Source organism: Phaseolus vulgaris, chromosome 3 (assembly GCF_051622355.1).
Source record: "Phaseolus vulgaris cultivar YP4 chromosome 3, ASM5162235v1, whole genome shotgun sequence".
Taxonomy (NCBI): Eukaryota; Viridiplantae; Streptophyta; class Magnoliopsida; order Fabales; family Fabaceae; genus Phaseolus; species Phaseolus vulgaris.
The window spans coordinates 7081263-7140429 of NC_143500.1; the positions used below are offsets into that span (position 1 = coordinate 7081263).

The following is a 59167-nucleotide window of genomic DNA, read 5'->3' on the forward strand; positions in this document are numbered from 1 at the left end:
TAATCGGTAGTTAAAACCTTTTAGTTAATTAGATACCAATTTAAAAACTATTTAATAAATATAAACTAATTTAGAAACCAAAAATTATTTTAGTTTCTAATTTAGTCACTATAATAATTTTTTCTAAAATTAGTTTTTACTCAATAATTTTTAACTTAATCTTCTAAATTATTATACAACTAAATTTAAATAATACAATAGAAACTAAAACATATGATAAAAAAAAGACATAATCACTACTAATGTTTTTTTAGAATATTTTGTTTTGTAATATTTGTCAATCTTTTGGCAGATATAAAAAACCCACTACAAATGTCATTTCACAACTATCAAATAGGTGAGTATCTTATACTTCAGACGCAAATTGTTAAGTGTTTTTTTAGGAAGTGCAGGTATTTTTGTTAAAACATGAGAAACAAATATTATTGGTTAAAAATTGCCAAAAACATTTTAAATTTGCAAAACTTAACATTTATGGGCGTTTAGAAAGAATCAGAAATTACATTCCCTATATTTACATTTGTAGCAGTTGTATACCACAAAAAAGTGATGCATTGTAGCAGTGAATTACCTTTCTCAAAAGTAAAATAATGCAAAAATAATTCCTACCACTAAGCAATTGAAGCTTAGCAAACGTTAAAGAATGGGTTATCCTTTAATAGTTAATTAAACTTGGTTTCAGATCAGAGCATAACAATTCTTTTTCTACAATTTCAAAAGGATTTGCTAATGAATATAGCCACTAATTAAGCAATTTATTATTGGCTTACCAAATCTAAAACAAGAAACCATAAAGTTAGAGTAATTGTTTGTTAATGCAAACCTAAAACTAGAAACAAGTTATTGAGGCTCTTTCTTATAGTGTTTGGTTCCACTAATAATAATTACTTTTACCTCTCAACATTACAACAAATGTCTGAACAATTATTGGATTACACTACAAGAAAATCATTGAATAGAAACCAAATTTTAGATATCACAAATAATTAATCACTATATTGAGTAAATTAGATATTATTTTAAAAATTAAACAAATATTGGTATCTAAAGTAGTTTTAATTATTAATAAAATTTATAAATTGGTTTCTAATTAGCTACCAAGGTTTTAACTACCACAAATCTAAAGAATTTGATTTTTAAAACCTTTGTACCTAATTAAATATCAATATAGAAATTATTTATTGATAATAGAAAGTACCCTAGATACCAATAATATTTTTAATTTTCACATCTAATTTAGTCAATATAGTGACTTAATATTTTGTATTTTTAAAATTAATTTCTATTTAATAATTTTCTTTTAATAAAAAATAATAATTAATCATCCAAAATGAAGAAATTACCCTTAATATGCCTTAAATGGTGGAAGATGTTTCTGCCATACATATTGTTCAATGCTTCTGAAAAAAATATTATAGAATAGTAGTTTCCATATAATGACAAAAAAAATATAATTAACCCCATAATTGTCAATTGTGTGGAGTGAATCCGTCCTATCAAAATTATGAGAAAAAAGTAAAGTACATTGAGATTAACTATGAATGTATCTTGATTGTGTTGGAATTTACAGTGGAAGAAAATCAGAAAAAATATATCAAACATTGTTCAAAAACGGTTGAGCTAATGAGTTTTTCTCCAATGTGATGATGATATTAGGGAATAAGCTAATGTTTTTTTGCTCTAACTTGATGATATTAAACTATGAGCTAGTGAGTTTTTGCTTCGACATAATGATATTCTTTTTCTCTAAATCCTATACCATTTTTATTATGTGGGGCTTTAGTGCTTCCTAAGAGGATATTTAGAGATTTCTGACATAACTCTGATTGTGAGATTATCTTTCCTAAAGTAGAGTTTTATTTTTCTAGATCATTTTTATTTATTTTTAATTTTTGTTTTCCTAATTTTTCTTTTATTAACAAGAGTTGCTTTTGCATTTCTTCTAGCTTAGCATTTTTATCTTTTAGAGCTTGACTTAATTTTTTTATTTTCTTCTTCTATTTTATTATTAGTCTTAGAGACTTCTAGATTTTTATTGGTTAAACTATCTAGTTTATACTGGTTTACCCATAACTTGAGCTACATCTAGTCCTCTTAAGAAACCAACTTAAGAGTCTTTATTAACATAAGTATTCTACATCTCTTTAGGTACACAAGTATTCTCCACCTCTCCATTTAGTAAGTATTAAACACCTCTCATGGAAGCAAGTCTTAATCTCCCTCTGAGACTAAGATCTCTCACCAAGTGAGAAAAATAATCTTGAAAAAAAAAAAACAGTGAAAACTCACAAGGTAAACTTCACACAATGAAAGATTTACAATATAAGGCTCACTCCCCAAACTAAGAGTGTTATAAATAGCATATGTGAAATATTCTCTCAGAACACTAATACAATGAAGGCTAAATCATTTGTAATGATCTGTATATCCTTGTATGCTTCGTTGTTGTGTTGTTCATCTTCAAGATCTTTATATAGTCTTTAGATGTTGGATATGGAAATCCTTGATAATGATTAATTCTTTTGCGTCTTACACATTGAATGTGATTTGATTTGTTTCTCTTCTTGTTCATTTGTGAACGTTGATCCATCAATGAAGTGACCTAAGGGTATCCTTTAATTTCATGCATTGTTCATCATATTCTTGTCATCAGACGCTAAATATGGCAATATCTGCTTTGATTATATTCTTCTTGTCTTTGAGCATTTGAAATAATTTGAATTGTATCTTTTTTATCTTCTTATGTGAATGTTAACCCTTTGAAACTCGTGACTTGAATCTTCAATCATATCTTTGCCACAGATGTTTTCACGGTAATTACCTTGGAAGCTGAGTATGAAAATATTTGCTTTGTTTGTCGTGTCACATGTTTTCTCAATTTCTTTCTCTTTTGGGAAAGTTGATCTAATTTATCTGACGTTCCTTGAATCTCGCTCTCCAAAGTGTAAATTTTGCTCTTCACTTGGTCACGTACTCATTTTTCACACATCTTCTTAAATCAACTCTTTCTCGAATGTTGTACTAACTCTTTAACATATTAGACACTGAAAAAAGGAAGGTTATGGCTTGCGTCTTTAATGCTCGTTCTCACATGTTCTCTTTTATGATTTCTTTCTCTTGTTATGTGCAACAACTTAAATGTTTTTAACTGTATTTACGAATCTTGCTTTGTAATAACTTTGTTGTATCCATTTGACGCTTGAAAAGGAAATTTGTTCTCGTTTTCCTCTGCGTCTTAATTGTTCATAAAGTAACATTAGGAAAAAAATATTTATTGTCAGTGATTTAATATTTTCAATATCTCAGAGCAAATATATCACTGAATAACAATTTCTTAATATCTTGAAATATCAGATGAATTATCAATACATTTCATTCTTATATATTAATTTAAAACACATAATCAATATATTCAAGTTAATAATCCATATTAAATCTCTTTCATTATCAGTCATAATTTCTCATGAATATATTCCACAAAACCTTTTCAAACACATATTTAAATCTCAAGTAAGTATAGTTGTGTTCTTACAAAATATCTTTCATATAGATATATCAATTGAGCTCATAATGTTTTCAATATATTGGAAAACATAGTCACAAGATATATTTGTTGAAACTTGTTTGAAAATATTATAAGATTTTAATTAAACACTGCGTTTTGATAAATATGATTTGTATAACTCAACATAATCAAAACACATTTAGAACACTTGAATAACACATGTAAAATTGAAAAGATTAAGTATGAAAACTTCTTTGTCAGTTGTTCGTTCAACACATGATCTTCGTCTACTACGTTCATTCGATCATCGTCTGGTATGTGTAAGAGTCATACTTTCTTGCATGCAGCATAGCACATTTTAACAACACCGTCTTATGTATTTGCCTTTTGAGTACTTTGTGTTTAGACTTCATCTAACATGTGATTTATATATCATGTTGCGTCTAAGATATTCTTAAGGTTTTATTAGGTTTTTGTTATCATCAAAACATATATGAAAGTTTTTCCGGAAGGATTCGTCTTAGACTGAATCATCTCAATACACAAACTGTGTTCTTACAAAGATTTAAGGCACACAGAAATTTCAGCAATGGTAGTGTCATCTTCGAAGCATGCCTTTTATATAGGCTTATAACAAGTAGTTGTTGCATTCCCTTATCTAGTCGTTGAGTAGCTTTGAACTCTCTTGATTTTCTTCTTCTTCTACTACCATCTGATGAGCTATTATAAATGCCATGACATGCAACATTAGTTTTTATTCTCTTCTTCACACAATCTCTCTAATAGTTGGCAAAACTTATCTTTCTCATTAACAAAACCTTTTACTCTAAACAATATTAAAAGTGCATATTATTCAAAAAAAATAATTGACCCAAATTAAAAAATTAAAAAGTGCTTGCAAACCAATTTAAGTAAAAAATGCTTTCATTGACAGTTGAACTCAAGACCTCCCACTTACTAAACGGGTGCTCTAACCAACTGAGCTATGAAAGCTTTTATCTTTTAATATTTTAGTAAATGTACCGAACATTCATTTAAAGTAACTCTGAGAAAATACGAAATAAATAAAAAATATATAAAAGTAAAAGAAACAATGTAATCACATTTTTTTATTTGATCACAAATACCAATTTTCTAAAATCACGGAAGAAATAAATAAGATAACCAAAATCATGAATAAGAAATTAAAGGAGAAACAAAATTTCAATTTAGCTAAATATGTATAAATAAAAGTCAATGCAGCCAGAACCAACCATAAAATAAGATAAAGGAAATTTAATCTGTAAAATAAAATGAAGAGATATTTTTAATTAGCGATCCAAATCAATTAAAAGTTGATAATTAATAAGGTTTAATCTATAAATTTCTTTTACCAATTTCAAATTGAGAGTGGCAAGATACCCACAAAATAGTCCATTTTGAAAAAAAAATTGTAAACCTTTCTTAATATATTTTATTTATATTGAAAAAATTGCATAAATGTTTCAATTTCAATTTAAACAGGGGTTGGATGCATACTCCATAATAAACCCTAAAAAAAATAAAAATAAATTGAGAATGTAAAAATATTACAAATATTTGTTCGCATGGACGTCGGCCGACATGCCGGGATGAGCCCGGATGTCATCACCCATTGATTGTCAATATTCAAGGAAGCCCGCCCGATCTCTCAAAAGAAGAGGGACTTGAGCGACGAAAAACGACTCGTGGCGAAGGAGGAGGCCGACAAGCTCCTGTCGACCGGGTTCATAAGGGAGGCCTGATACACGACATGGCTGGCCAACGTCGTCATGGTCACCAAACCAAACGGTAATTGGAGGATGTGCGTCGACTATAGAAACATCAACAGTGCATGTCCGAAGGACACTTACCCCCTCCCGAACATTGACCGACTGGTGGATGGGGCGGCCGACCACAAAATTATGAGCTTCCTGGACGCTTACTCTGGTTATAACCAGATAAGCATGCACCCGAGGGACAAGGAGAAAACGACCTTCATGACGGCCGACGCCAACTACTATTACGAGGTCATGTCGTTCAGCGTCAAGAACGTAGGGGTGACCTACCAGCGCCTCATGGACAAAATCTTCAAAGGCCTAATCGTCGGGCGGTAGAAGTGTACGTGGACAACATAGTCGTGAAGTCCGACTCATTCGATCAACATCTGAAGGACTTGGACGAGGTCTTCAAGGCCTTAAGGGGAGTCAACATGAAGCTCAACCCCGAAAAATGTACCTTCGGGGTTGAAGGAGGAAAGTTCCTAGGCTTCATGCTCACCCACCGGGGATAGAGGCCAACCCCGACAAGTGTTAGGCCATACTCAACATGAGAAGTCCGAACAGTGTGAAGGAGGTGCAACAGCTCCTAGGGCGGCTGACCGCCCTCTCTCGGTTCGTCCCCCGCCTGGCCGAGAGGATGAGGTCGATGGTCCAGCTGCTCCGAAAAGGCAAAAAAATCGCTTGGGACGACCAATGCGAGGAAATCTTCAAACAATTCAACGAGTTCCTCACATCCTCGACCGTCATCTAAAAGCCGAGACCCGACCACCCGATCCTTGTATATCTGGCAGTCTCGGAGGAAGCAGTCAGCGCTACCCTGGTACAAGAGACCGAGGGCGAAGAGCGACCGGTGTACTTCGCCAGTCGAACCCTCCACTCGGCCGAGACCAGGTACTAGATGATAGAGAAGGTGGCCCTCGCTCTAGTCCTCACTGCAAGACGGATGCGCCCCTACTTCCAAAATCACTCCATAATTGTAAGAACCGACTACCCTATTTTTAAAATTTTGTCTAAGCCGGACCTTGCAGGGAGGATGATAGGATAGTCAGTCGAACTCTCTGAGTTCGACATACGCTACGAATCGAGGGGCGCCATCAAGTCTCAATGTCTGGCCGACTTCTCGGCCGAACTGACACCACTACCCACCCGATGTGGACGGCTTCTCAAATAAAACAGTCTGTGGAACGGGAGTCGTCCTGGAGGGGCCAGGCGACCTCTTCCTGGAACAAGCCCTCCAATTCGGATTGGACGACCAACAACCAGGCCGAGTACGAGGCCTTGCTCGCTGGGCTAAACCTAACCTACGACATGGGAGCACGCGAAGTCACATGCAAAAGCGACTCCCAAGTGATGGTCGGCCAAGTCAATGGAGAGTTCGAAGTTAAAGAGCCTATGCTGCAGCGATACTACCACGCAACCAAAAACAACATCGCCCGCTTCAGCAAAGCACCCTTGGAACACATACCAAGGGAGGACAACAAAAGGGCCGACATCCTGTCCAAGCTTTCGGTCACCAAGAAGAAGAGCCACCAGAGGTCAGTCATACAAATATGGCTGAGACACCCAAGTGTGACTGAGGCCGAGGTCGAGTGTCTGGCTATAGAAGAGGTCGAGGCTGAGGCCGACAACTGGATGACACCCGTCATTCCGTACCTAACGGCCGGCACGTGCAAGGCCGACCAAGAAAAGGCAATGAAGCAACAATGCGCCCGGTACACCATGATCAACGAAGATTTGTACCAGAGAGGTTACTTGACCCCCCTGCTAAAATGCATCACCAACAAACGGGCCGAGTACATTATGGCCGAGATCCATGAGGGGATCTGCAGAAATCACGCCGGGGGCGAGGACGATGGCCGCCAAGGTCTTAAGGGCCGGTTACTACTGGCAGACCATACAGGGCGACTGTGCCGAATACGTGAAGAAATGCGCCAAGTGCCAAGAGTTCAACCCCCTCCACCGCATCAGGCCGGAAGAGCTGCACAACATCATCTCTCCATGGTCGTTCTCCATTTGGGGGATGGACATCATCGGCCCCTTCTCCCCAGGGAAAGGGCAGACTAAGTTCCTCCTGGTGGGAGTTGACTACTTCACCAAGTGGATTGAGGTCGAACCCCTTGTCTCCATCTCGGCAAAAAACATGCAAAACTTCGTATGGAAGAGCATTGTCTGTCGATTCGGCGTCCCGCACAGACAACGGCCGACAGTTCATTGACCGAGGCCTACAGTCCTTCTACGACGACCTGGGCATCAAGTCCATCACGACCTCGGTAGAACACCTTCAAACCAATGGACAGGCCGAGGCCGCCAACAAGGTCATACTTAACGAGCTGAAAAAGTGGTTAGGCAAGGCAAAAGGCCGATGGATCGAGGAACTGATCGAGGTACTCTGGGCGTACAGGTGTACCCCCTAGACTACCACACAGGAGACACCCTACAACCTGACATACGGGACCGAGACCATGATCCCGGTGGAGGTGGTCGAACCCACCATACGACGACAGATGTTCGACCTCAACCTAAACGGGGAGAGCCTAGCGGTCAACCTCGACTTGGTAAGTGAGTTTCGTGACCAAAGCAGAATGCAGGAGGCCACCTGCAAAATCCGGGCGTCCAGACGGTACAACACAAGGGTCCGGCCGAGGAGTTTCCAGAAGGGCGACCTTGTCTGGAGAATGCGCAGCGATGCGAGAAAGAATGAATGGAAATTTTCGTCGAACTGGGAGGGGCCTTTCCGAGTCCGAGAAGTCGCACAAGGGGGAGCTTACCATTTAGAATGACTTTCAGGCAAAATTGTACCGAGGACGTGGAATGCCACGCACCTCAAGTTCTATTACAGCTAAAGTCAATAAAATTACGCACTTTTTCCTCACCCAACCAGGGAGGTTTTAACGAGGCGTTCTCACCAAAGTGTTGGCACTATTCTTCTGCAACTTCTCGGCTCGGCATACCCTGCCGAGACTGACCACCCAGACTTGCTCGATTAACATCACAAGTACCGGCCGACCGCCACCCACAATTGCTCGATTACCAAAGCAAGTAATGGCCGACCGCCAACCACACTTGCTCGAGTAACATCGCAAGTAATGGTCGGCCGCCACCCACACTTGCTCGATTAACATCGCAAGTACCGGCCGACCGCCACCCACACTTGCTCAATTACCATCGCAAGTAATTGCCGACCACCAATCACACTTGATCGATTACCATCGCAAGTAATAGTCAACCGCCAACCATTAATGAAAACCGACCGCCATCACACTTGCTCGATTACCATCGCAAGTATTGGCCGACCACACTTGCTCGATTAACATCGCAAGTATTGGCCGACCGCCAACCAAACTTGCTCGATTACCATCGCAAGTATTGGCCGACCGCCAATCACACTTGCTCGATTAACATCGCAAATAATGGTCGATCGCCCAGTCTTATTCAACTAAGAATCACAATTAAATGGCCGACCGATCATTTCTTACTTGCTCGATTTAACAATCGCAATTCATGACCGAACGCCCAAATTATACTTGCTTGATTTAACAATCGCAATTCATGGCCGAACACCCAAATTATACTTGCTTGATTTAACAATCGCAATTTATGGCCAAACGCTCAAATTATACTTGCTCGATTTAACAATCGCAATTAAATGGCCGAACGCTCAGGTATACTCATTAACATCACAGTCAATGTGGCCGACCGCCTGATTCAACTAAGAATCACAATTAAATGGCCGACCGATCATTTCTTACTTGCTCGATTTACCAATCGCAATTCATGGCCGAACGCCCAAATCATACTTGCTCGATTTACATTGCAATTAAATGGCCGAACGCCCAGGTATACTCATTAACATCACAGTCAATGTGGCCGACCGCCTGATTCAATTAAAGACCGACTCGTTAAACTTGTAATTTTTTATGCAAAACAAAGTCATTATGAAAAAAGGAGTAAGGCGATATATTAAAATGCGGAAAGGGGTGATACATCAAAAAGCAAAATAAGGAGACCACACCCCCGCCTCGGAGGAAATCAAAAGCAAGAAAGGGCCACAACCCAGCCAAGGGCGAACCTCTACGCACTCACCCTCCTCGGCCTCAGCCTCCCTACCCTGAGCCTCGGCCTCCCCCATCTCGGTCCCGGTCGGCTCAGTTTCTTGTGCAATCAAAGTAGCCACCTTAGAGCTCAGAATCAACCGACTCCGGTAAACCTCGTAGTCGAGGTTGAAATCACCGGTGGCCGGCGGCCCGCCATAAAGCACGTGGGCCTGACGCACGGCGCAATAGAAACATTTCTTCAACAGCTCCTCCGATTCCTCGAAGTTCTGATCAAGCTCTGCCTCAACGTCGTCCTTCGCAGCCTAAAGGGCGGCCAACTCCTCGACCGAGGATGAAAGTTTCTTCTTTCCCTCCTCAACCAAGTTCTTAACCATGGCATTCTCGGCTGCCACCCTCAGCATCTTTGCCTTCTCCGTCGCCAAGAGCCACTTCGCCTCAGCAGCCTCTCTCTGGGCGATCTCCCTCTCGACCCCCTCTCGAGCAATCTGGGCCGAGAGCTCGTTGTTGGCAGCCAACGACTGCTTCAGATTTGTGGAAGCCTCGGCCAGTTGATGCTCCAACAAAGACACGTCCTCGGCGCGACGGTCTTGGCCTTGGATGCTGTGCTCCACGAGGACGATTGAGCGACATACGAGCTCCAGGCCGCTCCTCAGTAGGTCCGTAGGGGAGACGCCTCGGATCGACTCCCGAATCTCCTCCGAGAGTGCCACGCGAACTCTTCCCATAAACTGCAGGCCACCCCTAAGAGGTTGAGAGCCGACACCCGGCCATCGGCCTCGGCATGCCCAGACACGCTCTCCACATGCCGAGGAGAGGTCTCAGCCGCCACCACTTCTCGGCGAGGGGGAGGGGTCGGTAGAGATCCGAGGGAGTGGGTGGTGGCTGCAATATTCCCACCATCCCTCAGACTCTTCTTGAACTTTTGAGATGGGTCGACCACGCTCTTCCTTTGAACCTCTTATAAGAGGCGGCAAAGGAGTCAAACAGCATGGTCCCTGTCCGACCGACCAGCGAGTGCCAAGAAGCCTTTTTAGCGGGATGGGAGGTGTAATAATATAAAAAGGAGGAGGGGGTAGGATGAAGGCGCATTACGTCACACAACAGGCGAAAGGCCTGAAGGGACGCCCAGGTGTTTGGATGAACCTGGGTGGAAGCCACGTTGAGCACCTGAAGAACGTCCATTGTAAACTCGTCGAAGGATAGAGATACGTGAAGATTCGAGAAAAAGCATATATACATATAAAAAAAGGGGGGACCGGCATCCGGTCACCCCATACACACTCTCTCGGCCGACCCGCAGGGCACAATGCTGAAGTAATGAGAATGCCCGCCCGGCTTTAACACCGAATGCTTGAGCAAAAACTCGATCACAACATCCTCGGTGTCATAGCTGGACGACATCTCAACTACCCTAGAGTCTACCCAGCCAAGATCCTCAAGAGGGACGACCATCGGAGGATAACCCTACCGATCCGCAAGAGGGGCAACCAGTAGAGGGGAGTCCGACCGATCCACGGCGATGGTCGGATCAACCCCCCTCACGACCTCTACCTGGGTGGAACCTCGGCCACCCCGACCGACAAAGAGTCGGCGGTAGAAGAAGAAGAAAGAGAAGAAGTGGACGAAGAAGAAGAAGAGGAAGAATGTCCGACGGGTGAAATGGGACGACCAGGAGGAGAAAGAGGGCGACCGGGAGGTGAAGAGGTACAACCGGACAAAGAAGATGTAAGCCGAGACCGGCTCGACATAACTAACCTTTTTTAGGATGGACGAGAGGCCACTCGGCTATCAGAGCAATGGGCGAAGGATCGCTCGGCTATCAGAACAAACTCACAAACACAAATGCAAGGTCTCGACACTGTAGTAGACCCCTATTTATAGGACTCATGGGCCTCGGAATTCAAAACGATGAACAAATCTCAACCATTAGATCTCTTAGATCTAACGGTCCACGAGCTTTCCCGCCCGAAAAAACCCTTCATCAATGCACATCACGTCACGCCACCTGAGGTCATGTCACGCCACCTAGTCACGTCGAACCTCGAGAAACGAAACAGCCGCACGACCAAGGGAGACCGATCGACACCATCATTAAAAACTCATCGGGCACACCTAACCTATCTGCCCTCGAGCCTGGGGGGCAAGTGTATCGGTATGGGCGAGGCCGACCCCTGGTCTCCCTGCCCGAGACCCACCTGGCTGCCCGAGACCTGACCAAGACCAAAGGAAAACTGGCCGAGACTTGATAGACTTGGCCAAACGACGAGGCCAACGGTCTACATGGCCGGGACCCTAGAAGACTTGGGCGAAACGACCGAGACCATGGAGATCTGGCCGATGGCCGGCTCATACCAGGAAAACTTGGCCGAACGACCGACCCCTATTACCGTTAACACTCAAACCGAGATCAGTAAAGCTAATCCATCATTAAGAATTAGGTGATACAACCCTAAGCGGTATCCACCTTGATAGACGGGCCCAACAAGGTAGGCCCATTAGAATAATATCAATAGCATGCATCCCAAGGAGTAAGGTATGTCATTTATTACTGTTCACCTACCTGAGAGTTGACCACCCGCCTTACTGACTTGAGCATCGGAGTGCCTTCGCAGGTACCCCCACCATCCGATGTCCACCGAGACCGAGTGCCGAAGAAGAAGGAGGAGGACGAGAAGAATCCCAGCTCATCACCTACTCACCTGCCCGACCGAAGGAAGAAGAAGAAGACTTCAATAGTTCTTTAGGTCCCATCTAGCAGGAACAGTTATCATCAAAACATATATTAATTTTTTTCTGAAGGATTCGTCTTGGACTGAATTGTCTCAATACACAAACTGTGTTCTTATAAAACTTTAAAGGCACAAAGAAATTTCAGCAAAATTTTAGCACTCGCAAATTATGGTTCTTTTGTGTAGTGTTCATGCCTTTATATAGGCTTAAAACAAGTAGTCGTTGCATTCCCTTATCTATTCGTTGAGTAGCTTTGAACTCTCTTGATTTTCTTCTTCTTCTACTATCTTTTGATGAGCTTTTATGTTGAGAAGCTTTAGATTCCATGACATGCAACATTAGTTTTTATTCTCTTCTTCACACAATTTATCCAATAGTTGCCAAAACTTATCTTTCTCAATAACAAAACCTTTTACTCTAAACAATGATTAAAAGTGCATATTGTTCAAAACAAATAATTGACCCAAATTAAAAAATTGAAAAGAGTTCTTGCAAACAAATCTAAGTAAAAAAGTAATTATAATGATGCTTTCATTGAGAGTTGAACTCAAGACCTCCCGCTTACTAAACGGGTGCTCTAACCAACTGAGCTATGAAAGCTTTTATCTTTTAATATTTTAGTAAATCTACTAAAACATTCATTTAAAGTAACACTGAAAAAATACTGAATAAATTAAAAATATATAAAACTATAAAAAACAATGTAATCACATTTTATTATTTGATCACAAATACCAATTTTCTAAAATCATGGAAGAAAATAAGATAACCAAAATCATGAATAAGAAATTAAAGGAGAAACAAAATTTCAATTTAGCTAATTATGTATAAATAAAAGTCAATGCAGCCAGAACTAACCATAAAATAAGATACAGGAAATTTAATCTGTAAAATAAAATGAAGAGATCTTTTAAATTAGCGATCCAAATCAATTAAAAATTGATAATTAATAAGGTTTAACCTATAAATTTCTTTTATCAATTTTGAATTGAGAGTGGCAAGAAACCCACAAAATAGTCCATTTTGAAAAAAAAAATTAAACCTTTCTAAATATATTTTATTTACATTGAAAAAATTGCATAAATGTTTCAATTTTAATTTAAACATGGGTTGGATTCATACTCCATAATAAACCCTTGAAAACAATAAATAAATTGAGAACGTAAAAATATTATAAAGTAGACTTCAAGCCTAATTTAATCACATAAAATCAATGAGGTTTGCACCTATTTATATACAATGAAATGCTCTAATATATAGTCGATGTGAGATTTCCAACACACCCCTCACGCCGAGAGTAACAACTCGTGCATGAGATAACATATTATGGGTGATCTGATAACGGCCCGATAGCAGATGACCTGATAAGCCCAATAAATATTCGCTAGTATAGGCTCTAAATAACTCTGATATCATTTTACGAAGTAGACTTTAAACCTAATTCAATTACATAATAAAACTGAAAACTGAAAGAGGATTTCCACCTATTTTGTCTGACAAACTCTATTAACAGAACAATTTCTGCAGGGTGATGCTAATCGCTAATGAAAAATATTTTACCCACTATAGAAAAAAAGCCCATAAATACAATATTTTCCTTTTGTTGTGCACTGACGTGATAAATTAGCTTCTCTTAACGCACTTTTGCACTGATTACAGCTTCTATATTGAGCATTAAACCACCCACCCTTTCCTTAAGATACAAGCATGTCATGTTGTTCCTCAAACGCAGCAAAATCTCCTTCTTTTGACAAAGTTTCTTCCTTAAAATCATGTAACGTAAAATGGCACACCAACCATTTGGTTCCATGTTGTACCTTCATTTCACTAAAATTGATCCATGTGAAACTTCATCTGAAAAAAAGTGGTTCAAGTCGGTTTTGAAAAAGAAAAAAGAAAAACTTCAAAGTCAATAAAATCATTTGGTTTGATCTAGTTTACTTTTGTCAAGGTTTTACCTAAACCAAGAACAAATAATGAACAAATAAAAGAAATTTGGTGGCAGAAAAAAAAAAACTTAATGCAACCTAATACTCAAGTTTGGCAACTTGTTGGAAAAAGTTTGTTTCATGTTATGAAATTTTGATATTTTAAAACTTGATTTGATGACACTCCATCAAAAGCTCGAAACATGGATGCAAAAATCATGTCAATGTAATATTTTAAAATAATATAGTATTTTTAATTATTAATTACAACTCAATAGAAACTTTAATCAATCAAATTTAACAAAGATGAATTATTAATTACAACTCAATAGAAACTTTGCACCAATATTGTAAAAACATCTTCAATAGTAGTTTCTTGTTGATTTCCTTAATTTAGCAAAAAAAAAAAACAAAATTTTGAGAAAATCTATTATTAGAAAACTTATGGGATACACTCATTTCTTTAATTTAAAAAAAATGAAGTTTGTTTTAACCTAAAAAAATTGTATAGGATAGAGTTCTTTTATAAATAAAAACACAAATTTCAAGTAAAACTAATCAAAGTCTAATTGAAATTTATTTGAAACATAACTAAATAAAAATTAAAAAAATATAAGTCTTTTAATATTTTTAGAAATTATTTTCCTATTAGAGTAAAATTGAATATATGTTTCTTAATAATAATATATTTAAGAAACTTGATTTAAGAAACATTAAAAAAATAATTAAATAACAACTAATTTTAAAAATAAAAAATAATCAAATATTATATTGATTAAGTTAGATATTATTTTATAAATTAAAAGATTATTGGTATCTAAAATATTTTTAATTATTAATAAAAATTTATAAAGTAGTTTTTACATTGATATATAACCTTAATTATCAAATATTTGTATATAATCTTATATTTTATAAAATAGTATTAATTAATTATTTTTTATTTTAAAATTTTTATTTTTTAGTAAGTTCTTTATTAAATTCATTAATAAAAATTTTAATAATATCATATATTTTCCTTCATAAAAAGTTTGGTATATGGGGTCCGTGTATTGTAGGGTGAAATGAACACAGATTGGAATGAATGTGGGGTTGGCAGCCCTATAAAGTATACATAAACATGCACAGTGGAAAAATAATAAGGTCAACGAGTTGGGTCTACATAAATTACTTTAAATACAAATCTGAATATTTAAAACAAATAAATATTGATTTTTCTAGGAAGGAGATTTAACAACAATAAATCTAAGTCAAATTTATATATAAAAAATTAGCATAACTTTCACTAAAAATTTGAACACAATAAATTTATAGTTTTATTTTTTATTTATATAGCGTTGAACTTTCTCAACGTTAATGTTAATTAAAGTAAGACTTAACTCTTCTTAACTATTAATTGATTCAGTTAAAATTTTGAAAATAAAAATTTTCCTATAGGACACAAGGTGGTGACGTTGAGTAGAAAAAGCAAAATGGTTTGAAAAAAGGCAAAGATGAGCATTATTGGTTCCATGAAAAGAGGTATTTGTTTGCACTCGTCAAGTGATACATCACCAACCTCACATGACTTGTTAGCATTACGTTAATCTAGCCAACACTTTCGGAAATGGAACCCTCAATTTTAATTTTTAAGAAATTTGTACCGATCGATATCGGAAAAGTCAATTCACTTAATTTTGTGATCCGGTCGCATTAATATATATTAAAGACGTTTAGTAAATGATAGTAATAACAATTATGAAAACTTTCTACGAATCATGATCATGTCACATCGAATCTAGGTGACATCTCCGAAAAATCAGCTAACTCTGATGAAAATATTGATTTATTAAAGATATTATCCAAAGATACCTATATACCAATATACCTCCCCCTATAAATTAGGGATCATGCTAGAAACCGGTTAACAGTTATATTTAATAGATTCGGTCCATCACAACAAAGGTTTGTGACTAAACACTATAAACTCTTAACATAGAGTACATTCGATCATTGGACTACCTTTTTCAGGTCAATCTCGACCGAACATCAATAATTAAAAAAGAAGACTTGGAGTGAGAAACGAGAAGAAAACCGACATATCAGTTCTAAATACTGGCTCCATTTTGTCCATACGAATATTTTTGTTAATTTTATCAACTGATTAATTTTTGTTCTTTCATTTACTATTATTTTGTTGGAACTTGACCCACCCATGCCAATCTTCACACATGTCTGTGCCTAATATAAACCAGCCATTAGGCAATTCTGCAATAAGCATTTAGCTGTTTTGACTATTCCAAAACCATGTTATTCTAATAGAATGCAAAGTTTGCGAAAAAAAATACAATAGAGAGAAAAAACTTGCTTGTGACAAGAGTTGCAAGAGTCTCACAAATTGCATTAAGCTTTCTTCTCGCATGATGTGATCAATGGGGTCAAACTTCATCATTGTAATTGGGTCAATGAGACTCATACTTCCTAAATGAGATGGACATGGTCTACATTCAATATGGATAATTTTAAAAGAATGTTAAATTATTTATGACAAAATATATTATTTAAGAAATTTTAAAAAGTTAGAATTATAAAATTTTAAGAGAAAAATAGATTAAATTTATATTTCTTTTCATCATACTCTATTCCCCAATCCAATTTTGTTGATGATATCCTCAACTTGACTAAGACTGATACAAAGGTTAGTTTGACTGCAGTTTAAGTATCATAATCTTAACATTATTTTTGACAAATATCGATGAATGTTTCTTTACGAATAAAGTCTAATTGTGTGTTTTTTTTTATTGTATCATCAAATTTCTTTTATTTTTAATGTTAGGTTAGAATTATTTTTTATCCATAGAGATTTTGTTCTTCGATATTAATAGTATTGTTTGACTAATGACAAATACATTTATTTTCAATTTAAGTCAAATAGAATTATATTCAATCAATATCAATTAAAGTTATTTTTTGACAAGTCAAGGTTATTTATCCATTAATATTAGTTAAACAAATTTGATCTACTTTTAGTTGAGGTCAACTATGTTTTTTTTAATTGATATTAATAAGTTTTTTATTTATTTATAGTGTTATAATTATTCTGATTAGACCCTTGTTATTTCTCATTCAATATAAGGATAAATCTTTAGAAATTTTAATTTAAAAAAAAATATAGTTTTACTAACAAATCAACTGAAGCACACACAATAATTCCATAAGCCTTAGATCTCTTAAGATTCAAACAACTGTGATGTCATAATGGAATATTCTTATTTTTACTCATATTTGATAACATATTATACATGTAATATCTAATTAACATATAAACATATATTACTTTCTCATATTGTATCTCAAAATATATCCATTTTCTTAGGAATTTTAATATATACACAAAAGTTTAAAAAACAAAACATCAAAAATAAAATATTCATCCTCTAGTTGTTCACTGATGAGCTCTATTACCTGCAACCTCATCTGCTTTCGTGTAAATTAACACAATCATCACATATTAAAGAAAATAAACACAAAACAAAGCACATGGTAAGTTAGCTATTTTTAAAACTTCAAATATAAAACTTTAAATATCAACATAAACCATCAATATTCACATATTTTTACAATTTCATCCAGTGTCTATCACGTTCATCATCCACATTACTCCTGTTAGATTTCTATTGATTCACATACTCAAACACTTGACTCTACTTCCTAAAGACTTGAATATTGAAATTAGCATCCAAGAGACCTGCAATGTCATACTACTCACTAAATCCACACAGTCATACGCATAATCTCCCACCAACTGAATAACTTCATCTATATGATTCCATTAGACCAATAGAGTCTAATTGTCTCATTCACAGGACACTCACAACTCAATACACCATAATAACAATTTCAACACAATATTTCCTTTCCTAAAAATACTATGTCTTTGATCGAAAGTTCACCTCATTAGATACATCATTTAATATCAAAAAACCAATTCTCATCAAACATCACATTTTAAGTAATTCAACAACTATTCAAATACAATTCAACTCATTTATATTCCCATTCAAACACTTTAAATTCTCAATCACAAACACTTTCAATAACTTATTCACCTTAACATCAATATATAATATTCAAAATCAACAATTTCAGTCAATATTTTACTTTACTCTTAAAAGAGACAATCCTGCAAGCAAAAGTTGGAGCTGGTCACCCCCACGTCCAAAAAAATCTAACTATATTACTAGGATCCTGAGGTAACAGAGATTAACCCTAAAGCTAAAAGAGTCATATGCAAAGCATAGACAGAGACAAACCAATCAAGTTCAAAATTTGATTCAAAGAAAAAAACAAAAATGAACTTACTATATCAGAGATCTGATCGGACAGTTTTGTAGTCTTCGTCGTTGTGAGGAGTCTATTGGCGGACTTCAATCATCAAATTGATGAGCGGGGAGGTCAGAATCTTAGAGAGAAGGGAAAAGAAAGGAAAAAATGAAACTTCTAAAGAGATGATGGTTCTTTTAAATGAAACCTGAATAACTGAATTTTCTATTTATATGCTCTTTTCATTTAATATTCCGGTGTCATTTAAAATATATCACTTATACTCTAAAGGTTATTTTCTAGATCCTTAAATAGTTGATGTATTATTAGAGTTCTAGATGTTCGGGGATATTTTTAGTTCTTCTTCCACTTAGAATTGTTATTGTTTAGGAAGTAAGTAACTATTGAATGAAAAGTGAACTTGTTTAGAAATTGCCTTCTAATTCTTCAAAGTCACTTAAAAAATAGAAATTTTTTTATAATAGGTTCTCCGGTAAACCTTCCTTGAAAGTGGATACCTCTCAAGTTTATCTAAGTACCCTACACACATGCATTTGCTTATGTACCAAGGACAATCACAACAACAAATCTCTACATAGATAACAAATTAATCTAATTTATATAAATCAAATGTTGTAAAATAATTTTAATCAAGTCAAGCAAACTTAGTTAATTATTTTAAGAGAAAAAATAATTAATTTATTATAATAAATGTATCAGAATTATTGTAATTAACTATATGTATTACAACTTATCATAACAAATTATAAAATATTAATCTTTTAATGCGTTATTATAAATAATTAAATTTAAATTTAAATAAACCAAACAATCAATAAAATCAGCAAATTAATTTTCACAAATACGTTGAAATTGAAGTTATTAAATCATATGATTAATTTATATTACCTATTTAAATTTTGTATAAATCTAAAGACTTAAACTTAATTTTCATATATATATATGTATTATTATACGGTAAAGTTAATGTAAAGCTATAGGATGTCTCATACTTTTAGTATACGCTCCCATGAAGTTACCAAAAAAGTTATTCTAATAATAAATCGTTAATATATTATATTGTTTTTTATTGATATAAAGTTTTTTGTATAAATATAAAGTGCTTATTAAGGTCCTACCCAACAACTCATTGTATAAGAAATTTGATCCTTGAGTACACTTTTCTTAAGTATGAATCTTATTATCGAGTAACTATCATTTCTTACACGAACAACTACCTACCTTATTAGGTTTTTTTAAAACACATTATAGTTGGAACATGAGAGATCTTGCACGAACACAAAGTGTCTTCAATAGCAATCAAGGTGTGTGACTATAAGATGTATTATATATAATTAATATACTTTATGCTAAATTATTTTCTACGCTTTCTATAGAAAAATAATTACCTAATAAAGCCTTTATAATATGATTTAGTAAGAGTACAAAAGAAGAAAAGGCGATTCAATAAACTATTTCCATGAATAAGTTGTTGGAGACAATCCTTACTTCAAAATAAAATATGCCTAAGTATTATTTTTCTTCTTCTTAATTTTTCAATTGATTCAATTTAAATATCATTAATAGTTTTCTTAAAACTATTATCTCACCTTTATTTTTATTGCTAATAGTGTATCAAATGAGAATTTTTTTAAATATCCATCAACAAATATTTATAAAGAATAATTATATTATATAAATATCACATTATACATATGTCTCTATCTCAATGTCACCATTGATCATATGGCACATGCATATCAACTCATCAATTTCATATAAATATTACCATATATTAATCATCAACACCATCTTATCATCAAGATCATCTAGTATGTATCATTTGACTAAGGTCATTTAAACTTTCATACCAATGTTTGAGTAATGCTACTTTATTATATAACCTAACAAGTTTAAGATTACTATTTTCGCCACTTCATCACACTTGAGTGACCACATTTTATTTAAGCAATAACACGTAACAACATGGTCTCATAACTTGCAAAATCTCATGTACCATTGCTACTTATCAATGCACGATTGACTTTTTCGTCATTTAAGTGTTATTTTTTTCAAATAAGAGATAATTGTTTAGACCTCTCTTGCTCAAATCTCAAACTTGAGTTATATACTTTGTGACTTGAGTTTCTATGATAACACTTGTGTTACATTGAATGATGCATGCAATGATGATTTACTAGTTAAATGTTGTTTGAGTCGTAGTTTAATGTTTGAGCTATATAATCTCTAAAAACATATTTCACAATACATACATATAACATAAAATACCACTATTATAAAACACCCGATTCTTCTTACAATCATCTCCCTAATAACCCACAATTCTCACATTACTAAGACATCAACATCTCCACTTGTTCATATTACTAAGACATTCCTATTCTTCAGTCGATTGAAACATGTCGAATATAAACTTTCCTAAACTCAAAAAAAAAAAAAAAAACCCTAACATGTTTTAACGAAAAATGTTGTTTTAATTGTTATTTTAATTTTGGTAACGCTTAAAAGAACCGTAACATGCGCGATAAAATTTGTATTTTTCACTAGTTTTAATAACATAATTATGAAATTTATTTTTTATGATAAAAATATAACTATGAATTGATTAAAATAAAATAAAAATAAGATACGTAGTATAAAAATAAGCTATGTAGTATAAAAATAACTTACATCATTTTAAACTTTGAAAACAATAAATAAACTGAAGTAAAAAATATTTCCAACATCTAACAGTTAAGAAAATCCTCATGTGTTTTTAGTTGATAAACTTCAGGCTCAAAATTTAACAGTTTAAAAAAAATTAAAAAATATTTCTCAACAAAAAAGCTAAAGCCTAAAAAATTGATTTTGTTTTTTACAATTTTAGTCTCTAATTTTTAATCATCCGTAATCATGTTTTTTAATGTGGATTTAAGCAATTTTGATTCTTAATTTTTAATCATTCATAATTTTATTCAATTTTCAGTTTAATTATATCTAACTTTTCATTATATTATACATTATAAAAAAATTTTGAGATATTAGTGGAGTAGGAGTTGTATAAACTTGTTATAAATGTAACTTTATAACGATTTATATATTTTTTACAAACTGAAAATTAAACAAAGTTTTGGGTAATTAAAAACTGACAAATTAAAATTGCGTAGAAGATCATGAACGAAAAATTATAAGGAGAAAATTATTTTTTTTTGTAAATACAGACAATAAATTACAATTAAGTTAAAACTAAATTAAAACATGCAGTTGTTTTTAAACTTTGGAATAACACTTTTAGTTTTTGTAATATATGTTTAATTTTGTCTTCTCAATAATCTTCTTATTTAGATTAGTCTCTCAATTTTTATTTTTGCTTTTTAGGAATTTTTTTATTTTTGTTGCACACTACAGATTTTTTTCCTTCCTAAATAAAAAAATTTTGTATCTAGAAATATAAGCAAACCCCTTTTGAAGTATATTGACCCAATTTTCTCTTAGATTGACCCTAATTATCTACAACTACAATTACTAAAAAAATTTATCTTACATAAAGAACATTTATATATAAGTTAAATAAATTATTTAACACTATTTTACTTAATATACTTATAAATAGAACACCATAACTAAACAACATAGAATTTTTTTTTCTTTTGACTCCTGATCTTCAATTTAATCTAAGAACGATTGCTTGTACATGATTTTGCATCTGCCATTTTTGTTGTGTTGAAATATCTTCCACGGTACTCAATTTCTCTGTCCATGTGACATACTACTTTTCTGAAATTCAAAGCTTCCTCAAAATTCGAGAAACGGAAACAAATAAAAAATTTAAACTGAAGCATTACGTTTTAAATAGTAGTTTTATATATTATTTTATTTTTCCTAAGAAATACATTTTAAACATAATTTTATATTATGAAATGTTTTTTTGTCAATGAGATAACACATCACACACAACCTTGTAACATATATATTAATACGGATATTGATACGATACAGACACGGAGATAGGAGATACGTATAATCTCTAAAATGTAAGATACGAGAGACAAATCTTTATATTATATAATTATGAATTATATAAATTGACAATAAAGATTTATGTGCACAAGTATGTTTTAGATTATTTTTTAGAACAAAAAAATGTTTTTTTATGACTAGTTCAAAATGATTTGTTTTTTATTTTTATAATTATAATAAAAATTTATACAATAAATTTGAATTTTTAGAAAATTAATGTACTTTTCATTTTTAAAGTTGTATTAAAACAGTACTAGAATTGTCAGAAATCCAACAAATACTTTTTGAATTTGACATTTCACGGATACGTATTCTATAAGTGTCATACAAGTGTCGGTGTCCGAGTATCTGACACCGACACGCCATTTAAAAGGAGTGTCGGAGCTTCATAGGTGATTTGATAATGAATCAGTTCAATAAAATATAATAAGTTATTAAAAATTATGATATGATCTTAAAAAAATGAATTTTAAGTTTAATTTAATTTTATAGTATCAACTTATAGTTAAAATTTACATCCAACAATTATATATGAAATATTTTTATATTGTGAGATTTTTTAATATTTTTTCTTAAATTTAAGAATTAAGAAATTTTCACTCCTTGTCAAGAAAAGGTTTAGAGATACATGTATAATATAAACCATGAAAATTGTCATTAAATATGTGATATGAAATTGCGAACGGTGGCAAATAAACATGAATAAATTGATTGCATTAATTTTATAGTAAATAAAATATTAATTTATAAATTATTTAAAATAATTTTTAATTTGATTATTATAACAATTAATTATATTTTTTTCTATAAAATTAGTTTATAATTAATGATTTTGTAGTGTTAAGTTTTAAATTAAAACTTCACATTTACTTTTTTTCATCGTTTATTTAAAGATAACTTTATAGAAATATTACAGTTACTTATAAATGTTTTATATATAGAGAAAGACTATGTGGTAAAAGAAACTATATTAAGTGGGTCCATCTTTTTGTTTTTTCTTGAAAGTGTTTTATATTTGATAAAGAACACACACTCGTATATTTCTTTTCGAAAAAATTATCAAAAAAGTGTGTAAAGTGTATTGAAAATACTTTAAATTGGATATTTTCAAAACTATTATTATTTTTAAAGTAACATAGTTATTGTCTTAAGAAATTTTAAGATGATTTTCAATATAAAGGGTTTTTCCTAAAATAGAAGAGTCTGATAAAAGCTGTGCTATTGTTTTTGCTTAAAAATTAAAAAATATTAAATACTTCTATTACTTAGATAAGTGAAAATGTTTTGTTGTATTAAATTCAACTTCACTCTCCCAAAGAAAATAAAAAATAAAAATTCTACTTCAACGTCAATATAAGAATTTTTTATTTTTTTATTTATCCAATTAAAAAAAAAGACATTTGAATTAAAAGACAATTAAGAGATAGGATTATTACTTTTTAATAAGAAAAAAATAAGAAATAATGGAAGATGACTTCAATCTAACTCCATATAGTTATTATTCGTAAAATTTATGTAATTAGAACCCAAATTTTATGTTCGTCATTTATTGCAAACTATAAGAGAATGTTTATTAAATACTATATATTCCACCACATGCAAATAATCAATTAAGTAAATTTGTCAATAGTGTCAAAATCCAAGATCAATAACAGAGAATTGTTTGCATGATTGCACAAGTATTTTAAAATTTTAAAAAGTTACAAATAAAATAAATTATTAAAGAGATTAATAGATATTTCAATTATTAGTTATAAATAAATCCGTATTAAAGAGATAAATAGATTAACTTGAGAAAATTATGAAAATGTTTGTTTAAATTAAAACACATTATATCTATTGATATGCTATGTCAAAATTTAGATTAGTTAAACACTAAAAATCTTATAAAGTCAATCTAGTTAAGAAAGAAAAACGAGTTTTACATTATACAAAACTTAGATTGAGTTAAGATAAAATTAATTTGATTTGAATAATAAAAACTTAAAAAAAAAAGAAAAAAGAAACGCAAATTGTGTAGAAAGCAGTTTCAATTTTTTTCTTGTTCAAAAGTAAAATTTGTAACCGACTTGTATATATAATTCTTCACAGAAACTTATGCAATGAACTAAATTGTATTGTTTGGTTTTTTCTACTCTTCACAACTCCAATTAATTAATGTTGCTACTTGTATGAAATTAAATAATTAAATGTCCTTTATACACATGAAAATTTAAATGCAATCAACTTTATTATATAGTAAATTTACAAATGTTGATTTATATTTATTAAGATATATTATAATAAATACTATAAATATTCTTATTTATAATTTTTTTCTATAATTCTTCTATTTATTTAAGAGAACGAGACACCAAAATCGGATTCAATTCCTCATATAACACTATTTACACTTTATTTCCGCATCTAACACTTTTTATTTTATTTTCCTATTTAACACCTTTTTGTTTTTATTTCCATATCTAACACCATTTCAAAAGTAAAATAATATAAAATTAATGTAAATGTATACTTAATGCATAAAAATGAGTAGGCACTTTAATATTATCTGTGTGTTCACTACTAATACTAATTGACTTTGATTTTTTTATAATTATATCATATACTTTTTACTTAAAATTAACATGATTACATCATTAATAATAATAAAAATAAATATTAATTTATGTTTATAGATTCAACTTTTATGTTGTTGTGGGGTTTAATTTTTTATTTAAAAAAAACTAAACATTTTTAATTTATTAATCTTTTATTTTTATTTTATAAAAACTCATTTCTTTATTCATTAATAACTATTTTAAATATTAAAAATATTTATTTTTTTAATGCATTCAAATTTTTTTTTTTTTTACTTTTGAGATGGTACAAGAGAAATAAAAATAAAAAGATGCTAAATATAAATAGGAAAGTAAAAACAAAAAAGTACTAGAAAAATAAAAGTGTAAATATTGCTATATTATGAATTGAGTCACAAAATCATTCAAAATTTAAAATTTGAAAATGAATCATCTATTTCCATTCAAAATCGTCCCTTCAGATATACCAAATGTTTTAGAAAAAAAAAATAAAAAATGACAACAAGCTTGTAATACCAAAATAAAATTAAATATTGATATAAGGATAAAATAGAAATAAGAATGAAAAATTTCGTTTATATAAAAATATATAATATAATGTTTATTAGTTTTATTTTTTATTTTTACAAAGTTAAAAAAAATTAGTTGGAGTTTGTTAGATAGGAACAGTAGAGAATATCCGATTAATTAATATGTAATGGATAAACAGTTAAAGAAGAATTTGCGGAATTAAATAAAAAATGAAATAATTAGCGGGTAAGAAGAGAAGACGCAGAAAAGGAGTGAAAAGCGAAAACGTGTGAGGCACATTGTAATGCATTTGTCACGGAAAAAACTATGGTCTACGGAACGGGACGGGTTAGATCTTGATCTTTCACTGCCACTGTCTCTCTCTCTCTCTCTTCGTTTCTCTGTATAAATTCTCACACCTCTTCATTCCTCTCATTCCCTCCCTCTCTCCCTCTTAATTCTTCTTACTCTCTCACTTCAGATCTCTCTTTCATTCATCATTCAAGGTAAATTCCACCCATCCAAGCAAATGCATCTCTTTTCGTCTTTCCTTTCTTCCATTATTTCCCTTTTGATCTCTTTCCTTTTCTTGGCTGCAAGTAACTTTTTTTTTCCTACCCATTTTCTGTTTCTTTGCTTTCTTTCGATTTCGACTTCTGGGTGTTATTGTTTCGGCCCCAATTGCCACCTTTTTTTTTATGTGGGATTCTTTTTTTTTTTTTTAATTTTGGGTCGGTTGGATGATCACTGGATCTGTCGGTTTGGCTTGTTCCGTATGAATAGTGTTGTTAGATCTGGTGTCTGAATTTTTATCATGTGGGGATTTGGATTCCACATTTGTCTCTTCTTTAGTATATTTTGGTGATGTGTGTGTCTGCATGTGTTTATTAGCTGAACATTTCAATCATATATGTTTAACATTTTGAATTTTCGTATCTAATGTTGTTTCTCTCTCTGGATCTGTTTGTATTTCTGTGTTTGATCTGCATGGGAAGTGTGGATCTTGTTCTTCCTGTGGTTATAGTCGGGATTGCGTAGCATTCTCTTGGAAATGATGTTGGTGGACGAGTTTTGTTGTATCTATGGTCTTTTCAATTGTATGCTGCTTTGGATCTTGATATGTTTGGGAGTGAGTTTGGAATTTGCATTGTTTATGCGTTATTTTGAGTTTGGATCATTGTGTGTGTTTTGTGGCGCAGGCTGCTAGACAAGAATAAAAAATGGTGAAAATTTGCTGCATTGGAGCTGGTTATGTCGGTGGGCCAACCATGGCCGTGATTGCCCTGAAGTGTCCTGAGGTTGAGGTGGTGGTGGTGGATATTGCCGCTCCACGAATCAATGCGTGGAACAGCGACCATCTTCCCATATATGAGCCTGGGCTTGATGATGTGGTGAAGCAGTGCAGGGGGAAGAACCTCTTCTTCAGCACTGATGTGGAGAAGCATGTTGCTGAGGCTGACATTGTCTTTGTTTCGGTGAACACGCCGACAAAAACTCAGGGGCTTGGAGCTGGCAAGGCAGCTGATCTCACATATTGGGAGAGTGCTGCTAGGATGATTGCTGATGTTTCGAAAACAGACAAGATTGTGGTCGAAAAATCAACTGTGCCTGTGAAAACGGCTGAGGCAATTGAGAGGATTTTGACTCACAACAGGAAAGGCATCAATTTCACAATTCTGTCAAACCCTGAGTTTCTTGCTGAGGGCACAGCGATTGCAGACTTGTTTAAGCCGGATCGAGTCCTTATTGGAGGCAGGGAAACCCCAGAAGGTCAAAAGGCTATTCATGCTCTGAGAGATGTATATGCACATTGGGTTCCTCTTGATAGAATCCTTTGCACCAATTTGTGGTCTGCTGAACTCTCAAAGCTTGCAGCCAATGCTTTTCTGGCCCAGAGGATCTCCTCTGTGAATGCCATGTCAGCACTTTGTGAGGCAACTGGTGCTGATGTCTCACAGGTGTCTCACTCAATTGGCACAGACTCAAGAATTGGACCAAAGTTCTTGAATGCCAGTGTTGGTTTTGGTGGATCATGCTTTCAGAAGGACATATTGAACTTGGTGTATATCTGCGAGTGCAATGGCCTCCCTGAGGTGGCTAACTACTGGAAACAGGTCATTAAGGTGAACGACTACCAGAAAAACCGGTTTGTGAACCGTGTGGTTTCTTCCATGTTCAACACAGTTTCAGGTAAGAAAATTGCTGTTCTGGGATTTGCTTTCAAGAAGGACACTGGTGACACTAGGGAGACCCCAGCCATTGATGTGTGCAAGGGCCTCTTGGGAGACAAGGCCAAATTGAGCATATATGATCCTCAGGTTTCTGAGGACCAAATCATGAGGGATTTGGCCATGAAAAAGTTTGATTGGGACCACCCTGCCCATCTTCAACCACTTAGCCCCACTTCCAACAAGCAAGTATCTGTGGTTTGGGATGCCTATGAGGCAATCAAGGATGCACATGGTATCTGCATCATGACCGAGTGGGATGAGTTCAAGAACCTTGATTACCAAAAGGTTCATGACAGCATGCAGAAGCCTGCATTCGTTTTTGATGGCCGCAATGTTGTTGATGTCAACAAGCTGAGGGAAATTGGTTTCATTGTTTACTCCATTGGCAAACCTCTAGATTCATGGCTCAAGGACATGCCTGCAGTGGCTTAAAGGAAAAAAGCAGAGTTTGGAGCTACCTTTTTGGGAAGAATGTGTTGGTCTTTCAGAGTGATTGCCCTATCCTCCTGATATGCTATCATCTTGCAGTTCATATAGTTTAGATTTCTGTTACTGTTATTTCTTTCATGTTACTTTTATTTGATCAGGTTTTACCCCAAAGTTAGAGAGCTTAATTGCCTGAGTATCATGGTCTTTAGCTCTTTAAAAGTCCTTATTTTGGTGACCTGGTTTATCGTAATAAACAAGTACTGAGGAATTCTTATACAACGGATATCATTGGTTTCATTAATGTTCTTTTGTTACTTTCTATGAGCTTTAAGAAATCATTATAAAATTCCACTTTGAAATGAAAAATGTCTTTTGTTGTTGGCAGCAACACACAGGTGAATCTCTATAAAGTATAAGTTAAATTATATTATTAGTTATTAACATAGCACGTGTTGCATGTGGACTTCATAAATTTGTCCTGAGATGATTGAGGAATGTTGAGATTTCTAATGTACTGTACCCTCTTTTTTCACACCCACGAAATTCCATACAAAATCTTCTGATAGTTTTAATTTTTTATTACACACCATAATAGTTAAAAAATATCCCAGTAAAGTGACGAGATTTTGTCTTTTTCTTTTTTCTAGAGGATACTTCCGTCATTTCCATAGTCCTTTTCTGGTTGGTTTGGGGAATGAAAAAGTTAAAGAGTGTGAAAGAGGGGAAGGATGAAGATTTGAAAAGAAAGTTCACTATTTTTGAATTAGGGTATGAGTGAATGTGTGAAATCTTTTTTATTGAAATGATATTATATTATTATATTATTATATTTTAAATTATTTTTATATTTTAAATTATTATATTTTAAATTATTTTTAATGTTGTAAATGCTAATATTATAAATTTATCCTTATAAAAAAATATATTAATTAATTTAAAATACATTTTAGTTAATTAAAATGATATTATATTATTTAATTTGTATTATATATATATATTAAGTATATAATTTTATTCATATAAATATTAATGATAATTTTCATTATTATTATGAGAAAGTTAATATATTTTAAAAAGTAAATGAGTATTTAAAATTTGGGTAAAATTTAAAATATTATGATATATGAAAAGAATATTAAATAATAATCAATAATATAAAAATCTGAATATTAAATAGTAATTTAACAGTATTCAACATGAAAAAGTATCTAATATAATAAAAATGAAATGTTCAACTAATAAATATTTATAATTTTTAAATTTGAATCATTAAAATGGATTCTCATTAATAAAAGATTCATAAAAAATAATTACATAAATACTTTTAGTTTAAATTATTATGTCAATTCAATAGTGTAATATAAAAAATATATAATTATTCTAAATTTTTAATATTAAAATGGATACTCAATAATTAAACAAAATAATAATAATTATATTAATAAAATAATTATATTATTTTTATTTTATTTATAGAATTTAAATATTTAAATTCTCATCAATAAAATCAAATCTCAATTATTATAATATATCAATTTTATTCTATTATTTATATTTTTAGAATTTAAATATATAAATGGATTTTGTATTCTCATTAATAAATCAAAATCTAGATTATTATAATATTTAATTAAATTAAATTATTTATACTTTTAGAATTTAAATATTTAAATTGATTTTTTATTCTTATTAATAAATCAAAATCTAAATTACTATAATATATAATCGAATTCTGAATAATAGAATATAAATAAAATTACTAAAATAATTTGAAATAATATTTTTATTAATTTTTATTAATAAGAATTTTTTTAAAATATTTCTAAAAATAAATACAAACAAAATATTAAATTAGAACAAAAAACACACAAAAAAACACCTAAAAATTAAAGGAAAAATAAAAAACAAAATTTTGAAAAAAAGATGAAGATAATCAAATATGCTTTGTTTTAAAAAACAACATAGATTATCCACTACTTTTAGGAGTCTAATTGATTATCTTCCCTTAAAAAAAATCTAATCAATTGTGTTGAATATCTTAATAGCATAATCAATTATGTCTATTCAACTAATAGCATAAAATTTCAAATAATGTATTTTATTAATTTTGATTAATAAGAAAAAATATTGTTTTAATGTTTATAAAAATAAATATAAATAGAATATTAAATAGAACAAAAAAAAACACAAAAATACCTAAAAATCAAAGAAAAAAAACAAAATTTAGAAAATTTGGAAAAAAAAAGAACATAACTGATTATGCTTTGCTTTTGAAAAAACAACATAATCGATTATCCATTATTTTTGGGAGCCTAAATACTATAATTGATTATATCTATTTTAACACACACCACATGATTGATTATCCTCATAAAAATAAAGGCTAATTGATTATGTTGTATGCTTAATCTATTATCAACTATTTTTTTTGACATAATCGATTAAGTCCTATGTGTTTTTTCTTACATAATCGATTAGACAGTGTGAAAAATCTTAAAATTATTATTTATAATTTTATTATTATTTTATAAATTAATCTGAAATATTATTATTATTTTAATATTTATATTGTTAATATTAATAATACTTTTTTTATTATAAATATATTTATATTATTTTAATTTTTTATTACACACCGTAATAGTTAAAAAAATATCCCAGTAATTTCGTTGTCTTTTTCTTTTTTCTAAAGGATAGTTCCGTCATTCATTGTGGTTTTGGGGAAAGAAAAAGTGAAGGGAAGTTAGGAGGATTTGAGAAGAAAAGTTGAGTGTTTTAGATTAGCATAAGATAGAGTAAATGTGTGAGAAATTTTATTAAAATACGTTAATTATGTGATGGTTGTAAGAGTATTATTTTAAATTATTTTTAATGATGTAAATGGCAAGATTACAAATTTATTTTTATATAAAAAGTTAGAAAATAAAATATTAATTAATTTAAAGTATGTTTTAGTTAATTAAAATAATTTGTATTATGTTATATATATATATATATTTGTATTAAATTATGAAGAACATAATTTTATTCATATAAGAATATTAATATTAATGATAATTTTCATATTAATATTATTATGAAAAATTTAATATATTTTAAAAAGGAAATGAGTATTTAAAATTTGGGTAAGAAATTTTTTGTGTATGTTTAAAATGTAACCATATTATGATATATGAAAAGAATATTAAATAATAATCAATAACATGAAAATCTGAATATTAAATAGCAATTTTATCAATATTTAACATGAAAAATGACCTAGTATAATAAAAATGAAATATTCATGACAATAAATATTTATAATTTTTAAATTTGAATCATTAATGTTGATTATTAATATAAATTTTATTACTCTTAAATTATTTACCGTTATATTATTACATTAATGGTCAATTTGTAAGACTGTTAGTATTCATATTTTATAGTTTCTACTAATTATAATTTTATTATATTATTGAAATAAATCAAAATGGATCAGTCCAACAATTTTGCAATTTTTTTGAAATTACTACGTTTAATAAGTTTTTACAACTTTTTACCTTATGTTATTTTCTTCGGTTAGTTTCTACAATTAAAATGGATTCCCATATCTCAATTCAACAGTGTAAGATAAAAAAATATATAATTATTCTAAATTTTTAATATTAAAATAGATACTCATTCATAAAAGAAAAATTAATAATTATATTATTTTTATTTTTATTTATAGAATTTAAATATTTAAATTCTTATTATTAAAATTAAATCTGAATTACTATAATATATCAATTGAATTCTATTATTTATATTTTTAGAACTTAAATATTTAAATGGATTTTGTATTTTCATTAATAAATCAAAATCTAGATTATTATAATATATAATTATATTCTATTATTTATACTTTTAGAATTTAAATATTTAAATGAATTTTCTATTCTTATTAATAAATCAAAATCTAAATTACTATAATATATATAATATATAATTGAATTCTGAATAATAGAATATAAATAAAATTACTAAAATAATTTGAAATAATATTTTTATTAATTATTATTAATAAGAAAGCATATTTTTTTAATATTTTTAAAAATAAATACAAACAGAATATTAAATTAGAAAAAAAACCCTCAAAATCAAAGAAAAAATCATAAAAAATTAAATTGGAAAATTTGGAGAGAAAAAAAATGAACATAACCAATTATGTTTTGCCTTGAAAAACAACATAATCAATTATCCACTGTTTTTATGAACCTAATCGATTATGTCTTCCCTTAAAAAAAAAAATCTAATAAATTATGTTGAATATCTGAATAGCATAATTGATTATGTCTATTTTAACACACACTTAATAGCATATAATTTCAAATAATGTATTTTATTAATTCTGATTAATAAAAAAAATATTTTTTTAATATTTCTAAAAATAAATACAAATAGAATATTAAATTACAACAAAAAAAGAAACAAAAGAAACCTAAAAATCAAAGGAAAAATCATAAAAACAAAATTTGGAAAAAAAATAACATAACTCATTATGCTTTGCTTTTAAAAAAACAACATAATCAATTACCCACTACTTTTGGGAGCCTAATTGATTATACATTTCCTTAAAAAAAGAATCTAATCGATTATGTTAAATATCTGAATAACATAATCAATTATGGCTATTTTAACACACACCACATAATTGATTATCCTCTTAAAAATAGAGGCTAATTGATTATGTTGTATGTTTAATAGATGATCAACTATTTTTTAGGACATAATCGATTAAGTCCTATGTGCTTTTTCTTACATAATCGATTAGACACTGTAAAAAATCTTAAAATTGTTATTTAAAATTTTATTATTATTTTATAAATTAATTTGAAATATTATTATTATTTTTATATTTATATTATTAATATTAATAATACTTTTTTATTATAAATATATTTATATTTTTAGGTATATAGGTGTTTTTATTTTATTAAAAATATATTTAATATTTTTTTATTTTGAATATATTAAATATTTTTTGGATATTTACAGTTTATTTGGAATAAAATTAAATAAAATTAAGTGATTTAAATTATTTTTTATTATATATTGAGGGTAAAAACGTAAGTTTATAAGTGCTTATGTGGTTTTTTCTTCTTTTGTAGATGTTTGTCTTCAATAATTTAAAACACAAAAAATTATTCATCTTTCCCTTTCCAGACCCCTCCTCTCTCGTACATCTGTTGATGCAAAAAAGGGGTGTACTTTCACATCCGTTCGCGTGAGTAGTGCATCTCCTAATCCAAACACAGTGCTAAAGAGTATGATATTATTTTTTTGGTTTAATATAAATGCAGAAAAAATGATTTTTTTATTTGATTGAGAAAAAAAATTGAGTTTTTGAGATACAATTTTTAAATATGTTTCCTTTTATTTTTCTTTAATTTAAATTTAAATTTTTTTATTTTTTTCTTCGTATTTTCTTTTCATTTAGGCTTATTTTCCTTATGTCTTTATTTGCATTCACTATTATTTTGGAGATCTACAAACAAGAGTGTGGAAAGTTAGTGTGATAACTCTTGATTATTTTCTTTTCACTTAGGCGTATCTGTCTTAAGTCTTTATTTGTATTCACTATTTCTTTAGACACACAAAAAAAGTGTGGAAAGGCGGTGTGATAACTCTGAATAAAAGTAAGATTTTAAGAAAAACATAATAAAAGTTGTCTTTTAAGCTTGAAAGTTTGACATGTGTTTTTAATCTTTTGAAGAAACTTTTTTGAACTGGACTTTGACATAAGAGTTTGAGTGAATATACTTACACTACAAAGAATAGAAGAAATCAAGTTGAAAGAGTTAAAATTTACACAATAGGCACTAGACAGTCAAAGGTCAATAGTAAACAAAACTCAAGAGAAGCTGAAGAATAATTAGTTAGTTAGATTTAGATTAGTTTTCTGTGCTCGTTTCAAGGATCACCCATTTATAAAAATTTTGAACTCTATAAATAGATATTAGCTTACCATACTTAACATATATACATAACAAGTAGATTAACAAGACTTAGGCGCCACAATAGTTGTAGTTTAGTTTTCAGTTTTTAGTTTTTTGTTAATTTTGTCATTTAGAGTTCTATAGACGTTTTTCATTTTTCTTCTCTATACTTTTTACATTCTACAGTTTATCATTTTTAAGTGAATTTAGTTCTAAAATTTGGTAACAATGAATTACGATGGTCTATTTGGTCTATTTTAGTGTTTTCTTCCTTAATTTTTTTTTTGGGAAATCTATTTTCGATTGAAAGTAGTTTTCTAAGAACATTCAAATCGATTGGTCATGTTTTCTTTAGTGATAAGGAATCCAGATTTTAGCTTCTTACATTTGAAGTTGAAGATTATTGAATCATATTTTTGTACCTTGTTTTTCATTTTAGTATTGAAATTCAATTTTCTTGTTTGTAACGATTTAAATTTTTATTCTTTTATGTTTCTATACTTTTCGTTTTTTTAGTTTGCATGTTCAATTCATTTTTATTTCAGTTTTATTTAATCGCAATTTGTATTTTTCATTATGTTTTACATTTTCTGTACATTAAGTTTATGCATTTTAATTTTCTATCTTTTATATTTCTACAATTTACATTCCTCGCACTTTACATTTATGCAATTTAGTTTTCTCACACTTTACATTTTAGTCATTTACTCTTAGAAGCTTTCATATTTTTTTCGTTTTCTTTTAGTAGAACTATTAGTTAGTCTAGTAAATAATTGTTGACTGGAGAATCTATTAGTTGTACTTAACATCTTTTGCACAAGTCATTTTACTTTTCTGCATAAGAACTATTGGACTAGTAAGTGATTACGGTCTAACAGTTGTACTTAGGTTCTTTTACTTTAGCTCTTTTAGCTTTTAGTTTACATTATATTTTCATGTATTTAATATTCTATCATTTACTTTTCAGCTCTTTACATTAAAGTGTTGATAGACAATCTGTTAGATGATGGTTTATAGACGATGTATTTTTCACTACTGTTTTAAATTCTTTTTTTTTTTCATTCCAATTCCCCATTATTAATTTGTGAAAGAAAGAATACATAAAATGATTCTCATATAACATCTTTTCTTTGGACTGACCTAGGTTGATCCTATATTACATTAGGGGAAACTTAATTTTATATTTTTTTCTCAACAATGAATAAATTAAATAATTAAGACACTTTAGGGTGTCTCAACCCTTTTACTTCCTTTACCAGCTTCTTATACTCCAAACCAATATTAAACAACAAAATAAATATCATAAAGGAGCTCATCCCTTTTTTTTCTTTTTTTCTTTTTGATCGGCAATAAAAAATAAATAAATGGGAACCACTTCAGGGGTGGTTCAACCCTTATACATAAAGAGCAAAACACCTTACCATACTCCTACCACGAAACACCTACCTGATTATCTAAGGAACAACCAAACTAACTATAGGAAAACATTAAATTATCATCCTCATACAATCCACTGGGTTCAAAACCCAATTAGAGTACCCGAAGGAAGCACAATGAGACTTTGCTAAATCCACGACCAAACCTTTACCTGGACCAAGGCGAATACTTCGAGCGCATCTACCACCCCCCTATCAAAGGACACACAATTCCTATGATTCCAAATACCACTCACAACTCCAACCCAAATTGCACCCCAAACGTCATTAATCGAATCTGAAGCCTGACTTAACCTGAACTGTAGAAAGTTTGCCAAAGGATCCTTATGAATAACGAAGGATACGCCTAGCCACTTAAAACAAAGACACCAAACACGCCAAGCGAAATCGCAGACGAAAAACAGATGATTGGACGACTCTTCCACCATCCCACACAGACAACACAAAGGATTCTCAATCACCACCTCGCGTCTTTCCAGATTTACCCTAGTAGCAACCTTATTCTCTATCACCCTCCAAGCTGTGAACAAAGCAGAAGGCAAGGCTTTGCACCTCCACAACTTACTGTAAACTGGAGGGACCTCCCCAACTGTATCCTTCCTAACTTGAACATAGGCTGAGTTAACCGTAAAAGTTTTGAACCCCCAGCCTTCCAAATCCAACAATCTTCCTTCCCCAGTTCCAACTTCGCCCCTTGCAACAGCTGAACCAACTGCTCCTCCAGAGGCTTCTCCCATTTGAAAAAGGATCTACGCCAAACAAAGTGCCACACCCAAACACCATCAATCCAATTCCCAAGCTCAACCACCTTTGCATCTTTAGCCAAACTAAGGGAAAACAGTCTCGGGAAAACGACCTTCAAAGCTCCACAACTCAGCCAACTGTCCTCCCAGAAAGAGATACCCTTCCCATCACCAACATCCCACTGAAAACCATCTTCAAAACTTCTTCCCCAACCCTCCGAAGCCCACACCTCCATCAAATCTTTCCACCAAAGGGAACCCTTTCTGATTTTACCCACCTCTCTCAAATTTCTCCAACCACCATATTTAGAAACAAGGATTTCTTTCCACAAACCTCCTTTATCCGTACCCAACCTCCAAATCCACTTACCTAACAAAGCCAGATTAAACTTCCTAAGGTCAATAACACCAAGACCCCCATAATCACGAGGCTCACAAACTTTTTTCCAGGAGATCCAAGCGATCTTCCTACCATCAGAACCCCACCCCCAAAGGAAATTCCTTTGTAGCCGAACTAGCTTCTCTGCCACCACAGACGGTAACTTGAATAGTGACATAAAAAATAGCGGAATTGAGGACAAAACAGACTTTATCAAACAAATCCTCCCAGCCAAAGATAAACACCTACCTCTCCACCTTGAAAGTTTACCCTGAACTCTCTCTAACACCCCGCTCCAAAAAGCACCCGCTTGTGACTTCCTCCTACCAGCAATCCTAAATAAACAAACGGGGTCACCATCACTTTACAATTAAGAATAGCCGCAAAATGTTGAAGCAAGCTCTGACTCAACCCCAACCCGCCAATTCTACTTTTCAAAAAATTCACCTTAAGCCCAGAGGCGAGCTCGAAGCAGAGTAGAATCGCCTTAATATTGAATACACTTTTTGTATTAGCTTCACAAAAGAATAAAGTGTCGTCAGCATATTGTAACATATTTACTTTCACATTAGCCTTGCCAACCACCAAACTGTCAATCAAACTCTTCTCTTCTGCCATCCTAGAAACCCCAGTCAATCCTTCCGCAACTATAAGAAAAAGAAACGGGGCAAGCGGATCACCTTGACAAAGTCCCTTCCTAGGAATAAACTCCCTAGTTGGGCTACCGTTCACAAGCACAGAGACTGAAGCAGATTCTAGGCAACCTTTTATCCAACAAATCCATTGGACACAAAAGCCCAGCCTTTCAAGCATATAATAAAGAAAATCCCAACTTACCGAGTCATATGCCTTCTCGTAGTCAACTTTGAAGAAAACACAACTCTTCCTTTTCCTTTTATATTCTTCCAACACCTCATTAGCCACTAACACACTGTCTAACAAGCCCCTACCTTCCAGGAAAGCTGACTGTCTAAAATCAATAACTTTACTTATCACCTTTTTCAGGCGTAAAGACAATGCTTTGGAGATAATCTTATAGAGACATCCAACTAACGAAATAGGCCTGAATTCGCCAAGTTGCTGGGGATTTTCGACTTTTGGAACTAAACATAGGAATGAAGCATTTGAGCCTCTAGGCCAATTACTCTGAGACGCAAAATCCTTCACTGCTGACAACACATCCAACTTTATAATTTCCCAACAATGCTTTAAGAAACCAAAATTAAAACCATCAGGGCCAGGACTCTTAGAGCTATCACAATTCCATACCGCACCCCTTATTTCATCTTCAAAGAAGTCTGCAATCAACAACTCATTGTCCTCCTCCGAAATAGAGTTGAACCTAACATTATCCAACCTTACCTGACACCCTTCTTTTCTGGCAAACCTATCCTCAAAGTAAACACGGACCTTGTCCTTGATCACCTCCTTATCCTCACACCACCGGCCGTCAACAAACATCCCATGTAACTCATTCCTCGCCCTTCTCCACTTCACAGACGAGTGAAAGAACTTTGTGTTAAGATCTCCCTGTTTCAACCACTTTTGTCTTGCTTTTTGGGACATGATTGCCTCTTGTTTAAACATAACTTTATTAAGGTCAGCTAACAAAGATCTTCTTTCCTCCCTTTCTGATTCATCCAAGCCTCTATCATCATCTTTTATATCTAACACGTTGATCCTCTTTTGCAACTCCTCACTAGCAAGGTTGACATCCCCAAAAACCTCTTTGTTCCAAACTTTTAAATCCGCTTTAAGTTTTTTCAATTTCTCTTTGAAAATAAAAATTCCACGTCCTTGTACATCATAGCTAGCCCATTTTGTCCTCACAAAATCTTTAAATCTACTATCTCTATGCCAAACATCTAAGCACCTAAAAGGTCTCGGACCCCAGTCAACAGACACTTCTTTAAGAACAACTGCACAGTGGTCCGAGATAGATCTGTTTAGGACAAACTGTTGACAATGGGGCCAAGCATCGAGCCATTCTCTTGACACAAGAACCCTGTCAATTCTACTTTTCACCATTCCATTTGGTTTATACCAAGTAAACTTCCTGCCAACTAACGGGATATCTTCTAACTCTGATTTTTCAATGAATTCATTGAATCCTTTTATTTCTCTAGAATAATCTGACTCTGAGATCGAACTTTTCCTCTCCTCTTGGTGTCTGATTGAGTTAAAATCTCCGATAACACACCATGCCTTCGAAAGTTGAGTCAGCCTAAAACCACTAATCTCATCCCAAACTTCTTTCCTTTCCCGTAAAGAGCCAGAGCAATAAACATTCACAATTGTTACATGTACCCCAATACCAACCTTCCAGAAACCCTCTATAATCGTGAAATTCCTTCCATTAACATTATTGGACATCTGAAAAGACTTTTTATTCCAATCGTAAGGACCCCACCAGCATTATTGTTTGCTTTATTTACGACCCAATCAACTTCATTACTTCCCCAGATAAGACAGACTTTCTCCCTACTAACCTCAGAACATTTTGTCTCTTGTAGGCACATCATATCCACCTGTTCCTTACTAACCATATCACTTAAGTACTTTCTCTTCAAGGTACCTCCTAAACCTCTAACATTCAAACTAATTATTTTCATTGACAAACTTTTCTGATCTCCCCCTTGCCTTCCTCCCCTCACTACCTTCCCAGAAAGACAAAGCATGTAAACTATTAATGACAATGACAAAACAAACATGTCCACCCTCGCATCCACCAAATTATGATCAACACACGGTAAAACTGCAACATCGTACTTAACTTCTTCTACTCCCGTTACTTTCCTAGATGCTAGGATCACGGAACGATTAACTTCCTTTACCTCCAAAAAAAACTTAGGACCTCCTTTACCCTCACCGCTTTGTCCCTTGGAGTAATAGACATATTATTCACCACCCCTAAAGAAAGCCTTGAAGAGATGCCAATACCTTTCCTTTCCAACACCAACAAAACATCACTATGACCCTCCCTCAGCCCAACTCCTGTTCTCGAATACTCTCTTCTTCTTGGCCCGCCAACCTAACCTCCGTTCCCTGTAAATCAATACTTGCTTCTTGTTCTCTCACGCTCGCCCACGGACATCCAAGCAATCTCCCGCCGCTCCCCATGCCCGGAGACGTGAACCACTCTCTGCCCGTCGACGCCGCTTGGAGGGCTGACCACCTCCGTCACCACCAAGCTTTCACACCGTGGACTTGCACCTCCAATTTTTACTGCCTCCCACGTGACAGACAGAGTGTTCCTGCTCAAGAACTGGGCTAGTTCCAAAAGAATTTCCTACCCAGCCCAAGTATCCCACTGGCCCAACATACCACTAGCAAAAAAACTCTTCATTCTCCTCCAGTTGTGATTTTGAGGAAACTGCATTTAATGCTTGATGGCTTGCATGCTCTACATTATTACTAAGTAGGTGAGAGAAGGTCCCCTCATTAAATAGGGACCCGCGTGCCATCAAAGCCCCACTCACGACCTCATTCCTCTCTCCTCTCTGCTCATAAATGAGTTATTCAACCCCTCCACCTGCACCTCCAGAATTTCCTGCACATCTTCTCTCTCCTTATTTAATGCACAACATTCCTCAACTCTCTGCACTTGTTCTCTCTCCTTATTTAATGCACAAAGTTCCTCAACCATACCCATTAAACCCTACTCACCAGCGGACCAAGCCTGGGCCACTCCCTCAATTTTTGTTTGCACCACTTTCTACTCACCCTTCGATTCTACTAGCTTGGTGGCAAGGAATATTCTCTAAGGAGCCAACAACTTTTACTGCACGTCTTAAACTCTCTTGGGACTCATCAGCCACGTGCATAAAGCATGTACCTATCCAAATGTTCTGTAATTTCCACGTACCTATCCAAATTGCATCCAGTTCCCTTTCCAAAGAAGAAGCGTCAACCACACCATGAAACCTAACAAACCCAAACCTCTGACTCCTTGCATTAAGTTTTCTGGAAATGAAAACATCCAATACTCTTCTCCATATTTGAAAAACTTTCCACAAATTAAGTGATCGAGAAAGTTAGTAAAGAAGTACGAAATATCAGCCATCATCTTTCACCTTACCTAAACATTCTCTCTACAATGATAACAATGAAGGAGCTCCTATTATACATATCACATAGCTTCCTATCTATACTGTCTTTCTATTACATCAATCAATCAGATTCATAGTTTATTCATAGACAATATTATTTATATTTTCTTTCCATCACGTGGTTAGTGTTTTCCTTCCTGCAAACCATCAAAAAAAAAAGTTCTCTACTAAGGAGATAAAGTTAAAGTTAGTAATACTAGTTGATTAGACCATATACTTAATTGATTTTTTCACTAAATACCACTCCTGCTCCTCTTAGAACCATTATAAATAAACATTATTAAAAATTACAGCCTACTTGAAACAGAAACAGTATCTCATAACCTCACACAGTCATTTTGTCATCTATTTCACATTCCCTTTCTCCTCTACTTACTGAGAGATCTCAACCATTCCTTAGGGTCCATACACCATTAAGGATATGTAATAGCAACCGAATATTCTTGACTAGATATCCATGTCCAGGCCTTGAGTTGTGCCAAAGTGAAAAATCTCGACACAATCTACTCTACCTTTTTTAAAGATAACTTAATTTTATAATCTGATGTAACTAAGGATATATCAAGGAGTTGCATATGCTTTAGGATAAATCCATTTAGAAATAAGTGAAGAGAAAGATGTCAAGTATTTTTTCCTTAGAAATAAGTTCTTGAATGCCAGTGCTGGTTTTGGTGGATCATGTGCTTTCAGAAGGACATATTGAACTTGGTCTCCCTGAGGTGCAATGGCCTCCCTGAGGTGACTTACTACTGGAAACAGGTCATTAAGGTGAACGACTACCAGAAAAACCTGTTTGTGAACAGTGTGGTTTCTTCCATGTTAAACACAGTTTCAGGTAAGAAAATTGCAGTGGCTTAAAGGAAAAAGCAGAGTTTGCCCTATCCTCCTGATATGCTATCATCTTGCAGTTCATATAGTTTAGATTTCTGTTACTGTTTTTCTTTCATGTTACTTTTATTTGATCAGGTTTTACCCCAAAGTTAGAGAGCTTAATTGCCTGAGTATCATGGTCTTTAGCTCGCTAAAAATCTTTATTTTTGGTTTATTGTAATAAACAAGTACTGAGGAATTCTTGTACAACGGATATCATTGGTTTCATTCATGTTCTTTTCTATAAGCTTTAACAAATCATTATAAAAATCCACTTTGAAATGAAAAATGACTTTTGTTGTGAGCAGCTAACTCAGGTGAATCTCTATAAAGTACTATAAAAAGTTATAAAGTATAAGCTAAATTATATTTATTCTCTTTACAATTTCGTACAATTATGTTCGATTAGTTTTTACAACTTTTTATTTTCATTTATTTCTATCAATTAGTTTTTACAAGTAAAATGAATTTTTATTAATAAAGATTAAAAAAGGTAATTACATAAATATTTTTAATTTAAAACATATCTAAAAAATATATAATTATTCTAAATTTTTAATATTGAAATGACACTAATTAATTAAAACAAAAAATTAATAATTACACTAATAAAATAACTATATTATTATTTTTATTTATAAAATTTAAATATTTAAATTCTTATTAATAAAATTAAATCAGAATTACTATAATATATCAATTTTTAGAATTTAAATATTTAAATGGATTTTCTATTCTTATTAATAAATCAAAATCAAAATTACTATAATATATAATATAATTGAATTCTGAATAATAGAATATAAATAAAATTACTAAAATAATAGCCTATGATTTCAAATAATATTTTTATTAATAAAAAAATATTTTTTAAAATAAATACGAACAGAATATTACATTAAAACAAAAAAAAACACCTCAAAATCAAAGAAAAAATCATAAAAACAAAATTTGGAAAAAAAATCAACATAACCAATTATGCTTTGCCTTAAAAAAACAACATAATCAATTATCCACTATTTTTAGGAGCCTAATCGATTATGTCTTTCCTAAAAAAAGAATATAACAATTTTGTTTAACATCTGAATAGCATAATCAATTATGTAAATTTTAACACACACCTAATAACATATAATTTCAAATAATTTATTTTATTAATTCTGATTAATAAGAAAAATATTTTTTTTTAATATTACTAAAAATAAATACAAATAGAATATTAAATTAGAACAAAAAAAACCTAAAAATCAAAGGAAAAATCATAAAAACAAAAATTAGAAATTTGAAAAAAAAAAGGAACATATAACTGATTATGCTTTGCTTTTAAAAAAACAACATAACCAATTATCCACTATTTTTGGGAGTCGATTATACATTTCCTTAAAAAGGAATTAATCGATTATGTTAAATATTTGAATAGCATAATCGATTATGTCTATTTTAACACATTCCACATAATTGATTATCCTCTTAAAAATAGAGGCTAATTGATTATGTTATATGTTTAATCGATTATCAACTATTTTTTAGGACATAATCGATTAAGTCCTATGTGTATGTTTTATTGCTTGGCTAGTGTGGAGTCGTTGTTTTGCATGGCTTGGAGTGCAGTTTGTGTCCCATAATGATCCACTGCTAAATTTTTCTCAGTTTAGATTGTGTAATGCGTCTGCTTTAGCAAGTGAGATGTGGGGAGTGATTTGGATTACAGTGGTAAGTGAGTTGTGGAAGCATAGAAACAATGTAATCTTTAATGGGAGAGTTGTCGATGGTTTAGAAGTGGCTGCTTTGGTTCAAGTGAAGACTTGGTCTTGGATTACGTCCAAGTCTCTCTCTGGTTTGTTCTCCTTTTCCGAGTGGTGTCTCGAACCTTTGGTCTATATGACTATGTTTTCTTGAATTATTTTTTAGCTCAGATTGTATGGGTTGAGTTAGGATTGTTTAGTAATTCTAGGCGTCTGGCGGTGTGAGTGTTGAGATGGAGTGTCTTAGGTATCTTATGTTTGTATAAGGGTTGAACCACCCTTGAAGTGGTTCACATTTATTTATTTTTTATTGCCGATAAAAAAATGTGTTTTTTATTGCATAATCGATTAGACAGTGTGAAAAATCTTAAAATTATTATTTATAATTTTATTATTATTTTAATATTTATATTATTAATATTAATAATACTTTTTTTTATTATAAATATATAAATATATTTATATTTTTAGGTATATAGGTATTTTTATTTTATTAAAAATATATTTTTTATTTTTTATTTTTATTTTGAATATATTAAATATTTTTTTGATATGTACATTATTTGGAATAAAATTAAGTGATTTTAATTAATTTGTATTATATATTGAGGGTAAAAACATAAGTTTGTAAGTGCTTATGTGGCTTTCTCTTATTTCGTAGATGTTTCTTTTCAATAATGCAAAACACACAAAAAAAAACTCATCTTTCCCTTTTCGCACTCCTCCTCCCTCATACATCTGTTGATGCAAAAGGGGTGCACTCTCTCACATCGGTCCGCGTGAGTAGTGCATCTCCTAATCCAAATACACCGTTAAAGTGTATGATATTATTTTGTTGGTTTAATATAAATGCAGAGAAAAATGATTTTTTTTATTTGATAGAGAAAGAAAAATTGAGTTTTTGAGATACAATTTTTAAAAAATGTTTCCTTTTATTTTTCTTTAATTTAAATTTCAAAATTTTCTTTTTTTCTCCTTATTTTCTTTTCACTTAGGCTTATTTTCCTTATGTCTGTATTTGCATTCACTATTGTTTTGGATATCTACAAAGAAGAGTGTGGAAAGTTGGTCAGATAACTTTGAATTATTTTCTTTTCACTTAGGCCTATTTGTCTTTATTTGTATTCACTATTCTTTTGGACATATACAAGAAAGAGTGTGATAACTCTAAATAAAAGTCAGATTTTAAGAAAAACATAATAAAAGTTGTCTTTTAAGCTTGAACAGTTTGCCAAGTGTTTTTAATCTTTTGAAGAAACTTTTTTGGAATGGAATTTAACATAAGGAGCTTGAGTGAAAATACTTACACTATGAAGAGTAGAAGAAATCAAGTTGAAAGAGTTAAAATCTACACAATAGGCACTAGACAGTCAAAGTTCAACAATCAACAAAACTCAAGAGAAGATGAAGAATAGTTAGTTAGTTAGTTAGATTTAGATTAGTTTTTTATGCTCGTTTCAAGGTTCACCCATTTATAAAAATTTGAAACTCTATAAATAGAGATTAGCTTATCATACTTAACATACATACATAGCAAGTAGATTAGAAAGACTTAGGCGCCACAATAGTTGTAGTTTAGTTTTCAAATTTCAGTTTTTTGTTAACAATTTTGTCATTTCAAGTTTTATATAAGTTGTTCATTTTTCTTTATTTTTTCGTGATTCTTCTTCTCTATACTCTTTACATTATGCAATTTATCATTTTTAAGTGAATTTAGTTATAGAATTTGGTAACAATGAATTAAGATGGTCTATTTAGTGTTTTCTTCTTCAATTTTTTTGGGAAATCTATTTTCGATTGAAAGTAGTTTTCTAAGAACATTCAAATCGATTGATTGTGTTTTCTTTAGTTATAAGGAATCCAGTTTTGAGACTCTTACATGATTTTTGTACCCTGTTTTTCATTTCAGTATTGACTTTTGATTTTCTTGTTTGTAACCATTTAAATTTTTATTCTTTTACGTTTCTATATTTTTCCTTTTTTAGTTTGTGTGTTCAGTTCATTTTTACTTCAGTTTTATTCAATCGCAATTTGCATTTTTCATTTGTTTTACATTTTCTGTACTTTAAGTTTATGCATTATAATTTTCTATCTTTTATATTTCTACAATTTACGTCCTCGCACTTTACATTTCTGCAACTTAGTTTTCTCACACTTTACATCTTAGTCATTTATTTTTTTGGAATTTACTCTTAGACACTCTCATTCTTTTTCGTTTTCTCTTAGTAGAACTATTAGTTAGTCTAATAAATAATTGTTGACGGGAGAATCTATTAGTTGTACTTAACATCTTTTGCATAAGTCATTTTACTTTTTTGCATAACAACTATTGAACGGTCTAGTAAGCGATTATTGACTAGACGGTCTAACATTTGTAAGTTCTTTTAGTTTAACTCTTTTTGACTTTTAGTTTACATTATAGTTTATTTTCATGTATTTAATATTCTATCATTTACGTTTAAGCTCTTTACATTAAAGTGTAGATATACAATCTGTTAGACGATTGTCTATAGATGATGTATTCTTCACTGTTGTTTTTCTTTCCAATTCATTTTTTTTTCATTCCAATTACCAATGTTAATTTGTGACAGAAAGAATACATAAAATGATTCCCATATAACATGTTTTCCTTGGACTGACCTAGGTTGATCCTATATTACATTAGGGGAAACTTAATTTTATTTGAAAATCTGATGTAACTAGGGATACATCAAGGTGTTGCATATGCTTTAGGATAAATTGATTTAGAAATAAGTGAAGAGAAAGATGTCAAGTCTTTTTTAGCTTATTAAGTAACGTAAAAGGTCTAGAAAGACAAACTTGTTTTGGAAAATGTCATATTTGTCTCTTGCATTGTTGAACCTATGTGAAGTTATATGTTGTTTGCAATGATGCATCAACTACTCTGAAGAGCAATTGATGCTTGGTGCAACTACAATAATATAACATAACACAACACAATAGGTTTGGTCAAAAAGACATTGAGCTTTGATGTTGTTTTACACGTGTAAAGACCACTTAACAACCACACTTACATCTTTCTTGTGTTCTCTCAAGTCTCAATTTTCTTTGGCTCTCACTCTCTAGTGTAGAAGCCTTAAAAAATACTAGAAGGTTGGCCTAACTTAATTCTTGGAACCTTTCTCCTCCAACACTTTAAAACTCATTCATTTTTATCCATTGTTAATCAATTCTTTTGTTGTCATGTCTTCTCCAATCTTTCAAAGCATTCCAAATCAAAGAACTTATGAAAGGAGCAAGGAGAACATCATCAGTTAGTAATTAGAGCTTCGATTTTCTTCAACAAAATAAAAAAGAGATGAGTTCTTTGGTTGTTCTTGTTTTGTTCTTGTAGCCAAACCATATTGTGTTTATTCTTCATGTTCTTCTTTTGTTTGGTATGATTATACTCATTTTAATTGTTGTTGAGTTATCAGAGTTCAATTTTTGATGTTTCATTGTACTCCTTGTTGAGTACACAACATAACCCATCAAGTTTTATGTTGATTTTCATTTTGGTTTAAATTTGGGTATTTTTGCTTGAGTGTTCTTAATGTTTTGATTAAGTTTTGTGTGCAACTAGGTTATGGTTTATGTTTCTACTCTTGTTTAATTTTTGTTTCAATTGTCTCAAAATTTTATGATTAGTAGTGTATCCAAGGTGTTTGTTCAAATGTTTCTATGAGTTGCACACAAAGTGTTTGTGAAAATGTCTCATGAAAAATTGATTGTATAAGCTTTTGGTGCATTTTTTGTTTTAGTTTTGTATTCTAAACTTACTATTTTCATTGTGTCTAGTAGTTTTGTTCTATTTCTTTAATTCAGTAGGTTTATGTCTTGCTGCTAAAATCATGTAAAATTTCTCTGGATTGGAAAATTTATCGTGATAAAAATAATTTTCCAAATCAATCGAAATTGTATATCTAGACTCTTAAATATGTCATTGGTGTTGGGTAAAAAGGGCTCATCCTAATTCCAAATAGAAAATTCGTGATAAATCTGAAAAGTCAGGACGTTTAGTGTTGAAAATTAGGTTTGAACGATTTTCTTAAAATAATCCAATGATATGTTTGACTTGAAATTTTGAGAGAATGATTCTTGAGATGTTATCTATAACTGGTTAAAATTCCAAAACCAAATTTCATCCATAATATTTTACATAAATTTGGGAAGCCTTGATGCCATTCAAATTTTCTTTTCTTGATTTTATTTCTTGAAATATTGAAGAAGGGTGTGAACATTCTTGGAAGGAAGTTGAAGCAACTTTTCAACTGCATTTTCTAGGGTTTCTTGTGACTTTTTAGAGTGCCATCAAAGGAGAAGAAGAGACTCAAAGAGAGCTAGAACGGTTGGGATTCAAAACACACCACAGATTGCACAAAAGGATCTAAAAAAGTGAAGGTTTTGAGTTAGCTATACCACTGAACATTTAGTATATTCTTGAACATTTAATCTTCTATCTCGCTAAGTGTTGTTAAAATGTTTTAGACAATATCCATGAACAATTGCTTAATATTTTTATTTAGTGTAGAAGTCTAGAAGTGTGTCAATTTACTTTAATTGTCAATTTTAATAGAAACAACTAGTTTCATTTCAATGACATTTAATTGTTTTTACTATTTCTATTGATACCACAAATTTGGAGTAGAATTCAAAAGTTATAGAAAGGATCAAGATTATAAATCTCAACATCAACACAAGTTTCAACAAAGTTCATGTTAGAGTTGACAGTGTGGAACATCAATTTCATGACTCTCTTTTTTCATATATACAATTATAATATACTCTATTTAATTATGCACACACTTTATAGATAAACTTTTAACTTTCAAGGTTGGATTTCATAGTATTCAAGAGAGATATAATTCCAAGACTTTGGGATGGTATTCATTGAATATAATCAATGGATCAATTATCAAATCTCCATTAAATTAAGAAAGATTTCCAACAAATTCGTATTGCATTACTGAACTGAATCTCTCAATTTCTAAAAAAAAATCCAAAACACCTAAAAGTTTTTAGTTCTTCAGTTATTGATTATGAACCGTCCTAAGAAAGATATTATTGTTACTTAAAATAAAATAAAATAAAATAATTATTTATAAATATACAGTATTGTTTAAATTATAATAGTTGAAATCATTATTAAAAAGTTTGAAAATGGTCTAAAATATATATACATATATGCTAAAAGATGGAAATATAAATATCTACAAAGACGAAGTATGAATACAATCTCTTATGGTAGTCTAAAAGAAGCACGTTCCGCATCTATAGGGTCACTTATGTATGAACATATAAATATTGTAGTTATGAAATAAAACACAACATACAAGTTAAGCTAATAGATTTAAATTCACTGTATTAAAATTATAACAACACACACAGTCAATACCAATTTTCTCATCAAAGGCCACAATTCATTTCTTTCCTAAGATACCAATAAATAAATCAACATAATTCCAAGATTTGATCACTTCCGAAAAATAAATATTAGGTATTTTCATCATAAGCTTGTTATGTGGTGCATAATTATCTTATGACATAGGTGGACCAAATTACAATTAAATTGTGATATTTAGATTATTATTCTCTTAAGTCTTATAAGTTGAAAGTTCTTATATTCATTCTCTCAAAAGAAAAATATTCAAAATTGATGTTTGAAGGGAATATAGAAAATTGGGGATATCATAATAAAGTATGAGGATTAAACCAAGACAAAAGGAAATAAACTCATCTTGTTTACTACACAACATGAATGAGAACATACAAACTATGTTTATTAAGTTTTGAACTATATCAAATGAATTGTTTTCTCAAGGTAAACTTATGATAATTATGGTTAAGATTTAAGAGGCTTTTCTAAATAATGAAGACCACAAGTAACAATGTTCAAGACGTCGAAGGTATGATTTAGATATTTTTAGAGTAAAATAGAATTGAAAATGCAAGATGGAAAAACAAAATACTAGAAAAATCAAAAGGTCAATTCCCATATTCAATATCCTCAGTTGCACAAACATGGTTGAACTGCAAAATTATGAATCGAATTAAAATATTATTCAATCTAATTCATATATAATTATCAAGAATCAATTAATTAATAATTTAATTTCTAAAATAAAAAACACAAATTGATATCATAAAATGCAAATCCAAAATTATAGAAAAAAAAATAAACTCAAAGTGTTAAATCGTCGATATAAAATTTAATTAAAATTCTTTAATCTTGATTTCGTTAATTGAATCTCAAATCTCCATAGATGAAATGAAGAAATAAGAATGCAGAAACAATTTAAAAATTGAAGGAAAAGGAAAATAAGAAAATTTCTAAAATTGAAAAACTAAACAAGTGATTCCTATGCGTGATTAGTGAACAATTAAGTTATATAAATCTAATTACAAAAATTGAAGATAAAACAAGAAAAATCAAATCCATGTGAATTTCTATACAAAAAAACAATAAATTTATCTCAATTTCCAAAAATCATAAAAAGAAGAATAAAACTTCAAATCTTGCAAACCATATATCCATTTAAAACCTTAAAAATATAGAATCAATTTAATTGGAATCAACCAATGATAATATTTATAGAAAAAGTTATAGCCAAAATAGTATATCAAATATCAAATTAACTAAAAATGTAGAATTAAAAAAAGATATACATTGAACTCAATTTATTTAGACTAAAAGAAAATAATTTAAAAACTGAATAAAATATATTAAAAATGTTTTCAGTACAGTAGAGATATAAATGTGTACACAAAAATAAAAAAAATATATAAGTTCAAGTAATTTAGTGATGGCAAGTAAAAGGAAATTAGAAACATTACACGGATAAAAAAAAGCATTACTAGTAAAAAGCATAAAGATTAGTAGAACTTTATTTACAATATTAGTTGTTCTTGTATAACTGAGTTATGGAAATCCAATTCCCAAACCCAATTCTAATGGAACTTGGTTATTAAATATAAGGGATAAAGGGTAAGAAATGTTACCGTTTCTAGCAGATATCCAGCCAAATATGTACAACTTTTAGTAAAACAAATATGATTTTAGATGCAGATTGATCTTCTAGAACATATCTATATTCATCCACCATCAAAGTTTATGATGCAGCAATTCGATCATAGTTAAAAGGTGTTTTCGACTTACATTTTGAGTTTAGTAATAGTAATTCGATCATAGTCTTCAGGATATAGGGCACTGCACCCATCTTTTGTCCTAATAAATCTAAACAAGTTAGGGACAAGCCTAAGAATGAAAGTTTTACAGTGATGATCATACCTTCAATTCCACTTTTAAGCATTCACATCTGAGCAAACCATACACTTTTTTTATGAATTTACTTTACCAAAAATAATTTTATTGAAAACATGCGAACACCAAATAAACTGAAAACAGACCTGGCTGCAATTTCAAAGAAATAGTCCTCCATCAAATTACGAATTTCAGCATCAAAATATTACGACATTCAATTACCTAACCCGTTATACAGAGCACATGTAGAAACACGGTTATTTCAAGAATTCTAGCATTTCAATACAAGAAGAAAAAAAAACTAACAATTTTAGGAGACCCATAGTTATATTGATAAGCACACAACTCGTCACTATAGGTCCTTCCTTGAGAATCTAAATGATCGAAATCAATAGCAATATATGGGTTACCTTAAAGGCCAGAATGCCCTGAAGTTCGTAATGGAGACTAAGCAATCATCCCATTCAGCTCCGACAAATCACTTTAAAGAGAAGATGACAAATAGTAATAGTAATTGAGTATTACATATTACTTATCAAGAGCAAAACCACAGCACCAGCATAACTTAAAAAAAGAAAGAAAGCATACAGAATTAAACAATTAGATCAAGAGTTGAATCTCCTCTACGCTTTTATAAAGGGAATTTTATGATAAGCTTTAAGTCAATGATTCCAATCACAGGGAAATAACATATATATGGATTAAGAACAACTAAAGTAAGAACTCAAAAGCATAAACTATAAGAACATAACCGAAATTAAGAACATAGGGATGACTATAAAAGAAGTTAACAAGAACATAAAATGAAATTAAGAACAAAATCAAAAAGTAAAAAAGGAGTAGACTTAGATGGATGAAGAAACAAGACAGAGAAAAGGTGGAAGACACTTGAATGGATGAAGAAGTAAGACATGCCACTTGAGGTTGAAGTTCCATCTTCATCTTCAAGATAAACATCAAGGAAGAATCACCACTTAACTTCTAAAAGTCAAAATAAGACTCAGAAAATAATCATTCTCACAAGTGCTCCATCTCTCAAGTTTTCATATATGTCAAACCATGTTTGTACAAGAGATGTGCTCACTATTTATAAGTCTCCTATGGAAGTTATGACGATGAAAAGAAAAGGAAGGAAATCAAATTTAAAATTCCTAGACCTAGATCAATAATCAAGATTTAACCCATGCTTTCCATGTTTTGTATCGCATCTTTCATGTTTGCATCACATTGGTCATGCTTCCTTCCTTTCCTTTGCATCACTTGGCTGAAAACCATAATAATTAGGCTTGAATGAGTCCCAATTATAGCTTTATGTCTTCTTAATAGCTCACCTCAGGCCTTCTAGCTTCTTCTCCACTCTTCGGCGGCTTAAAAAAGCCCCAATTACAACCTACTTCCAATTACTATCGACACCTAAAATTACAACAAAATAAATCCTACAATTTTAAAAAAAAATTACAAGACAAATTACAAATAAAAGAAAATACAAAGTAAATTCTAATCCAAAAAAAAAAGATTCAAAGTAAATTTTATTAAAGAAATTTAAACAAATATTTTATTTACTAATAAACATCTTTCTCATCCTTACACAAAAATAAAACCCAAAAGTAAAGCATATATAAATGGTACCCAAAACAGGAACAACAAGGCACAAGTTCATGTGCTCTGGTCATCACCACATTTTTGGAAGCCATAAGCCCCAGAAGCTAATGGACAAGAGAGGGAATGGCAGAAATGGAACATCAGAAAATGTGAGATGTAAGTTGTAACTAAGGAAATATTCATGCTAGCCAAATACAAGTTTGTTTAAAGATAACAAAAACAAATTTACATTATCTGTTTAGAATCACAATATACATGAATTTTCTGCATCATTTACACATTATCAGGAAGAAGGAAAAAAACCTAACCTACCACGGTAATAGAAGTTTCTGTTATGTGAATGTATGGAGGAATGTCATTGACACAGCCTTAACTTTGCATATGAAAAGAGGTTGCCTTCATATTCTATTCCTTGCATTTACACTTTATCAATACCAAAAAAAAATAGTATTTTAGAAAACTGAATTTATTTTCACTAGTACTGCAGGCATTAGTAAGTTGTTAACCACTTAGATAGTGGTTATCACGAAGTACTGAACTCAGTAAACAGGATACACAAAAGGAACGTGAAAACCTTCTATAACCAGAACTGCATAGCATGAAAAACATCGTAAGAGCATATCAAAACTTTCCTCTCTGCACCCATTCGACACAATACCACCTACATTTAATTAATAGTTTAACAGACTGTAATCACTGCTTTACATGCTGTGCTGGTTGTCTTGTCTCCCTTACTTACTTTCACTGATCTTGTTCCCCTATTCTCCTCTACTTTAATAACTGATTGGTGGTTTCGCTTTAATGCCAAACCCTTCATTGTATTTATATATATTCTATAATTCAACTCAGTACCTTTGCTATTATGATAATTAGATACAGAAACCCATTCCTGTATTTGGGTGTAGCTAGTGCTAAGAAATAATATCACACCAACTTTTAGACAGTTCCACTAAGGAGCAAACTTCGACCTGACAGGCTTTTCCGAGGATGTCAATCAAAACTAAAGTCTTCAGCAACTCAAGTTGTTCATCATGGGAAAGAGAAAGAAATTATTCGAGAGAAATAACTGTCATATATTCGTATCACAATTATATGCAGTATTGAACAGAATCAAATACAACACGATAGGCCAAGCTCTGAATTAGGCCGTTATAATTCTTTAATTATAACCTGCTACAAGGACCCTGTTTTTCTACTACTTGTTGAATTTTGACATAAAAGAAAAGGGGGAAGAGAACAGATGCTTAGATACTGATTTTTGTATATTGATGATTATTAGTGAGTACCTATTTTAACGAAATAAAATAGAATGTTATGATTGTAGTATGTAGTAGTTTGCAATTTTAAAAGTCCTAAAATATAAGCTAACAGGTATTTATTTAAGTATTAATGCAAATTTCCCTCTGTATTCTCCAAATATAAAAAAATAAGACAATGCGGTATGTGCATTCAGGGAAAATTAATGGAATGTGTCTCTGTATGAGCGTAATTTTTCTTTAACAAAATTATTGTAAATTATGGGAAATATAATTAAAGAGTAGCTTCTAAAACTAATCCATCGTAGGTAAACTTAACAAATTCACATGCTCCTCCCCGTGTGTCAAGACAAAAGTAGACAGCAAGTTAATACCATTAGGGGTTCATGGCAACACAAAGCTGAAAACAACACGATTAGAAGTCAGAAGCATCAAAATAGCCATAGAAACTATACTCAAACTGCTGTTTACACCAACACTCAATCAGAAACACTGCTGGAAACTTCAATGAAATAATTATAATCTAGCAATAAGTGAAATTTGGTATGTTGTGTGTATGAAGGTATATCTGGATAAAGAGACCATCATTACAGGGAAAGATGAGAAAGGAATCAAACTTATAAACATACTTACAAAAATTGCAGGACCAATGGTACCTAAAAAAGTAAAAACCAATCTTGATGCTTTAGTTAAATAGTAGCGTCAGTCAACTTTATCCTATTCCACAAGCTTAACCCAAAAAGTTTCTGAATTGAATTACTCACTGAGATTAGAACTTGCTTCAAGAATACAGCCAAACACCTCCAATGGAATGCCTCCCGAATGACAGCCATGAATAAGATGCAATGATAGTTCATTAGCACAAGCAATAAAGGAAAATTTAAGAACACAAATGTAAAAAACCAAATATCAAACTTTATGATGGAAACAAAAGATAAACTATAATTTTAACACAAAATGTCGACATACAGCCTGATTCAAGCCACGACAGCAACACTCAAAAAGCAGAAAAAAGTAAACATGGAAAAGGTCCAAATATCACCCCAATCCATTCCCCTAACTAAGCTACCTAGATTTAAATAGAAAATAGTACTCTCACAAGACCATTGAATTTCATCGGGACTCAGAAAAAGATCATTTAAACTCAAATTATTCCCCTAAATAATACACGGCAACTATCCTATTTGAAATGAAAGAAAGAAAATGAATTGGATACCATAAATTACTATTGCTTCAAATTAATCTCCCAATAAACAAGCCAAGGTACCTTCTACTGAGCCTTTTAAGCATCTAACCACGGGAGGGTGCCCAAACCATTGGCAGGTCTCCTGAATGAAAAACTAAATTAGAATCTCTTAAATTCAAACAGATTTGGAAACCAAAAATATGTTGGAACCAGATCTAAAAGAAGAAAGGGAGGAAAAAAAAACCAGTCTATCATCTGCAAAGGATCATCATAAAACCACAAAGTTACAATTAATGTGAAATTGAATTTCTCATAATAAACTTTCAATGGACTTAATTGCAAAAGCAATGTTCAAAGTACAAACATCTATACTAGTAAAACTATTAAAGATTTCACAATGGCCACACAAGAAGGAAGAAACCGCCTTTGGCGTGTTATCTTACAATAGAAAGAGTACTTTCCACTGAAAGAACTGCCAGTGAAGTGTTCACTCTGACCAGACATCACCCTTTTTCACTTCAACAGACCAACAACTGTGCTGGATACCTCTTGGGCCGTACAGAGAACATAAATAATGCCAAATAATTAGAATCTAAATATAAATTGAAACACTATCTACAGATATCAGTGAACATCATTTTGGGAGTCAAAATCAGCACATTGTTCACTTGCCAGTGATGAATGGGTGATTCAATGCCTGTGAGACTGTCAATCTCTTGTCTGGATCCAATACAAAAATCTTTTCAAGAAGATCCTTAAAATTGGCTAACATCTTTGCATCCTCCCCTAGAGAGCCAGTGATAATTGTTCCAATATCTTTTGGTTTTATGTTGAGAATCATCCGCTTTATTGCCTAAGCAATAAAAAAAACATCCATAAATAACACTCTTAATTTCTGTTCATTCATTCAAACAAGGACCAAAAAATCAAATTAAAACTTCACTACCAGAATGAAGCTCACCTTTTTCGTCACAGGGTCCTCCTCTGTAGCAAGAAAATTCAGGTCCTGATCAAAATGCTGTTCAATAAATGCTCCCTGCAAACATGATTATAACAACTACATATTAGAGGATAAATTTAGCAATCGATGCAGCGGCGGAGGAAAAAGGTGGAGAAAAGGCAACCTGATGTATACAAACATTAAATTAATTAATTCCCAAACTCAGTGAAAAAACATGAGATACAAAGACAATAAAATAAAAATGTTTACCTTCCGAAGCATCTTTTTAGGAAAAAGGCCCTTCAATTCCATATGAAGCCGTAGCATGTCATTGTTAGTAGAACCTGGAAAAAGAACCTTCCCTGTATAGAGCTCATACAAACAACAGCCTACAGACCACATATCCAATGGATGATCATAGGTTAAGCCAAGTACTGCATAGAAAATGTTTGAACCAATAGTTAAAACCCATAAAAAATATTCAAAAATGGTTACAACTTGGGAATATTAATTTCTGTACAGCAAAGAAACTTACTGATTTCAGGGGCACGATAAAAGCGACTCACTAGATACGGAGTAACTTCATTTTTACCAGCAAACATGGCATTACCAAAGTCACAAAGCTTCAAAACATTTTTAGCTTCATTCACCTGGTCCAATAGGAGGTTGAAGAAATAAAGTAAGGAAAGGTGCATATTTCTTCTTGAGAAGAAGCAGAACAACTTAAAAATTTAATATTACTTTGAAAATAATTAATCTAAACAATATTATCTGTTGCCATACCAACATATTATCTGGTTTTATATCACAATGGAGAACACCGCAGTTCCGGAGATGCTTAAGTGCAATAAAAAGTTGTTTAGCATACGCTCTAACTGCAGTTAGCCTGAGGCCAATATTGCGACCAAACTTCTTTAAAACCTCACGCAGATTCATATGGAGAGATTCAAAAACTAAACAAAGGTGATTCCTGTACTTGAAACTAGAAAGGAATCGAACACAATGACGCTTATCATCTGGATCAGCACCTACTAATTTCTTTAATATCACCGATTCATCCATACCAGCCTTGTACCTTTGATACACAAAACACAAATTTTAATGTATGTATAAGGTACACATGCTACACCAAGCACAAATTTTAATGGGAATACACACAAACCTAGGCCACTCACATTGTGTCATTACTACGAATTATTTTTATGGCGACTTCTCCAGGTTCACCATTACTACTTTCAAGATTCTTTGCCCGGACCACTGTTGAAAAGACACCTCTCCCATGAGCAGCAATGACTTCATACCTGCCATCAAGTACTTCACCAAAACGATAACCTGCACAATTACATGGCAATGTAACATTGAACAGGGAAACAGATACATTGTGCTCCAAAGAGATTTTTCAGTCACATTGACAGGATACACCGCAACAGATGAAGGTAAAAAGGTAAATACATTGACATGATCTAACTATCCCAAAAGCATAAATTATTGGGTATGGAGCATATGAATCATTCCATATATAACATACTTGATAAAGAAGTGATTTAAAGATCCATAGAAAACAGTCGAGCCAATATCAAACATAAGGCTGAGTTTTGAATCACATTTCACTCCACGACGAACAACTAAAATTGCTTTTTCAGGCGAATTGAAAACAGAGTTTTGTAATCACAAATGAAAATTAAAAAAAAATAAAAATCTTAAGCCAAACAGGACATATTTCAAGAATTTGCAGAAATACAGAAGATAGAAAATAAGCGAAGTAGTGAACATCAATTAATAATGAACACAGTGAACGGGTGCACAAAATAACTAATTAGGTCTAAAGGAAACAATAAAAAATGAACGATCAGAACAGCAGGATACAATCAAATAAGTAACTTACTGTAATAACCCTCTGCATCATCCCAATTGTCATGTATGCCACCCCTCTCAATTCTTAAACCTTCTCCTTTACCCTTCAAAGAAAGGAAGGAAATCGTAATATACATATAAAACAAATCCATAATAAAAAAACAAACAAAATAAACAGTAGATCAATAACTGTAAGGCTTAATATAACTGATTTCCAGGACATAAAAATTCTGAGGAATGTCCAGTTTTGAATAAATTTCCCCACCTTTGTTGAGGAGAATACAACTTCACATAACTATTAAATATAATGTTATTAACCTTTCCAGTAACCATAAAAACCTTATTCCTACAAAAATTAAATAAGAACCAAACTTTTTTTTAAAAACATCAGGAATATTACTCCTGATAATATCATCCTCAGAAAAGTTTAATTGGAAATGAAAGATCCACTATACGAAATGCCACCTAATGGTATGACAATTATTACTGCCTTAGGTTGAATTTGGAGATAGAGATATAGTCTAGTTCCAAAACAAGTAAATATACATAGAGTGGGGGGAAATTAACAGAAAGAATAGTTAAAAAGGATACAGGACACATGAAACAGGAGTTAGTTAAGCAACTTCTCAAAGTGTATAAGACGTCCTTAATCAGAAACAAAATCAACTTACAGCAGGCTCAGCAACTTATTGAATTGAGTAATTAGAAAATATTTTTAACAGAACACTTACTGATTTCTGAACTCCAGTTGGTGTCTCACCAAATATATCATCACAAAATTTGTCATCAGCTCCTTCACTCTGTCAATATTATAAATGAATGTCAAATCCAAATAGATACAAAGGATATAAATAGATACCTGACATTTCTTTAAAACAAAAGATAATTTCAATACAAACCTTAGGTGTACCCTCTCCAAGGCCCCCAGCACTGGAGATCATATCAGAAGCAACATCTCCATTTTCCAGAGGAGATATCCTGACAAAGAATAATGTTTCCACTTCCACATCCTCGAGAATGTTAGGAATGGTAGGAGGAATCTCTACAGCTTGTTTGTCTAACAATAGATAAAAAAAAGTATGCATTAGAAAGCTAATAAAATAAAAGTGGAACAGTGGGGTGTAGAGAATAACAATAAATAAACACAATATACCAGTTCTTACATATCTGTCTATATTCAGTCAATCAAGGTCATTATAATTATGTTCGTGTCTATTAAATAAAAAATCGATTGGTACACCCTAAATAGTCTTTTAAACAACAGGTCTGACACTAACATCACTCATTTCCATCACTTGCATACCCATTATTCATATCTGTTACTAGAGAAACCATTGTTTAAACCAAGGATAAGGGACTGTTGTATGGTTGACATGGACAAATGTAGTAGGAACAGCTAAATGAGCATGTAAGCATGATATGAGTGATTTGGGAGGTAGGAACGTTAGCCACTTGAGAACTGTTCTACCAGACTCTTCCATTTTATGTTACATGCGCCTCTAAAAGGAGAATTCGTTGTAGGAAACATCCTTTACAATTTTGATTTAAAAATAATGGCATTCTTGATAAATATGTGTTAGGAACCAAGAATTATAAAGAGAAGAAAAAGAAAGGTTCTTATTGAATAGAATGAAAAGAACAAAGAGTTAATGCTCAATCTACAAAAATCACACCTTTTCCCTACCCTCTCCTCTTTCTTTCCTGTTTATATCTAACTAACACCTCAAGTAACTAACTCATGACTATTCTAACTAATTTCTCTTCT

The 59167-nt window shown here is 31.7% G+C and overlaps 2 protein-coding genes and 2 non-coding genes across 17 annotated transcripts in view; 1 reads left to right on the forward strand and 3 right to left on the reverse strand.

Annotated features, from left to right (window-relative positions):
* Positions 1–4424: 4424 nt before the first annotated feature.
* TRNAT-AGU (transfer RNA threonine (anticodon AGU)) lies at positions 4425–4498 on the reverse strand. The gene has a single exon. It is a non-coding gene; the product is annotated as a tRNA-Thr (tRNA).
* An 8096-nt stretch (positions 4499–12594) lies between these two features.
* On the reverse strand, positions 12595–12668 carry TRNAT-AGU (transfer RNA threonine (anticodon AGU)). The gene has a single exon. It is a non-coding gene; the product is annotated as a tRNA-Thr (tRNA).
* A 12968-nt stretch (positions 12669–25636) lies between these two features.
* Positions 25637–28343, forward strand: UGD1 (UDP-glucose dehydrogenase 1). The gene is made up of 2 exons (XM_068606466.2): positions 25637–25910; positions 26604–28343. The coding sequence occupies exon 2, from the start codon at positions 26625–26627 to the stop codon at positions 28065–28067; it is 1443 nt and encodes a 480-aa protein (XP_068462567.1). The 5' UTR covers positions 25637–25910; positions 26604–26624; the 3' UTR covers positions 28068–28343.
* A 23090-nt stretch (positions 28344–51433) lies between these two features.
* The window catches only part of LOC137806388 (uncharacterized), an 11270-nt gene continuing 3536 nt past the window's right edge, over positions 51434–59167 (reverse strand). The window contains exons 4-17 of one of the 14 annotated variants that reach the window (XR_016519201.1): positions 58302–58459; positions 58134–58202; positions 57434–57506; positions 56724–56880; positions 56332–56623; positions 56084–56198; positions 55819–55982; positions 55570–55644; positions 55052–55461; positions 54187–54750; positions 54056–54078; positions 52479–52589; positions 52194–52270; positions 51434–51977 (exon numbers count right to left, since the gene is read on the reverse strand). Coding sequence is in view for 1 of the 14 variants with exons in the window: in XM_068606497.2 (XP_068462598.2) it covers positions 55273–55461; positions 55570–55644; positions 55819–55982; positions 56084–56198; positions 56332–56623; positions 56724–56880; positions 57434–57506; positions 58134–58202; positions 58302–58459 (1292 nt within the window). In the remaining 13 variants the exon portion in view is untranslated. Of the gene's footprint in view, positions 51978–52193; positions 54751–54898; positions 55462–55569; positions 55645–55818; positions 55983–56083; positions 56199–56331; positions 56624–56723; positions 56881–57433; positions 57507–58133; positions 58203–58301; positions 58460–59167 lie in introns of those variants that run through there. The other 13 variants (XR_016519206.1, XR_016519207.1, XR_016519205.1 and 10 more) reach the window with 13 other exon arrangements.

Excerpts from the sequence above, each read along its gene's own strand:
- UGD1 (XM_068606466.2), top strand. The coding sequence starts at position 26,625 with ATGGTGAAAATTTGCTGCATTGGAGCTGGTTATGTCGGTGGGCCAACC.